We start from the raw sequence: 60,948 nt of genomic DNA, 5'->3' as shown, positions 1-60,948 counted from the left end.
CCAAATAGACAGGTACTATGTACAGATCTTGAAAGCTAACCTAACTTTCCGTGTAAGACAGTATTGAAATGGACTTTTATTAGTGCTGGAACCAGAAGCCAGCAAAGTAATCTAAGGTCGAGGTGCTAATAGAAATTATGTTAATATTTACCTGATCAGTTCAACTGCCGAATAACTCAAATGACTTTCACTGTGAAATTAACAGCCATGTTATCAGAGTTGATATTTCTCAAAATCCAACTTTGATGAGTGAGTTCCTCTCCGGCCGTAAGTAGGAAGGTCTGGCAGCAACCTGCGGATGGTCGTGGGTTTCCCCCGGGCTGTGCCCGGTTTCCTCCCAACATAATGCTGGCCGCCGTCGTATAAGTGAAATTTTCTTGAGTACGGCGTAAAACACCAATCAAAAAAATAAATAAATTATTTTTCTCAACATTATTCTAAAGGCCTTAAACTTTGTGCTTCGCTAATTTTGACATAATCCACATGAAACCAATAATATCTCCAACATCATACTTAATTTCTGCTAGATATCACTAATCTATACACTGTTTCGCCTATTCAACCGTCGTGATGTTAAACTGTCAGTTGTTTTTTGAACGTTGCACGGCGTGTACTCAGCGCACGTTAAATTTCTCTGTCTTTAGACAGCACTTCTTTCTGTAGTAAAATGTAATTTGCTTGTTCTGAATATTAACGTATTGATCGATATATTGTATAAAACAAACTTTTGACATGTACGTGGTATAAATAAAAGTCGTTATGTAAATGTATTTTGTCTGTAGTATATTATACACCGCCACGTAGTTGTCACGTACTGATGACGCTTCACTTGACCTATATATCTGATATCAACACGCGGTGAGATGTTGGCGCAGTTTCCGAAAAGATTAAATCGTAATGATTTTTCCGCTATAAATTCACAATAAGGCATTTATGGGATAAATGGGATATGAAATTCGTGACCCTCGATATCAAATTTAACACACTCGAGTAGTAGTTTTCATTGAAAATGAAAATGAAAACTGAAAACTACTACTCTCGCTTAATAAATTTGACATCTTCGGGTCACTCATTAGAAATCCTTTATACATACATACATAAACACATCCACACATACGTACATCCATCCATCCGTCTATCCATCCATACGTACATACACATCCACACATCCACACATCCATACATACATCCATACATACATACATCGATACATATATCCATGCATACATACATACATACATACATACGTATATCCATACATACATACATCCATACATATATCCATACATACATACATCCATACATATATCCATACATACATACATCCATACATATATCCATGCATACATACATCCATACATACATCCATACATATATCCATGCATACATACATAAATACATCCATACATATATCCATACATACATACATCCATACATATATCCATGCATACATACATCCATACATATATCCATACATACATACATCCATACATATATCCATGCATACATACATACATACATGTATCCATGCATAAATACATACATACATCCATACATATATCCATACATACATACATCCATACATATATCCATGCATACATACATCCGTACATATATCCATACATACATACATCCATACATATATCCATGCATACATACATACATACATATATCCATGCATACATACATCCATACATATATCCATACATACATACATCCATACATATATCCATACATACATCCATGCATACATACATACATACATGTATGCCCATATATTATACAAGTGTGAGATTCAAGTAATCTACAAATTTGCTGTGCATCATGTCCAGGTAAGACCATGAAGGCCGGTATGGTTGAACCCACGTGCGTGCTGGCGCGTGTTATCCGAAAAACCTCCCAAGTTAAAGCTCCAGCCGACACAGTGCGGGCTTCTGGATTCGGACACGCGACCTAATTGCATGGCCAAGGGCTAAAATGAGAGAATGATTGATGGCATTTAACGCCAGGGATTCACCTGTTTTAATATTGTACTTTGAATGCAATAAAACTTCTCCATTTTACTGAGTGGATTTACAATTGGAGATATATCTGCGCCTGCGTCATTTTACAAGCACCCATGACGGAAATTTAGGGCTGATCGTAATGAAGCATGAACGACTTTTAGTCCCTGATCCACGTATCAGTGAGTCAGTGAGTGGGAAATCATTGAGTGAGTGACGTTTCACTGAGTGATTGAGTGAATGACGTATCAGTGGGTGAGTTAGTGATTGATATATCATTGAGTGACGCATCAGTAAGTGAGTGACCTTTCAATGAGTCAGTGAGTGATGTATCAGTGAGCAACGTATCAATGAGCCAGTGACGCATCAATGCGCAGTGTCCATGGTATTGTATATGAAGCTGTCGAGTTTTGTTACCATGTCACATCATTCAGAGGGTATAATTATTACCAGCATGCTATATAAGCAGGCTTGTAATTACCATTCCTTCCTGCTGTATGTGCAGTTATCGTACTGACACATGTTCGAATATGCAAATGGAGCACATTTGCATCAACAGTCATAGGTCCAGCATCCGTATTTTGCGGAAGTTCTGTTTGCCTTCGACAAGGTCGTGACTTTTGCAGAATAAATACAGTTTTTCGTCTATGCGTTCTGACGGACATTTCTTTTACGTATCGTAAGTAAAACCTTTGAAATTTTTTACCAGCATACATGTACTATATGACGCCTTTACCAATATACTTGATAATGTATTTGAGCACACCTTTACCAGCATGTTTGACGCAGTTTTTAACAGTAAACTTAATAACCTACTGTATTTAGCAGCATATTTCATAACATCTTTATTGTCATGCTTGAGACGTCTTTACAACCGACAACGTGCTATTGATATTATATTGGATATTGACTTACTCACCTCTTGAGGTATTCTTTGAACTTAAGACCGCTGCAAACTTAACGATTGTTGTACACGTGACGTCCTGTGATTACGATATCTTGAAATATTTGTCGCCCTCACCTTGAATGGACAAGGTATGGGGGGGGTGGTGGTGGTGACATTAAATAAAAGTTAACTTTCAGAAACAATACATATGCATAGTGTTTGTTTAGTCTTCCTGCATAGTTTTTATAAATCACGAAGCCAAAAATCCCCGTGTTACGTTAAAGACATTTAATGATGATTATGCCTGCTATTTGTCCACAAAGAAAACTACTGATACTATGAAGATGTTTCCAAATTTCTGTAATAGGCAAATGTGCCAAATGTTTTTCTCCGCTGGAAAACTTGCTGAAGAATATTTATGTAGGACAAGTGAAACGCATCGCATCATGATGTGGGAAAAATAAATCAAGATCATTGCGAGAGTTTGTTCTACAAGCTCCAATAAACAAGCAAGGCATTCTCTTACCTGATAAGAAGACCAACGGGATTTTCAAATGGACGATAATTTTCCATAAAATGGTTTCATGGCCATCATTTATTGACTCGAGTCTTGCCTAGCTGCTTCTCTCCCAGAGCAATCATCTATAGTTTTACCTAAAATTATAGAAAAATTGAAACATCTTCCCTCTTTATGATGTGGACGTATTTTCGTGCTTTCTTATTTATGGAACAAAATTGTCTTACATTGTTGTTGCTAAAAAAAAACCGTAACTGTCGTACAGTACTTATAATTATTCCCTCCTTATGATATGGACATATTTTCGTGCTTTTTGATTCCCTTGAAAAAGTTGTCTAAAATTTCTGTGCCGCAACAAACTATCTTCAAAGGATGTTGGCTTGTGGAAGGCAAATTGCCGCATACAATGGATGGAACGTAAATTTAATTTGAGAATGAAAAGGGCTTCTTTTCCTGATATTCGTTCTTGAAAAGGTTGTTCTGTACTTCTTTATATTTACTTGTCATTTTACTCTGTTCTCAAGGTTTTTCCCCTTTACGACTGGGGTTAGGATTAGGTGTGTCAACAGCACCCGGAATGTCAACATGTTGTTGTTGTTTACCTATATGTTGTTAATGTTGTCAGTGTAGCATATTACGTGTAATGTGTGGTTCATTTTGAAAAACCTGTGCTTTACCAATAACTTCATTTTTTAGATGAAACTTTCACACTGTCAGTGTAACAAATTAATATTTAAACCTATTTATATTTTTTAATTTGGTTTTCAAAATGGTTTTTCTAAAAGGCTGTTCTTTGCTTTATTTGCTGCAGGAAGAAAAAAACTAACAATGGCATGGAACCCCGTCTGTGTTGTGTTTTGTGCGCTGTCAGTCTTCAGCATAAGTACAGCGTTAAGTAAGTACACTTATGGTTTATACCGTGTTGTATAAGTCATGGGGTTAGTTTTATGAAGCATGCTTAGTGTTAAGTAGCCCTTAGCACTCAATTAAATACAACATAGGTCGCCCTGGTGCCAGGACCACGGAGCTGTCAGACCAAAATCATACAGTCTTAACTTGTGGTTTTATAAATCAGAAAGGAAGTAACTCCGAATATTAAAGTCATAATATTTTTCTATAATTCGGTCATTATGTTTGTGCTATCATCAGGAAATACATACAGTAAAGAATACATACGCATACGCATACGCATATATATTATGCTTATATACATGTAGCTGCGTACTTTATCAGTGCAAATAGGAATTACACAAGAACGCCACAGCGTCAAGTACACTTCTAATTTACCCTGTACTTTGTGACTATAAACATAGCCTATACTGGTAAAGTACAGCGTCAAATACACTTCTGTGTTACCAAGTACTTTGTGACAACACATGGGGACTACACTAGTAAACCATAGTGTCAAATGCACTTTTGTCTTACCCTCTGCTGTCTGACTACAAATGGGAACTACACTAGTAAACCACAGTGTCAAATGCACTTTTGTCTTACCCTCTGCTCTCTGACTACAAATGGGAACTACACTAGTAAACCACAGTGTCAAATGCACTTTTGTCTTACCCTCTGCTCTCTGACTACAAATGGGAACTACACTAGTAAACCACAGCGTGGAGTACAATTTAGAAAACTCTAAGTTCAGTATCTGTGAAATAATTCCATATGTGGTCACGGAGAAACTGGGGCAACCTGAACCGGAAGTGAAATGACGCGGAGTATATGCATAATGAGATAATAGGTGATCTGATTACCTAGTCACTATCTCTTCGTCACCCATTTCATTAGTCATTCGTTCATTGCGTTTCTCAGAAAACTGCGTCGGCTACAGTTATTAAGTCGTCAAAATAGGAAAGATACAAGCTGCGAACGTATTGTACAGTGTATTTGCTTTTAGGTTAATCTCAAATAATCCAATCTTTCTTTAGCTCTGGAGAAAACATAAAAGTCAAATAAAGAAACGAAAAGGGCCCTCCGAGGCCGAGTTGGTTAGGAAGCCAGCAGGGCGCAGTAAACCATGAACCTCTCACCAATGCGGTCGATGTGAGTTTCAGTCGTGCGTGGGAAGGTCTCCGAACAACTTGCGGATAGTCATGGGTTTTCTCCCGGGCTCTGTCCGGTCTCCTCCCATCACAATGCCGTCCGCCGTCGTACAAGTGAAATATTCCTAACCACGACGCAAAACACGAATCAAATAAATAAAGAAATAAATCAAACGAAAGAATGTGAAAAGTTATTTGTAAACATGATCAAGACTGAATACTTTTTTTCTTTTAGGAGAAATGGACATTTGAAAATAATTTTGTATCGTGGGTATTTAGGGTCATTCCTTGGTATATATCTTCTTTGCACAAGAAAGTCATAAAAAAGGATATGGCTCATGTCCAATAAATACATTTGGGTTTCCTTCTGACAAGTTTTAATTCAGCCGTTTACTCATATTTATATTTGTAATATATATCTAATTATTGTCTTAATTCAGATTTAACGGATATGTTTAGATATAAACAGCAGATTTTCATTCAGATAAATTTATTACACATACATGCATCACATCATAACAAACCATAGACGCCAAATGGTGGTAGCAAATATCAACCACACAAAAATTATTTTCAAATGACAAAAATATTTAAGACCATATTTACGATTAACTTTTCACACGTTTTCATGTGAAATTTGCATGTTTTTAACATTTTTTCTCCTTTGATATATGTTTTTAATTTTGTATTCAAAATAAAACTGAATGGTGAGCAAAATTAAATCAAACCACTTCGAATTATTTGAGTAAAGAATGATGTGGGTGAAAGTGACTCAGTCGGCAATTTAACAAATTATTTAGTGTACATTTAGATCGTGAGTGTAGAAGACAGATACGGACGTTTAAACCGATCTCAAATCTAGTCTGTCCAATGCTTTTTAGGTTACAGAATCAGCTGTTAGAATTAGTGTTTTACGCCCTTCTGGGCGCATATTTCAAGTGTACGTCAGAGGTCAGGTTTGAAATGGGTCGAAAAAACAGCGTGTATAGTCAAGTCGGGTCAATTTAGTGGTAGGGCCACCGGTAAACTGTCCTAGTGCGAAAGGCGGTTGTGCAGGGGCGCTTAGACCCCGACAGCTTTGGAGTCCTAGACGGCTGGAGATGAAATTGTTAACGGGGTTTCTGTTCTTCACATAAATCCATTGTTGTTCTATGTGATTAAAGGTCTAGTGTGCACAGGTGTGCACATGAGCCTTCATTTTGTTGGTCGCCAGTAAATTTGTTCGACTTTACTTTTGATTTCTTATCTTAATTTTTCTTCTTTACGTTTTTTTGAGTGATGAAAGGTAGTACGGCCATGGTCGTACCGTCTGTGCTGCTTCTGACTGCACCGCAGGTAAATGGTTAGTTCCGAGGATGGCTGATCATGTCATCCTTAATTCTCTTCCTCAGTTCCTTATTCATGCCGATCTGAATCGTTGCATTCACTTACCTGGAACTCGGTGTTGTGCTCAACATGTGAAGTGTGAACATCGCAAAAAAAAAACACAACAAACAAACAAACAAACAAAAAAAAACAAAAAAAAAAAAACACGGTTTACTTCAAGTCATTGTGACATTATGTCACCTTTAGGTACACCTGGAATCTTTCGTGGAATTGTGAAAGAGTGAAGGAGCACTGATTGGGTGATACTGCCTCACGGACATTTTAGGTTATTGATGCACTATACATTTCTGCCCTGTTAGTTTGCACCTAGTTAAAATATATGAGAATTTTGTCTCTTTTTAGGATACGACTAAAAACCGTTTTGCCTATGTTACTTCTTACTCCCCTGGAGGTTACCAAGGTAACAAAATGCTATGACTTTACTTCCAACGGTGGTCATGCTAGGTTTAGTTTTGGATATGTTGTAGAAAAAAGTGCAAGGTTCATGTGGTGATATGGCTTTGTACTAGTGGAAAGCTAGGAGGCATACATTAGGTTTAGGTTCACTAATTTACTACATGAATAGTGAGAAAAATCAATGCGTTCTTGTAACATTCATATCCGAAAGCTTTGCAAAGGAGTCGAGTTCGGATGCTGTCTCAGTGGACACTTTCAAATACGTGTGTTTATGGTGAGGGCACAGTCTTTACTGTTCACGGACAATGAGGTGATTAGAATTCAGACTTGCTTCAATATCAAAGGAAACCAGTTTTGTGGCGTGTTTTCACACGTACAGCGCAGGCGACAGGGCTAAGTTCCAGGTTACTGAATGTATAACAATACACAGAGGTATAATTCTAAAAGCTGATCTGGGAAGAATGAAAGCGATTTCAGAACTAGAAAATGACCTACCTCTGGGAGCAGAGCTAGCTGGATTCGAACAAGGGACCTCGCGTCTACGGGCCTGTTGTCTTTCGAGACTGTTTGATTGATTTATTTGATCGGAATTTTTTTACGCCGTGCTGAAGAATATTTCAACGGCGGTCAGCATTATGGTGGGGGGAGTCGGGCAGAGCCCTGGGGAAACCCTCGACCATCCGCAGTTTACCTGCAGACCTTCGCACGTGCGGCCGGAGAGGAGGTATTAGGTATTGGAGTAGGAGACGCCACCTACGAATAAAACCCAATCTGTAGGCATATAACAAAATATCGACGTCAATCCAAACTCGGCTTCGAAGGGAAATGATAGAGAGTTGTAAGGCTGAGGTTGCTGCCTATGTAATTGTTTGTCGTCTACTTGGTTCATTGTTTATTGTTCATTGTAAAAATCAGATTGTTGAATGGACTGATGTTAAACTCTGTTGTGTGATATTCCTAGCATCCCAAGTTTACATCTCCCCCTTTACATCTCGATCTGCAAGTGTGTACCACGTGACTCGTCCCCCTCCAGTAAATGCATTTATCTTCTCTCCAGAACCACGCCCACCGTCTGTGTCGTCGCTGACTAGCCAGGACTTTTTTAACGATTATATCGCAGCTGAATGTGTTGTGACGGGATATCCACTTCCAAGGTAAGACTGTGAAGGAAATGTAAGATCACCCACATGTACTCGCAACAATGACACAGTTGCTAGATCGTCCGCTTCGGGACCGGTAGATCCAGTCACAACAAAGGCTTTAAAAGAGGAAGTTGTAACTTTCAGGAGTTGATGGGTAAAGTCTTGTCTACTGTTGCGTGAACAGCAGGGGCTTTTTCACAAGGCTCATCACTCCAAAGCTCGATGAGCTTGTCGTCTACTCCTTGGGCGCCGCCATTTTGGATACCAAAAAGTGGCCGCATGAGTGTGCGCCTAGTTCAGGGTGAACATTTCAAGAATACGTCAGAGGTCAGGTTTAAAATGGGCTGAAAAAAAAACACCGTGTACATGGTCAGGTCAGTGTGGTGGCACGGCACCTGTCAACTGTCCTAGTGCGAAAGGCAATTGTACAGGGCCGCTTAGATCCCGAAAATATGGGATGCTAGACGGCTGGAGATGCCCTGAAATTGTTTTACGTGGTTTTTATTCTTTACATAGATCCATTGTAGTTTTACGTGATTAACGGTCTAATGTGCGCATGGTTTTTTCTTTTGTGTGATGGAAAGTGGTAAGGCCATGACCGTACCGGACGTGCTACTTCCGACGCCAATGCGAGTAAATTGTTAGTTCCGACGGTGGCTGGTCATGTCATCTTAGATTCTCTTCCTCAGTCCTTTATTTATGCCGATCTGAATCGTTACATCCACTTACCTGGAACTCGGTGGTTTCAACTGTGCTTCGTTCAATATGTTAGGTGTTAACATTACAAAGTTTTCTTTAAATCATTGTGATTATGTCACCTTCAGGTTACACCAGCGCAATTCGTGGAATTGGGTTCAAGATTTGCCTCCTTGGGCACCGCCATTTTGGATACCAAAATGTGGTCGCGTGACTATGCGCCCAGTTCTGATTGGCTGAAGGTTGAAGACAGTCACTGACGATAGTAGGAGTGGATACGCTATAAAAGACTCTCGACTGGGTCTGATGTTTTTTTTTTATATAAATCTAGACACGGCTGCAGCCAACTGGACTCGATTTTCGTCGTGGAGAGGTATACATCAGAACATTTGTCAGCAACTCAATGCGATTTTTCAGTTGTGTCGGGTCGAGTCACAACAAAACACTCAGTTTACACGGGCCTTTACTCGACAGCCACTAAGACGTAACGTGAGATTAGGTTTTGTGGCGTGAACTGCTTTTACCTGTTAAAGCATACGGTATTTACGTTGTGTCACGACAATGGCACATATTTTCTAGGCAACAAAATGTAAAACACATGATATCAGTCTTTGAGAGTCGCAGAAATGTCGAGAGATCTTAAATGATTTCTTCTTAATATGTATAACCACGTAATGCAGACATAAATAAACCACTTCTTTCTAGCTGTCCTATCTCCCCAATGCCCTTTTCTCCGTAATAAAGATTCTTTATTTACAGTATCACCTGGGTAAAAGATGGCAAAGTTCTGAACATTACTGAAAGGATCGCGTTAAAACAGGGGCATATCAACATCACAAGGGTCACGGTGGCGGATGAAGGAACGTACTATTGTGTGGCTACTAACACTTACGGAGTTTCCCGATCTTCCGCGAAAACTCTGACTAAGTCAGGTAAGATTCACATTGTCCAGTATAGAGCTTTACCACACATTTGGTGAAATGCCTAGATTTGTCACATTTATTGGAGTCAGATGTATATTTATTAAATCTTATAATATCCGCATGGGACTCCTGACTTTTTCTCACAACGATGTAGCTAATATATTGCGTTAATGAAAGATGTCACTCTATTCCGTTGCTGACGTCATCACATGTCACATTTTTAGACTAGGCTGTGTTCCATACGATAATATGAACTACATAAAAATGATGTCACTGTCATCACACTTCGCATATTAGATCTGGGCTGTGCTCTGTACGATGATGTGAGCTACTTAATTCCTTATCCCACAAGACTTGAAGGAATATGTCAATTGTACACATGTATGACCTAAGCCACTGATGAAATATATAAGTTAACCAATGAAATCTCACCCAATGTGTTCTGATAGGCTATAGGGTCGATTTTGCTTTATTATTTAGTATTCCTCACATGTCTAATGTCGTTCCTGACATGCCTAATGCCAATTCCTGATATGCCTAAACCCAATTTCTGACATGTCTAACGCCAACTCCTGTCATGTCTAAGGCCAATTTCTGACATGTCTACTGCCAATTCCTGACACGTCTATGTCTATTTCTGACATGTCTATTGCCAATTTTTGTCATCTAATGCCAATTCCTCACATGTCTATGTCAATTCCTGACATGTCCATTGCCAATTTCGCAGATGTCTATTGCCAATTCCTGACATGTCTAATGCTAATTCCCGAAATGTCTAATGCCAACTCCTGTCATGTCTAATGCCAATTCCTGTCATGCCTATTGCCAATTCCTGACATGTCTATTTTAAAATTCTTGTCACGTCTATGGCCAATTCCCGACATGTCTAATGTCAATTCCTGACGTGTGTTACCAATTCCTGTCATGTCCAATGCCAAGCCCTAATGTGTTGCCAATTCCTGACACGTCTGTTGCCAATTCCTGACACGTCTGTTGCCAATTGCTGACACGTTTGTTGCCAATTCCTATATTGTCTAATACCAATTCCTGACATGTTTATTGACAATTTTTGACATGTCGAATGCCCTTTCCTGTCATATCTGTTTCCGATTCCTGACATGTCTAATGCCAATTCCTGACATGTTTATTGTCAATTCCTCACACGTTTATTACCAACTCATGTCATGTCTAATGCCTATTCCTGACATGTCTATAAAATTATTCGTGTATTTTTATGCACATGTACATGTAACACCGTGACCTCACGAAATGTGAGATCGAGGGAAGTCTGACAGAAGACGCCGTCACTAAAGTTACATAGTGAGATTGTTACTTTGACCCCTTCAATAAGTTCTGACTTTAAACAATAGGCTTCTTTCATCAGACTTGTTCAGATTTCCGACGGAAATGCCGGAGAATGTGACGGGGCACGCCGGTAAGAATCATTCCCTTCCCTGCCGTAGTCGACCTGACAGCAAGCCACGTCCTGCCCTCAAGGACTTTAACTGGTACCTTGGTAAGAGTGAAATTCCGCATAGCCGGCGAATTACCGTGGACCAGTTAGGTGAGTTCTGGTTGTAGAACTACACAATAAGGGTATGACAAGATTTGTGAAATCAACTAATGTCGAGGTAGTTAATCTATGCGTCGAAACAGATATTCGTATACCAGCCGTCAACCAAGCTGGACGTTCCAGGTGAATAATCGCAAGACAAATTCTTGGGAAGAAGTTTAACATGAATTACCAAATAACTAAGAAAGTATCTAAAGTATGAAGATAAGGCGGAATCATTCAAAGAAAAACAGTGAACAGTTGGAAATTTGGAAAGATGCAAGGTATTGTCTTGGCGAATGAGTGAAATCAGTACTCAAATCGTGTACTATGATATTATATAACTTGTCGACAATAAAATATGTATCTCAGATGCGCTTTGATTGCAACTGTTCATATATGTGGCTGTGATGCGGCGAGACAGCGAGGCCACACCACAGCGAGGTAATGGACAGCGAGATAGCATTTCCTTATTACATCGCTTGGCTACCTCGAGATAGCGAGGCCTCACCAGAGCGAGGTAATGGAACAGCGAGATAGCATATCTTCGTTCCATCGCGTGACTACCTCGAGGCAGCAAAGCCTCACTGTGACGAGATAATGGGGCAGCGAGATAGCATTTCCTTGTTACATCGGTTCCTACCTCGAGGCAGCGAGGCCTCATTGTAGCTGGGTAATGGCACGGCGAGATAGCATATGCTTTTCATATCGCTTTGTTACCTCGGGGCAGCGAGGCCTCACCGGAGCGAGGTAAAAGGACAGCGAGTAGCATATCCTTGTTACATCACTTTGCTACCTCAAGGCAGCGAGGCCTCACCATAGCGAGGTAATGGGATAGCGAAAGCAACTCCCTGGGTATAATTTACCCACAACAACAGCTCGACATCGATCTATAGAAACCGACGTTTTGCTACAAGATACACATAATTAAGCTTCCAAGCTGAAAGCGTATTTTATTTGTTACCACTTTTTTTCTTCTCTGGAAACTGCCTTTTGTCGTTTTGTAAGAAAAGTATCCATCAAAACTGCTAACTTCTTACACAATACATCACCAAATCCCGTGGGCTGCACAGAAAAAAAGATCGTATAGGTTCTACATGGCAGTCACTCCCCCCCCCCCCCCACTCCACACCAACCTATCCCCCCTCCACATCCACCCACCCACCCTCCACACCCGACATGACTTTCAAACACAAATGAGGCTTTTAAAAACCAGTTGACATTAAAAATGATGGCTTAAAACCTAAATAAGTGTGGAGAAAGCAGTGCTTAGTGACTAAACGCCAGTCGGCACCAATGCCGTGTAATTCCTAAACAGTAGTGCTTACCTCTCACATCACACCGTTTAGACCTAAACGGACGCTAAGTTCTGGTAGTGTACTTAAGCGTGTACGTAAACTCCAAAGCGCCTGTTTAACAAGCATTAAATAAATAAATGCGAAACACGCGTCACACATGTTCTTATACACGAACAAGTCATCTGAATAGCTTGCCGGGGCCTCCGTGGCTCAGTCGGTTAGCGCGCTAGCGCAGCGTAATGACCCAGAAGCCTCTCACCAATGCGGTCGCTGTGAGTTCAAGACCAGCTCATGCTGCCTTCCTCTCCGGCAGTACGTGGGAAGGTCTGACAGCAACCTGCGGATGGTCGTGGGTTTCCCCGGGGCTCTGCCCGGTTTCCACCCACCATAATGCTGGCCGCCGTCGTGTAAGTGAAATATTCTTGAGTACGGCGTAAAACACCAATCAAAAAAAAAAAAAAAAAAAAAAGAATAGCTTGCATAATGAGTTCTATCAGAAGAATTTCTGTCCATAACGCTACCAAAACTGAGATGAAATGGAATACAATTACAATTATCAGGTTATTTTACACTGAATGCTCAACTGCTTTTTAGCAAGAGAAACAAAAGCAATTTAACATAGACTGATAAACAGATTGCTTTTCAAAACTTCGCCTGTATCTTACCACACTGAAATTACACACAATGTTTGAGTTCAGAGAAATGGCAAAATCAACAGCAAAATGGTGCTAAGTGGACAAAACAGCGCGACATTCAAACTTGATCGCTCATTTGTAACTGTCCCACAATGACGGATATAGAGACGGGGTACAGACATTTAGTCACATTTTATGCAGTTCAAACTGAATTTTCCATATTTCCCCTCTAATAACTAACTTATATTCTTTTAGAAAATGCCAACCTTGGGAACATGCAGTCTTGTTTTTGTTTCCAACCAAAAAAGCCTGTTTCTGAAAGAAACAAGCTATACAGATGACTTGTTTCTGCTGGAACGAAGAGCTCATAGACTTGCACGGATTTCGTTAATTTTCTCTCGTATCAGAATACCTGGTATCGACAGAGCATAGAATGCATAGATTCGAATGGTTTGCCGTGAAGAGGGTATGGAACAAATTTATTCTGAAGCAGACAATAAAAATCGTGTGTACAGACTGCTTGGAAGCAGTATACAAGTTTTCCATGGTATTTGCCTTACCACTACTGGTCACTCTTTGTACACTTTGGATCTAGACACCACACACAGATGCATTTCTTAGTAAAGAAATTAAGTCTCAAAATGCGTTTTTGTTTTCTGACGCCAATTTTGGTGCCATCAAGTCATGGGTTATAAACGTTTAAACACCTGCCGTACCGAATGTTCAAAATAGCGCAACACATTTACATGAATTTATGTTCATCTATTCAATAGTTTGAAATAATCTACACGTTATGTTAAAAAAAGGCAATAATGAAATCGATGCAAAAATTTCTCTGCGTAAATGCATACAAATTCCAATATATAAAGTAACCAATTGCGAAAATGCAATTAAAGGTAAGCAATCACCTGACTTGACATCTCCTGTTGACAGGTAATCTTCACTTTTTACCGCTCACTGTGAATGACTCGGCGAAGGACAACGCCATGTACAACTGCTCCGTGTTTAACGCTGAGAGTCGAGCCCGAGTGTACGGCAGCCCTACTAAGCTGACAGTGAAATCAGGTATCCCCTTACTTCATCTATAAATCAATCAATCAATCAGTCAACAAGATTGTCGCTTTCAACGCAATGGCCACTTTAAAACGAAGTATATATCAGATAAAAGAACATTAAAAACAGTCCAGGAAAATAGTTGGATTTATTTTTTCTTATGATCTTTCTAAGAGTGTAAAATTGTGTTGAAAGATCTGTTGTGACCCAAAAGGTGTCATTTACGTTTATACATTTATAAGTTTTACCTGATATAATCCGTTCCAAGGTCAAATCGGCGAATGTATTCACAGATCTATATGTATATGCATTTTGAATGATGAGAGGTAGCAGTGTAATGTGTGTTATGTAGTAAAAATCCTTACGTGACGTCAGAATAGAATATTCAAATGCACTTTACTAGGTTAAACAAATTCTAAAAAAAGAACACATAAATCCAGCTAGTTTCCTGGGCAGTTGTTGATGGTCGTTCATCTATACATACTTCATTTTAGTGTTTCCTATGACTTTCAAGTATTCAAGGGCTGGTTGTTTACACCTGCAAATTTCTTGACATCAACGTAGTTTTTTTCACACGACAGGATTTAATAAATTTTCTGATTTGATTAGTGACATTGACGGATTACATCCAGAGAAGAATAATAACTGTTAAGGTCTTTGTTATACGCTACCAAAATCATGAATAACATATCCCTTTTTTTGTGGATATGGCTTATCAAGGTTTCAAAACACCTTTACTATCCGTGTGACAAATAAACTGACACGCTCTAACCAATAGAAAACCGTAAAATGTTGATTGCTCAATATGTAGCTATACCTTGGTGATATTCATGACAGAAAAATGAAATGCCATTTGTGTTTCCAGGCGAAAAGCCACAGCCGCGTTCGCCAAGTCTTGTGTATTACACTGAAAGCGCTACACTTAATGCCGGGGACTGGCTAGAGCTTCAGTGCATTGCGGATGGCCTGTAAGTACAATACATTCCGCAGTTAAGACACGGTATTACTTTTCTTTTTTGACCGGTTTCTGCAGTCAGTGTGAATACCGGAGTTTGGGCAGGAGACAGCCAACTAGTAGTATGACGCCCTCAGTTCCGTGTTTATTGTTGCCTCATAGAAACCATTCTAAAATACAAATGTATCTACTGCCCCCGTATCAACTGAGCCACGGAGGCCCCGGTACAGATTTAGACTCAATGAATCTGAAAACATTTATTAAATATCTGTTACTAGCCCATCAATCATTATCCCCAAATTTTCGAGGGAAATCACCACGCTGATGGCGCCCATATATACACGAGTCTTGTTTACGTAGAAAGGCGCGTGGTCTCGAATGCACAGAAATCTCATGCAGAGGTAAAGGGACATCACTTCCTGTCAATTCAATGTATGCTGGCACTGATTTTGACGACTTTTTTCAAGTTAACTGCAATGCTCAGCGTGAAAATATTTGGGGGTAAATTAGTGAAAAGACATAGCACAGTAAACTTTTAACTGTAGAATGGTAATAAAGCCTCTGTGATGCATGCTTAAGTGGGCTTAACTGGGCATTATAGTATTAAGCGTCAACAAATCACTAAAATCCATCAAACAAATCTATTCGTGATAACAATCCGGCCAGTACCCGTGAAAAAATCTTTACTACGTTCATAGCCCTCAACCGGAAGTGACGTGGATTCCCCCTGGTGGCAGCCTCAGTAACAGACATAAGGTGGACAGGTCGCTGTACTCATTGTCAGTGCGGAAGGTCAAAAAAACTGACGAGGGAATATACGCCTGTAAGGCGAAGAATTCCGGGGGTGAGGTCAAGCAGACGATTCAGGTGACCGTCACTGGTAAGTGTAGTGTGCCTCTCCTATGTCCATATAAGGGTTTTGTGTTCTGAAGGCTTAGCGTAATTTCTGATAATATTCACCATAACATGGGCGTCTGAAAAAAGTGTCAGAAAAAGTAATTTAGAGTAGAACAATGGTGGAGAAAAATGAGAATCTGACCGTATGTGAAGTTACTAAAGGAAAGACGTGTCATTTGTGCCTCGAGAAAGGGGCGAGACAGGTGAACGGAAAATTAATGTCAACAAATAATGCCTAATATTTTTTACAAGCCACATGACACAGTGGGACTGTTTTTACCTTTGACGACAAAAGAGTTCCAACTCGAAACTCCCCCTATTGATAGTCCTGACTCACGAAAACGCTCTGTCCAGATGCTCCATCCAAACTAGCTCTGAAATCGGTTTGCCATGTTCCCAGCTTACCTCCAAATCGACCGCTCTGGATCGTTACTCAGACAAACCTGGAGAATGACCATTTTGCCTGCGCAGTCCTCAATGTACGCGACAAAAAAGGTTCCGCCACGTGATATGCTGTAGCAGTACAACCAAAACTTCACTCAGGCACAGCCGAACTTCACAAACCGCCATTTTCAAATCACTTGATTCGACTGCTCTTCAGAGAACTAAGATCATCTTTTTTCACAACAGTTGCTTATATTTCGTTCTCTTAATTATAATAGCAAAAATCAGTAAGCCCCCTAAAGAATCTTTTTCCGGACGATTGCGAGTGCGACCGTCTCGTAGGTTTGTATACAATTGTGAATTTACAGTCTATACTGTTCCTGGTTATGAAGTCAGAACCACCGTAGGATTGACTGAAGGAAATATGTTTTTGTTTGACATACAACTTTTGTTTGAAATACTACTCGAAAAGACCGAATTCCAGGTTATTGAATGGAAGAGTATGGGTCTGAACAAGCTGGGAATAATGAAACAGAGCTCAGATCGACACCCAAACAAACTATTTACTTATTTATTTGATTGGTGTTTCACTCTGTACTCAAGACAATTTCACTTATACGACGACGGCAAACAGCATTATGGTTGGGGAAACCCACGACCATCTGTAGGTTGCTGAGAAACCATGAGATGGACTTGAACTCACAGCCGTCGCAGTACTGAGAGGCCCCTTGCCATTGTGTTGCACTAGCACGCCAACAACTAGGCCACGGAGGCCCCAGAAAATACTTATATTTATATATTTCAACTGCATGTCGCTGGTCGGGTTCACGTTGGCGCAGAACACCAGGCAGAGAACTACCACAAGCACCACCCTTAGCTCAGTACCAGACAATTCTACTGACGTAAGGCTGCAATCCAGTAAATAAGAACTGGATTCAAATACACGATCTCAGCCTCGTGGTCAGAAAGCTCGACCATACAGGACTACCGAATTGTGGACATTTCTATAAGAAACTCATTGTATGGTTGAATCTTGTAGGAACAAGTAAGGCTGTAACCATAACAATGAATGTTTCCCACAACACTCTACTCTATTCTCAGTATGGACATCATGATTCTAATCAACACCTGAAACAACTTTTTTTTTGCTCAATGCTGATTAAATAGTGCCGCGTATCGTAAACAAGCCTTTGTATGCCTCACATGCTCCAAAGGTCAAGCTTGTCTTGTGATGGCAGTGATGTAAAGTGAGCGTAGATAGAGCGGCGCATGCACTGTAAATGTAGTATGATATAACGGATGTAGCATTATCTCTGATTTTTTAGAGGAGCTGATTTCACATATCTATCCAATGATGATGGTACTGCCGGAGGGGAGCACTCAGGAGTTCCAGTGTGCTGTGAACGAGGCTGATGCCGACATTGCATGGTTCATTAATAACAAACCCGTTGGAGGTGAGGATCGTAAATTTATTGCTATGTAATATAATAAAAGATTTGCAGGATAGAGAGTAAAATCAGAGAATTTATTTATTTATTTATTTGACTGGTGTTTTACACAGTACTCTAGAATACTTTAGATATACGACTACGGCCAGCATTATAGTGGGAGGAAACCGAAAATCTGAGAAGAGATGACAGTATGATGATTGGCATGATACTGGTGAAATTTCGTGTCTTGTCAGTTTTCATCAGAATTTTACTCTTACTATTCATGTAAATGCCTAAACGGTATCCAATTTAAAATGCTTTGAGCAACCTGCGGATGGTCGTGGGTTTCCCCCGGGCTCTGCCCGGTTTCCACCCACTATAATCCTGACCGCCGTCGCATAAGTAAAATATTTTTTAATAAGGCGCAAAACACCAATCAAATAAATAAATAAAATGCATTGAAGTCAATTGATGTCAGTTGCAATTAATAAGACGTCACTGGTCTAGATTGTACATGTAAGACCTTTGTACAATCGCTTAAATTTATCTGTGTAGGCCAATTTAATTTTGTGTAAAACTAGCTGATGAGGTGGTGCTGAATGGGTTGGACAATACAAGGGCCAATACTCCGATGCGATTCGATGGGAGGTTAACCAGACATTGTGTCGAGTTCATGCCATATGCTGGTGTTCACTATTTGATATCATGTTTGAGCAAGAATTTGACCATTTCCCAAGAGAATACGTGATGACGTTATCACGTGTGAGATCCTCACATGTTCGAGGTTGATGTTAAACTCGACACGGAATCTGATAATCGTCGTTGTTATGACGTGAATGCTGGCACCAGTATTAAGTAAAACTGAAGTAGCACGAGCTTGTGATTCGCCTACTTAAGTTGGCATTGATGGAGTGCTAAGTGAAGCAGCATCCAGATGCCCAATGTTAATTTAATGCTGCAGCATACATATAGCAGTAGGTTTGTACAAAAAGTGAGCTGGTCTTCCTTTGGTGGAAACGTTTTTCAGTTGTGCTTATTTGAATAAAAACATTATTTTTGACAGGAAAAATAACCCATATTCAGAATATGCATGGTGAGTTACGTGAGTTAGCATCATTTATTATTTATATATAGGTGAAATGTCAGAATGTCCTTCAGTGATAAAAGTGATATCTCACTAGCTATAGTTAGATATCACTTTTGTTATTACACACCCAGACGCCCTGAGGTCACAAAGAAACATTGTGTTTTATGACGTTCCAATTCGTGCTTACCTTAATGACGCCATAACACAAGTTCAGTCGATTTGAGCTTTTCTTACGTCACGCAATAAGACACGATGTCAAACAAGACGCCATGTGCGACGTCACGTTATATACACAAGTCTGTGAAGGCCTACATATTGTCAAAATATAAATAATAAATAGAATGTTGCACAGTGGATGTTGAACATCAAAAATATTTGTCTTGTGAAAGGTGGAAGTGATAACCCAATCGACGCTTCGTGTCTCGTGGGTTATTATTTTCACCTCTCAGACGAAAAATATTTAGGATTTTCAACCATCACTGTGCAATATCTTCTATATATTACATTGCTTTCTACCTGTACTTTCTTTTTACAGAGGACAAAAGAATCTACGAGTACAGGGACACACTAGTTGTGAATAACGTCCAGAAACCAAGAGACACCTTCAGTATACAGTGTCACGTGACAAAAGACAATAGGACGCATGTCAGCGACGCCACCTTAACGGTGATTGGTGAGTGAGAGTCAAGTAACAAGCGTCATCTGTATAACCCAGTAAATATCTACTAAGACACAGCCAGCACAGTTTTACATAGTCTTCCTCTTGCTGGCCTCCTCTCCGGACGTATGTGGGAAGGTCTTGCAGCAACCTGCGGACGGCCATTGATATTCATGGGCCTTTGTCCGGTTTCCTTGTTTCTTGATTTAGTTGTCTGGAATGTTTGGAAGAAGTTGTTCTGTAAGCCTACGAAAAAGTTCTCTTGAACAAGTTGGCTGAACATCTACGGGTAACTGTCTTGTACTAATTGTCCTGATAGGTTGAAAGATGTTAGGAGAAGTTTTTTTTAAAGTGGAAAGACGATGCTTGGAGAAGTTGTCTTGTAAAAGTTGAAAGAAGATATTTGGAGAAGTTGTCTTGTAAAAAGTTGAAAGAAGATGTTTGGAGAGATCGTCTCTTAAAAGCTGAAAGACGATGTTTAGAGAAGTTGTCTTGTAAAATTTGAAAAACGATGTTTGGAGAGATCGCCTTTTAAAAGCTGAAAGACGATGCTTGGGGAAGTTGTCTTGTAAAAAGTTGAAAGAAGATGTTTGAAGAAGTTGTCTTGTAGAATTTGAAAAACGATGTTTGGAGAAGTTGTCTTGTAAAAGCTGAAAGAAGATATTTGGAGAAGTTGCCTTGTAAAAAGTTGAAAGACGATGTTTGGAGAAGTTGTCTTGTGGGATTTGAAAAACGATGTTTGGAGAAGTTGTCTTGTAAAAAGTTGAAAGAATATGTTTGGAGAAGTTGTCTTGTAAAAGCTGAAAGACGATGCTTGGGGAAGTTGTCTTGTAAAAAGTTGAAAGAAAATGTTTGAAGAAGTTGCCTTGTAGAATTTGAAAAACGATGTTTGGAGAAGTTGTCTTTTAAAAGCTGAAAGAAGATAATTGGAGAAGTTGCCTTGTAAAAAGTTGAAAGACGATGTTTGGAGAAGTTGTCTTGTGGGATTTGAAAAACGATGTTTGGAGAAGTTGTCTTGTAAAAAGTTGAAAGAAGATGTTTGGAGAAATTGTCTTGTAAAAGTTGAAAGAAAATATTTTTAGAAGTTGTCTTGTGAAAAGTTAAAAGACGATGTTTGAAGAAGCTGTCTTGTAGAATTTGAAAAACGATGTTTGGAGAAGTCTTGTAAAAAGTTGAAAGAAGATGTTTGGAGAGATCGTCTTTTAAAAGCTGAAAGACGATGTTTGGAGAAGTTGTCTTGTAAAAGTTGAAAGAAGATATTTGGAGAAGTTTTCTTGTAAAAAGGTGAAAGACGATGTTTGAAGAAGTTGTCTTGTAGAATTTGAAAAACGATGTTTGGAGAAGTTGTCTTGTAAAAGTTGAAAGAAGATGTTTGGAGAGATCGTTTTTTAAAAGCTGAAAGACGATGCTTGGAGAAGTTGTGTTGTAAAATTTGAAAAATGATGTTTGGAGAGATCGTCTTTTAAAAGCTGAAAAACGATGTTTAGAGAAGTTGTCTTGTACAATTTGAAAAACTATGTTTGGAGAGATCGCCTTTTAAAAGCTGAAAGACGATGCTTGGGGAAGTTGTCTTGTAAAAATTGAAAGAAGATGTTTGGAGAAGTTGTATTGTAAAAAGTTGAAAGACGATGTTTGAAGAAGTTGTCTTGTAAAATTTGAAATACGATGTTTGGAGAGATCGTCTTTTAAAAGCTGGAAGACGATGCTTGGAGAAGTTGTCTTGTAAAAGTTGGAAGACGATGCTTGGAAAAGTTGTCTTGTAAAAGTTGAAAGAAGATGTTTGGAGAGATCGTCTCTTAAAAGCTGAAAGACGATGTTTAGAGAAGTTGTCTTGTAAATTTGAAAAACGATGTTTGGAGAGATCGCCTTTTAAACGCTGAAAGACGATGCTTGGGGAAGTTGTCTTGTAAAAATTGAAAACGATGCTTGGAGAAGTTGTCTTGTAAAAAGTTGAAAGAAGATGTTTGGAGAAGTTGTCTTGTAGAATTTGAAAAAACGATGTTTGGAGAAATTGTCTTGTAAAAGCTGAAAGAAGATATTTGGAGAAGTTGTCTTGGAAAAAGTTGAAAGACGATGTTTGGAGAAGTTGTCTTGTAGAATTTGAAAAACGATGTTTGGAGAAGTTGTCTTGTAAAAAGTTGAAAGAAGATGTTTGGAGAAGTTGTCTTGTAAAAGTTGAAAGAAAATATTTGGGGAAGTTGTCTTGTAAAAAGTTGAAAGACGATGTTTGAAGAAGTTGTCTTGTAGAATTTGAAAAACGATGTTTGGAGAAGTCTTGTAAAAAGTTGAAAGAAGATGTTTGGAGAGATCGTCTTTTAAAAGCTGAAAGACGATGTTTGGAGAAGTTGTCTTGTAAAATTTGAAAAACGATGTTTGGAGAAGTTGTCTTGTAAAAGTTGAAAGAAGATGTTTGGAGAAGTTGTCTTGTAAAAAGCTGAAAGACGATGTTTGAAGAAGTTGTCTTGTAGAATTCTGAAAAACGATGTTTGGAGAAGTTGTCTTGTAAAAGTTGAAAGAAGATGTTTGGAGAGATCGTCTTTTAAAAGCTGAAAGACGATGTTTGGAGAAGTTGTGTTGTAAAATTTGAAAAACGATGTTTGGAGAGATCGTCTTTTAAAAGCTGAAAGACGATGTTTGGAGAAGTTGTCTTGTAAAATTTGAAAAACGATGTTTGGAGAGATCGCCTTTTAAAAGCTGAAAGACGATGCTTGGGGAAGTTGTCTTGTAAAAATTGAAAACGATGCTTCTAGAAGTTGTCTTGTAAAAGTTGAAAGAAGATGTTTGGAGAAGTTGTCTTTTACAAGCTGAAAGAAGATGCTTGAAGAGATTGTGTTTTAAAAGCTGAAAGAAGATGCTTGCAGAAATTGCCTTGTAAAGTTGAAAGAAGAGGACTAGACAGGACGTCTTGTACCAGTTGACTGTTGATGGCCGCACAGCTTGTCACATATCGGTTGGTTGTATTCACAAGGCTTAACTTTTCACCTAAAATCGGTTCTATTTTAGTGTTTTGGTCTCTCTCTATATTAGTCTTGTTCTTGTCTCTCTCATCTGTCATCAAAATGTTCTCCAGATGATCTGTTGTAACGTAATTGAAGTCAAAGGCAGCCATCTTGTGTAAATCTACCGAGAGATCGACGGTACTGACGTCATGTTTTCAGACGTGACCGTCTTTTTTACATATCTTGTAGGATCAGTACGTGACTTGCGAATAATAAGTAATCAAACATCCATCTGCCAAGTAAAGTAACAATTTTTTTACACCCATCAAGTGGCTTCGGTTAACCAGACATCTGGTTTGAGCAATTGTTCGAAACACTGGTAGCCTAATGGTTAGATCGTCAGCCTCGAAATCGGGGACCCAGAATCAAACCTGGGTCGGTACTTGTTTGTGCCTCGTTAATCGCTCAGCACAGAGCGGTTAGAGGAAGGAAACAGGACTGGTTGTCCCGTGTCAGCATAATGTCACTGGGTGGGGTGTCTTGTCTTGCGTCTTCGGCATGATACTTCGGTGGCAACAGCACTTTGGCGGCATGGACTCGCCCTGCCATATGAAGACGCGTATATACACAGACGCACCTAACTCCTCGTCGTCATATGGCTGACAAATTGTTAGGTACGACGTTAAACCCCAAGCATTCATTTATTTATTCGAAACACTGTTCTCCTTACTATTATTGTATGCAGAGCCCATTCAAATCAACGCATCAGACAGTCACGTGGACATAGTCCCTGGGGGGAAAGGTCATCTCAACGTGAGTGCCACTGTTGACCCAGATTACAAAGATGACCTGAAATACATTTGGCACCACGCAAACTCCGAGCTAAAGACATCCAACCTTGACGCCGGGATCCAGGTTTATCCAAAGGACGGATTTAGTCACCTGACTATCGACACGAGCAACCTCAAAGCCAGTGAGTTTTCGAACATCATGGGAGAGTACGTCTGCGAAGTGACTGTAGGCGTTCCCCACGCAACCAAGCGACTCAAATTCACTGTGACGTCAAAGAAAGCTGGATATAGTAAGTTGTCGTTATAGGTCATATTGGTAGACTTCATTATTAAAAACTGCCCTATTGTAGAACCCGGCACAGGACATTTCGCAAACTCAGTACCATATGTCTAGATAGCGAAGCGAAGCAGCGAGATAACTATGACATCACTGCCTCCGTTACTTCGGCATGCACAACAAAAGTCGAGGCAGCGAGGCAGCGAGCTAACTATGACATCACTGCCTCCGTTACTTCGCCATGCACAACAAAAGTCGAGGCAGCGAGGCAGCGAGCTAACTATGACATCACTGCCTCCGTTACTTCGCCATGCACAACAAAAGTCGAGGCAGCGTCATTCCCTGTTTCATAGCGTATTACTGATACTATTACAGTCCTGTCATTTTCCATAAGCTTAGATTGAACACCTCTGTACTTCCCGTGCTGACCTCAATACACTAATGCTGTCTGTCAAATAATATATCTGTTCGCACTCTTAATCGCATGAGCTCTTAATTCAAGGTGAGAGTACCATTGTGCCATCACCAGAAAGTCCACACAAGAATAAAACTAGTAGAAAGTGGATCAGTAGCAACTCCAACCGCCATGCATACATACTCCTCACAGCGCATACAGATGAGATAAACAAATTTCTGGTCTAGCTAAACATGACGCCACCACTAATAAGAATATTTTGTGCAGAAATCTTTTTAGTGATAAATGTTGATTATGAGTCAACGCGCGGTCATTACAGGTGAGACTGATACCTCATGTGTGTGAAAAGGTCAAACTTGTCTAGTAGTGGTAGTGATACTCTCGTGATTCCCCTCACTGTGAGGAGTATGCATTGAAACATGGGATCCGATAGTTTTTAAAAGCCATGCATTCCACTTATGCTTACTTCATTTTTATGTTTTCTGTCCCTATAAATTAGGCAACTTTCTGACATGACATCATTATTCACCATGAGAATCCAACGGAAAAATATTCCACATAAATATGCGTGATAAGGTAGTCATTTACGAATAGGGTGAGATTGAAAATGATTTGCTACAAACATACATCACGTGATCTGTCATACAGCTCTGCACAGGGAGCCCGCCTCTGCCGGAATGTCTCTCTGGTGGTTAGGACTTGTGGGTGCCATACTTTTAGTCATCGTCCTCACTCTGGGGATTATATACATGCAGATCAGGAACAAGGGAGGCGTGTATCTAGGTAAGTGAAACGTAATCAAGAATAAATCAAAGAGAATAATTTGTTTATTTATTTGTTTGATTGGTGATTTACGGCGTACTCAAGAATATTTCACGTACATGACGGTGGCCAGTCTTTCTGTTGGGATCAACGAAAATGAAACCATGTCAGTAGGGACACGCGCGAATATGTGTTGACATTTTCTGGTTAAGAACAAAGAGCCACGTTTTAGCCACGCTTTACAGTAGAAAACATTCTGAGTTGCCGCTCAGGCTCCGGGATCACGAAGCAATATTAGACTTAAGTCAAAATTTCAAATCACTGTAAAATTGATTTTGTTTACGTGCCAAGGGTAAGATATTGCTTGAGAGGATAAATTTAGGATAAGTTATTGTACAACAAAATTGAACTAAAATGACGCAAAGGAATTTACCAACTTAATGCATGAAATTTTGACTTAATTCTAAGATCATTTTGTGATCCCGGGGCCAGATCGTTCCCTTTGGTCTAAAACAGAGCGTAACATGCCCCTAAACCATCGCGCTTCCTATTCACGCGTGCAACTTATTTCACAGAAAAAGATGACGACTCTGATTGGTTTACTGATCAGTTTTGGACTTTATTTGTTTACCATTTGACCAGACTGTTTTGAAAAATAACGCATATTATGTGGTGTTTCTGGAAAGAGGTTTTTTTAATGTGACCAGTAATAAGGTAAAAGTCATTTTAATAGTAAGCCTCTCCTAATGCAGAGGACTGTAGCCTTCTATCTACTGCCTCTCCTGAAAGGGATCACAAATCGGGTACAGATGACATAATCATAATCTAGAATGAATGAATGAGTGAATGAACGATTGGGATTTAACGTCGTATTTAACAATTTTTGAGTTCTATGACGACGAAGAGTCATTAGGTGTGTGTACATATACAGCGTCTCCTCGTGGCCGGGCGAGTTCCTGCTGCCAAATTGCTACCGCCACTAGACACCATAAATGACACCCCATCCAGTCACATTATACACTGATACCAGGTCAACCAGTCCTGTTTTCTTGCTCTAATCTCTCAGTGTTGAGCGCCAAGCGAGGCAGCATCAGGTACCAAGAATATTTCACTTACACGACGACGGCCAACATTATGGTGAGAGGAAACTGGTTAGAGCCACGGGTAAACTCACGACCATCTGCAAACCTTCCCACGGACGGCCGGAGATGAAGCCAGCATGAGCTGAACTATAGGACTAACAGCTACCGCATTGGCGAGAGGCTCCTGGGGGCTGTTTCTCAAAGGGTTCGTAATGTTAGGGCGCCCTAATCACAATGACGTCGCATACTGACGTCATATGCCGCCTTGGTATTTGCTACCGCCATAACGTAATGCCGGCCTAATCACCATGACGTCAGATACTGACGTCATATGCCGCCTTGGTATTTACAACTGCCATAACGTAACGCCGGCCTAATCACCATGACGTTGCATACTGACGTCATATGCCGCCTTGGTATTTACAGCCGCCATAACGTTACGCCGGCCTCATCACCATGACGTCAGATACTGACGGCATATGCCGTCTTGGTATTTACAACCGCCATAACGTTACGCCGGCCTAATCACTATGACGCGAGATACTGACGGCATATGCCGCCTTGGTATTTACGACCGGCATAACGTTACGACCCCTTTGAAAAACAACCTCCAGGGTCATTGCACCGCGCTGATGTGCTAACGCCCTCTTCTTCCAATAGACATGCAGACGGCAGTTTTTACATTTTTCAGGTTCGATGATATGACGTGGCTCACTAGTGCTCGACTCCAACTTTAAGCAGGCTAGGTTGGAGTTCAACCCGTGCCTTGGACTGAGACTTTGTAAATTGGCCAAATCTCTTTATTAGTGAGGCCTTGGTGATAATAAGCGGCTGGGAATGCTCGAGTGACCGTTTGTGCCGTCAAATGTTCGTTGAGGACCACTTGTCGTTGACGAATGTGATGCGCAAGTCTTTTCATCAGATTTTCAAACAACCGTCAAAACAGAAAAAAAATAAAGGAAATAAATATAACGAAATTAGTTTTCGTATTTTGGTTTAATTTTTGTTGGATAGAATGGTAAGTTTGTATGCATGGATAATTTATCGATGAGAAAGAAGCGAACAGAACGTTCTGTTGCGTTTGGTTTCTTCTCCACCTATTGATGCATTCAGTTGGTTTTTTAACACATTTCCATGCGTATTACATTAAAACCACAGCCATCGAGTCCCAGGATGTCTAAAACTGGGTTAAGAGCTCTGTCAATACCATCGGCATTTGTTTTTAGTTGCCGGCATATCACAGACAACCGGATTCGAATGCGTTAACTCATGAGATCAGAACGCCTCCTCTACAGCTAGCCTATAGCCTCAATTTCACATGTCGTCCATAATCTGGCACTATGCTCAAATGGATTGCTGATACGTATGTAAAGACGGTGATCGGTGATTCGAAAGGGGCGATTTAGTATTTATGACGTCAGAATTTAGCGGTGTTTCTATACATAACACCAAACACCAATCTGAGACCTATGTTATTCACACTAAAGAAAAATTACACTATACACTATCAGGCGACTTTGATCATTTCGAAGTTCAACGATATGTGCCGCTGTAATGCATTACACAGATTTAATCACAAAACAGGCTAATCTGTTTCTGTGTTGTAAATGATTTCCCGCGTGGTCTGTCAGCAGCCTGCGGATGGTCGTGGGTTTCCCTCGGGCTTTGTCCGGTTTCCTCCCACAATAATGCTAACCGCCGTCGTATAAGTGAAATATTCTTGGGTACGGCGTAAAATACTAATCAAATAAATACACAAATTTAATCGTTATATCTCTGTTGTGCTTTTCAGTGGACAAACGGGAGCGCCAGGCCGGACACGATCCTGTGAAAGAGTTAGCCGAGGAAAACAAGATGCAGGAACTAAACCGCTCGTGAGTCTGCTGTGTCTTGTGCGCATGCTCTTACACGTGCTTTTGAATGTAGAAAGCAAAGTGCGCGCCCGCTAGACATTTACAACATATTAATGAGATCTAACTTCTGTTTTGTGATGTCGCTTTGGTGTCTGATTGACTTTTCTTTCGATCCTTAAAACTTCTAGCGTTTTCTTTGGTACGGTAATATACATTATGTGCTTTGAAACAGCCCACTGAATGACGAATAGTGGATTCGAAATATCCAAATCACATGTTAGCGCCGTCAGCCGGTATTTCTTTATTTGATTGGTGTTTCACCTTGTACTCAGGAATATTTCACTTACACGACGGCGGCCAGCATTATGGTAGGTGGAAAGCGGGCATAGGCTGTAAGTCAAACTCCCAAAGACCCACTTTTACCAATAAAATTATGAATCCCTTAAAATATGTACTCAGTTCTTTGATACTGAAATACTGTTATATCCTGAGAAAAATAAGTAGGAACATGATAGATATGTGTCCTGGTGGTAACGAACAGGTAAGCTGCAACTTAGGAGGTCAAGGATGCCATTCAAGGGACCATTTAGAATGAGCTTATAATTTATTTACTTGTTTTCTGTTTTATGCCATTTTAGTCCTTTACTTTGTTTGTTTGTTTAAATTGTGTTATACGCCGTATTTATGAAAATCTCACTGATACGACGGTGGCCAACATTATGGTGGGAGGAAACCAGGAAGAGCCCGGGAGAAATCCACGACCTAGTCGCATACTAATTCAAGGTCTATAGAAAATCACTCTTATGGTTAACTTTGCTCTTGAATTGCAGGGATGAAAACGATGACATCAACGACTACCAAGAGTAATAAATCTGCCCAAAAGGCCCACGTTACCACGACATATATCGTTTATGTGTCGCAAAAATGATACATATAAAATCTGTTGAGTCCACCAACGTCTAAGGGACTAGATTTCACACAGAAACAGATGTCGTCAGTTTGCAGTCGAAACACGCACTTGTCCACATTTGATCTCCTCTCACTTTGCAAGTCGCTGTTTGCGTCTGAGATACATTCCATTGTTCCTTTGTCTTCTCCACTATGTGTGACCAAGGGGAGGTGCATTGCGCTGGCGTGCTAACCACCTCGGAGGCCCCTTAACGAAATGGATAGTTGTCATATCAAAACGTTTCTTCTGACCTTATATCATGATTTTTTTCTACTAATTCACATGTTTTAATGTTTATTGTACTTTTTTCGTTGCAAGCCGTGAATCCACATAAAACTCCGGGGAGTTTTTGTTGTTCCTTGCTTATGCTTTCTGCAAATATCCACGTATTGATTAATCCTTTAACTGTTTCTTTTGTTTCTATATAAGTCTCTTAAAAATGATTCTACTTGATTTATTTTTCTTAAAATTTGACGAATAAAAAGAAATTAGGAAAATCAAAATTGAGTCACATTTATTTGTTTTATTCGTGCTGTATGTACAATTCTGAACGATCATTTATTTACTAACAGTGAGCCGGGCGTGACTTGTTATCCCGCCGTTGTTGTTGAAGTCGAACTGTGTCCATTTGCACGCAGCCGACGTTAAAAGCACGTCGCCATGGTAGTTACATGCTCGTTACTTCAAGAGGGCTTCGTGTGAGTTGGCGCAGGTCAGAGTTCATTTCCAAACGTGCTTGTTCAAGAACAGAATTGAGCATTGAAATTCATCATTAAAATTTCTTAGACGGATTTTACCTTATTACAGATACGTGTCCGCCTACTTATGCAATGTACGCGTACTGGTCACATTTCTTGTCTTTGACAGTATTTGCGCCCAAATTGTGCAATCCATGGTAATGTCCCGCAATAGTAGTGCTTTATTACTCTAAAAGCTCTGGTTATCTCTGACTGCTGGACGTCTCCCGCTCGAATCCATCTCAAACTGTTTTCACTTCTGCTCGAAGTTTAGCAGACTTTTAATTCTTTAGCTTCTTTCTCCCAAAAACCTGACTGTCGCCATAGATGGAAAATTTCTTGAATTATTTGCTTGATTGTTTCTCAACGCAATACTTAGGGTTTTTTTCACTTACACGGCGGCAATAGTTTTTAATTGGTGGAGTAACCGAAGTGCCCGGGGTAAGTCCACGGTCAAGTTACTGACGTGCGTTCCCACATATATAACGTTGATATGCCAAACCTATCATGGTGGAAATGAACATTTTCCCTGCCCGAGCGCCGGGCTGGAACCTTGGATTTTTCTGAGAAATCACAACACGTACAGGTTGTATGGTGATCTCTAACCAGAACGCTGTAACAAAAGGTATCAGCATGGCCGTTGCAGGGTGGCAGATGACAAATGGTCACGCGTAATCCGTGAAATACGGCCTCTTATCAGTTTACTTCAGTTACGTTTTTATTCTCCTCATGAAAAAAAAATACAGAATAGAGTGTTCAACCATTTAGGGTTTTATTCTAACTGTTCATGGAAACATTTAAATTGTAGTAATTTACACGGCCCAAAGCACGACGACTAAAGCAGAATTAGGGGGAAAATGCTGTGATATTAATTGCAACTTATAAGACGTCACTGATCTAGAATTACTCAAAATGCTGCCTTGTTATCATATTTAACATACACACAATTTTAGCAAGAAAGATGCAGTGCAGTACAACTGCAATCCATTTGATGACACAGACTTCGCGGACCTCCGGCTACACAATGCCAAACTAAATTCTTGTAAATGATCCCGAAGTCAAGTCAATGTCATATTAGCCGTCGCTCCTTTGGGCGAATGGGTAATGATCTTATAGCGCAGTCTGTTAGGGTTCAACTGGATAAAATTCTCAAGACGATTGCCTCGATTCACATTGGTATCATAACTTTCTTTTACCTCACATTCGGCGAAATTACATCGGCAAAATAAAGGTTAGTACTTTTTATGTAATAACAAGGTGACGCCTCATCTTTTATTAAGATTAGAATTTAAAGCAATCAAATACAGTATTAACTTATTTATTTGATTCACCATATTATAATTTGTTTACTTGCGAACGTTCTCAGATTTATGGATGGAGGAAACCAGTCAGAATCACCGCACGCCGTCTTTGTACACGTATTTGTAGGCCAATACGCAATACATCACTTTATTAGTTGACCGTTTGTTTTATTGCCCGAACGCGGCCTGGTCCACTTCGGATCAATGGGGATGAAAAGAATAGGACCTCAGCTCTCTAATCAAGCTAGGCGTAAAAGTTGACTAGCATCGAGCTTTCAGGCGTGGATCCCATAAACAGAATAGGTACACATGTGTTAAAATACAAGTTTGTTTTCCATGGGTGCCATTGCACATGTTGTTGACTTTTCAATCAGCGTTGTTGGGTATGGCGTAGTTAGATATTTAAAATTTATTCATTTATTTCTTTGATAGGTGTTTTACGCTGTACAACATTTCACTTGTACGACGGCGGTCAGCATTTTGGTGGATGGAAACCGTGCTGAGCCTGGGGAAAACCCACGATCATCCGCAGATATTCCGCCAACACGTTTTTCCTGGGTCCATTATTTACAGGTAGAAAGAACAGAAAGAGCCAGGTTAATGCCACCGCATCATTGATCTGACAAACCTCCTGATGTATGGAAACTTCTGAGCCAACAGGTGATAAACTCCCTGAATTATTTTAAAAATTTTTCAAGATGATGCATGAAAGTCCTTTTAAAGACTTTTTTTTAATGTTTTGGATGCCTTTGAATGTAGACCTGTCTTTCCTTCATGCTAATACCAAACCAATTATCCAGATAGTGTCTATAAATCTTTTTGTGAAAGTTTGCACTGAAAATAATTTGTCCTTGAAAACGTTGGAAAACACCCTCTGCCATGGATAGAAACCTTGGGGATTTGAACACGTGGCGTGAAAATGGTTTAAGACCACATTCTCCGGTTCCCACCAGTGTGGTCGCTGTGAATTCAAGTCCAGCTCATGCTTTTTTTCTCTCCGGCCGTACGTGGGAAAGTCTGCCAGCAACCTGCGAATAGTCGTGGGTTTCTCCCAGGTTGTTCCCTGTTTCCTCCCACAATAATGCTGGCCGCCGTCATATAAGTGAAATATTCTTGAGTACGGCGTAAAACACCAATCAAATAAGTAAATAAATGAATGACATTCTCCAGTGGTCAGTCGTGAAATTAAGTAACCTGCTGCTGTAACCTTAATCGTTGGTAACTGTCTAATCAACTCTGGACAAATTCCGGACTTCAGGCGCTAAGCTCGTCACGCGTTCCCAGTGTATTCATCGATGACGTCATCTTCGAATATTTCCCAACACTGACAGAAAGTATGCATAAAATACAGGGGTGTTAAGAAATAAGAAATATCCCACGAAAACGAAAGTTGTTTGTCTGATGGTTTGGTACATATTTCTTCATTTTCCTTACAACCACATACTCTTCGTTTTGGAGCACCTTATCATATACGGCATCCTTTACAACCCATTCATGCAAACAAAAATGACAACGTTCCTAATATGAGATCAGTATGTTACTTTATTTGTCAGCTTTGTCATTATGGAAAGCAAAGATTGCAGGTAAAATTTTACTGGTCAGAAATAATCATAGCTTTCCATCTTCGAGTTCGGCTGTTACGACATGCCGACCTCAGACAACTGGTACATCATCGCCGATCACACATTGTTGTGATAATCTCTATGTATATGATTTTTAAATAAAGCTGACAGATTTGCTACCTGAACAGTATGACAAAAAGTCAGACCGCTCCTAAAACGCAAAGGCCATAAAGGTAACGTAAAGGTAATCCATTTACCACATTGATGTGAATATGTGATGAGTCCAGAACCGGTTATACGCATTCAGCATGTACCTATCACTACTGAAAACCAATCCTTAATTAGTCGACAGTTAAGTAAGCTGAAATCATGAATGTGATAGCATCAGAACAAGTTTTATTTATTTGAATAAACAAAGGTCTCAGACTTTGTATTTTTAATTGATTTGATGCAGATTCATCCACGGTTACGTATTTTATTAATTATTTGTCAAATGATGTGTATCATTAAGAGAAGCTATGTATTCAAAGTTTCGGTTTACTGGCTAGGCCATCCCCAATGCTGGGACTGGTTGTAGCGAGTGATGTTCGGCCATCCATTTCCGAAGGAACCGTTCGGGAAGTATCCGTTTTGCCAGCCTGTATTCGCCAAACGGGAACGCCTGTTCCTGCACATTGCCGACACAGCGTTCCAGTTATAACAGCCGGCACAATATGCAATCCTAAAGCCACGTCGTGTCGTACGCCAATCTGTGTGAAATTTCAACTCGAAAAACCCAGTGCCCATAACTGAAATGATGTTAAACGAATTTAGCGTAAAAAAAATTGAACTAAGTACGATTTAAGTAAAATAGTGTGGCTAAGTTTGTCAAACGTTTCGTATGTATCTAGGTAATGTCTTTGCTGTATTGTCCATCACTTATGGGGAAATCTTGATTTGCTGGCTTGTATTGGATTGTATTTTACACGTTTATTTAATAGTGATTGACTTTTAACGCCATACAGAAACTTCTTTGTCAGCTTCTATATATGTACAAACAATGCTAGAGACAAACGTTCCTTCATGACCTGTGCATGATGTACAAACAATCGTGACGCACATACAACCATGAGGTACAGACAATCATGACGTACAGACAACCATGACATACTGACAATTATGGCGTACAGAGAACCATGACGTACAGACAACCATGACGTAAGACAACCATGATGTCCAGACAACCATGACGAACATACAACCATGGCGTACAGACAATCATGACGTACGGATAACCATGACGTCCAGACAATCATGAAGTACAGATAACCATGACGTACAGACAATCATGAAGTACAGACAACCATGACATACAGACAATCATGACATACAGACAAGCATGACATACTGACAATTATGACGTACAGACATTCATGACGTACAGACAACCACGATGCACAGACAACCATGACGTACAGACAACCATGACACATATACAACCATGGCGTACAGATAACCATGACGTACAGACAATCATGAAGTAAAGACAACCATGACGTACAGACATTCATGACGTATAGACAATCATGACATACAGACAACCATGCACACCATACCCGTGTATGGCAAGTGGCTTTTAAACGCCTGAATGAGCGAAGCTTTTCGTTTACTTTCACCAAGCCTTCACGGGCAGTCAGTTATCAGAATCTAAAACTTCCTTGCCAACTGACGACCAGGATAGCACTGCCACCGCGCAAATGATAACGATATGGTCGCCACACTCACACTTCATCTCGCCCAATTGAATCCCACAAATCCGCTGCGTCCCGTTGAAGTCCACCCAGTCTGAGCATCCGCCGAATACAGACGCTTCCACATCGAAGTCACAGAGGTAAAATCGCATCTCATAGCGTCCGTACAGCGTCGGGTTGATGACGTAATCGCAGTCTAGGTTGTTATCATAATCCTGAGGGTAGTTAGGACTTGTTATCACACCGCTGTTGTTGTAATAGGACTGGTCGCAGTATCTCCCCCAGCGAGCTGGTTACAGAAGAAAATTGAAAACATTAATGAACTCACATCTAGTCTGCCTAATTTTCCTATCTAATATTGATGTTATGTACTGAGTTGTTCAGATGAGTGGGACGGAGCTCTTGACTTATGATATATGTATTTGATTTAAATTTTCTGGCCTAAGCTCTTAAGTGAGTGAGTGATTGAGGTTGAACGTCGTACTTAATTTTTCAGTCATATGACGACGAAGGAATCCTTAGAGTGCGTGTAATGTGCCTCCTTGTTGCTGGACGGATTTCCACCGCTCTTTTATTTAGTGCTGCTTCACTGAGACGCCTTACCGAAGGCAAGTAAGCCGCACCGCCCGAGCCATTATGCTGATAATTGTCAACCAGTCGTTGCACTATCCCCTTCATGCTGAACGCCAAGCGAGGAAGTTACAACTTCCTCTTTTAAAGTCTTAGGTGTGACTCGACCCAGGGTTGATCCTGGGTCTTCCGCTCCCAACAAGAGAAAAGACATCACTAGACCCAATGTATATATGCATCCATATAGTATGCCGTTTATTTTTGTGATGTCGTATAACCCTGATATCACCGGTTCAAAGAAAGCAAAAAATCTAAAGCGCCGCCATGTTATCACTTTTACCCAGTCAGGCGTGAGTTATTTTTATAACCAGCGAACGCGTCTAAAAGAGGTTTTCAGGTATGATGATACATCAGAAAAAAGAATCTATTTAATTTTCTAGATTTTCATTTGCATAAACTTCAGTGCAACAAATAGCGGTTCAAAATGTTAAGGTAGTCTGTATCCATAGTTATAGTATATATAGGCCTACATGAATCTTTTATCTGGAAACAAAGCAAATGCAACATCCCTGTAAAGAAGGTTTTGCCTTGAAAATTCAAATCCAAGGTGAAACAAAAAAGGTCAAGAAGTGAAAGATTCTAAAAAAAAAGTGTAAAGAGCCCTACCAGGTCTGTCAACTTCCGCTTCATTCACGTCCAGAGGCTGGCGTTGTATTCGGGGAACAAGGGAATACAAGGGAAAAGCAGAACATCACATGAAATAGGAAATAATTCATTAGTTGCTGTCTAACATGCAGTAATTTATTTATGTGCTTAATTGATCGATGTTTAGTAAGGATAGGTTTATTTTACACTTGAAGAGTATGAGCAGAATGAGGCCTTATCGGGGTTAAGGCTGTAATCCCAATTGAGAGCATTTTATTTATTCATTTATTTATTTATTTACTTAGGCCTATTTACGCCTTCCCACGCGCGACCGAAGAGGAAGCTAGCATCAGCTGAACTTTATCTCACAACGACCGCGCTGATGATAGGCTTCTGGGTCATTGTGACGCACAAGCACACTAACCAGGTGCTAACTAAAGCGCTCAGCTACATACAGGACTCCAACTGGAAGCAGGTGATAAATGACAAACATTAAAGTATAATTGCAAAGCTCATTTCTGTAAGTCAAATTACGCATTTCGCATATACAATAGTGAACTGTCTGAAGGGAGGAGGAAATCAGGCTGACGGGGTTACCAGACTTCTTTCGGTGCAACAGAATCCTGACTACGTGATGATGCAAGCGTGACAGGCGGCAGATCCAGAACATCAATGAAGACTGATAACGGACTTCATTGTAGGAAAGAATCTGGAGTTGCTTGGGCTTCACAAAAGAGTGAAATCGGACAAGATAATTATGCAAACACATCGTCATGAAAAGTGCAGTCAGCATGGAATCCAATAGGTGAACGGCCGTCCTGGTGGAAGCACTACACGTACGAGGACGTTCATGAACGTTTGAGAACGTACCCGTCAAACAAAAAACACACGTCAAGAAGAAATCAGTGCATCTTTACATGCGCTGTAGTAAAGAGTTACATTAAGAGCTATTGTTTTATATTATTTTTTTGTTTTACTTATTTTATTGTTGTTTAGCCCGATGGCGGTCATTTTCATGCATACATGGGTGGTTGAAACTTAAGTGCCCGGAATAAACGATGAACCTTTGTCAGGTTACTGACGAACTTTCCCACGTGTTACGTACAGATGTGCAGATGATATTGGTTGAACTCATGAGTCGTTAAAGAGCGTCAAGAGTGCGTAAACGGCCTTGCTCACTGAAGACGTGTGACGTACAGATATGCGTATCATATATATTGGCGGAATGAATAAGGGGTCATTGGCGAGCTTAAAGACTGAGTAATTGGTCACACGAACGTCTTAGACCACTTGTCACATAGTCCCCTCGAACAGAGCGCATGTAAAATATACCAATTTCACAACCAAAGCAAACAACCGATAAGGAATCTTACCACAGCGGTCGCCTGCAGAACGGCCAGAGCTAACACAACAGCGATGAGAGTCTTCATGATGGAGTGATGAGAGGATAGGGTGTTAAGCTGGTGTTTTATAGGCTACTAGATGATGTTACTGTACACACAGCCGAAGTAACCTGATCAAACACCTTAATGATGAGAAACCATTTAGCTGTCACAAGATGCCACAAAGAAGTCCCCTCACCTGCGGATTAATCCCAGGGTTTGTTTGTGCAGCATATAGAGCTAACAATCGCACATTAAAAAGTCAATGATATCTTCCGCAGTCTATTATCAAAGACGCGTAAAGCTGTCTTTTAAACTGTCTGGTGATACGATGTTTATTTACAGTAAGATTTATTGAGTCTAACGATTCGTTAATGTACCATCCAAAATTATTCTGTTAATTTAACAGAACGTCTGATGCCTGAGTGATGCTAGAATGTTTTCTATTATTGAAGTAGATTGTTCTGTTGAATAGAATACACACATTCTATCAGTTCAGCAAAATAATTGTATTAGACTAACAGGATGTTGTGTTGAATTTGAGAGAATATTGTGCCATAATAACAGAACACAATCTAGCATCACTCAGACAACAGACTTTTTGTTAAAATTAACAGATTAATTGTTTGAGTGTAAGAATCTGCAACTGGGATCATATTTCCTGTACTTTAGTGACTTTTTTAAATTAATATTTATTTACGTGATTGAGGGCTGTTTTAGTTTAGGCACTAAAGAATATTAAGGGGTTTTTGGTATACAATAGAACCTCTTGACAAAAGCCTTCGTTTGACTAATCCCTGCTGCTGGATACGAACTAGGGATCTTATCAACCAAGGGCTATAGTGGTGTCAAGTTTTATGTCTCTATCAGCTGGAAATCACCGAACTTGAAATGCATACATGAAAGTGTAGGCATTGTTGGGAAAACTGAAAATCTGAGGTTATAGGAGGTCAATGGAGCAAAATAACGCCCAAAAGATAATTATTAACTCCAGTCATGCCAATGTTCAGAAACAAAATGTCTCCAAATGTCACATGTTTAATAAGAGAGCGAGCAGACTATCCATAATTCTACGTGGGTTATATAGTGATTTGTGAAGTTTTAATCCACGGCATTTTGAAGATATGCGTTTGTGGTTTTTGCATTCGATTTGTTTTAGCTCTTTATTTATTTATTTGTTTGGTGTTTTATGCCGTCCTCAAGAATATTTCACTTATACGACGGCCGCCAGCGTTATGCTGAGAGGAATCCGAGCAGAACCCCTGGGGAAAACCACCACCATCCCCAAGTTCCTCACAGATCTTCCCACGTACTGTCGGAGAGAAAGCCAGCATGAGCTAGTGAAAAGCATGGGTCATTGGGTCGTGCTTGCACACTACCCACCTGGGTCATGGAGGCCTCCGCTTACGCTTTAAATGAGAATATCGTGTTTCCAGTCTGAGTCATCACTCTAGAAGATACTAGGTGTGTGTCTATACCAACATGCTACATGGTGCGTGGTGTGCCCAATTTGTGCCTACCAGTTAGATAGTACATATACTTAGTGTGTTCAGTTAGTACTAAACAGGAAGATAATACATATACTTGGTGTGTCCAGTTTGTGCTGACCAAGTAGATAGTGCATATACTTGGTGTGTCCAGTTTGTGCTAACCAGGTAGATTGTACATATACTTGGTGTGTCCGATTTGTGCTAACGAGGTAGATAGTACATATACTTTGGTGTGTCCGATTTGTGCTAACCAGGTAGATAGAACATATACTTGATGTGTTCAGTTTGTGCTAACGAGGTAGGCAGCACATATGCTTTGGTGTGTCCAATTTGTGCTAACCAGGTAGATAGTACATATACTTGGTGTGTCCAATTTGTGCTAACCAGGTAGGCAGCACATATGCTTTGGTGTGTCTAATTTGTGCTAACCAGGTAGATAGTGCTTATACTTTGGTGTGTCTAATTTGTGCTAACCAGGTAGATAGTACATATACATGGTGTGTTCAGTTTGTGCTAACGAGGTAGGCAGCACATATGCTTTGGTGTGTCCAATTTGTGCTAACGAGGTGGATAGTGCATATAATTTGGTGTGTCCAATTTGTGCTAACGAGATAGACAGTACATATACTTGGTATGTCCAGTTTGTGCTAACCAGGTAGATAGTACATGTACTTCTGGTGTCCAATTTGTTCTAACCAGGTAAGCAGCACATATACTTGCTGTGTCCAATTTGTGATAACCAGGTAGATAGTACACATACTTTGGTGTGTCCAGTTTGTGCTAACCAGGTAGATAAGACATATACTTTGGTGTGTCCAGTTTGTGCTAAACAGGTAGATAGTACATATAATTTGGTGTGTCCACTTTGTGCTCACGAGGTAGATGGTACATATATTTGGTGTGTCCAATTTGTGCTAACCAGGTAGATAGTACATATACTTGGTGTGTCCAACTTGTGCTAACCAGGTAGATAGTACATATACTTTGGTGTGTCCGATTTGTGCTAACCAGGTAGATAGGATATATACTTGGTGTGTTCAGTTTGTGCTAACGAGGTAGGCAGCACATATGCTTTGGTGTGTCCAGTTTGTGCTAACCAGGTAGATAGTGCATATACTTTTGGTGTGTCCACTTTGTGCTCACGAGGTAGATAGTACATATACTTAGTGTGTCCAATTTGTGCTAACGAGGTAGATAGTACATATACTTTGGTGTGTCCAGTTTGTGCTAACCAGGTAGATAGGACATATACTTGGTGTGTTCAGTTTGTGCTAACGAGGTAGATAATACATATACTTAGTGTGTCCAATTTGTGCTAACCAGGTAGATAGGACATATACTTGGTGTGTTCAGTTTGTGCTAACCAGGTAGGCAGCACATATGCTTTGGTGTGTCTAATTTGTGCTAACCAGGTAGAAAGTGCATGTACGTGGTGTGTCCAATTTGTGCTAACCAGGTAGAAAGTGCATATATGTGGTGTGTCCAATTTGTGCTAACCAGGTAGAAAGTGCATATACGTGGTGTGTCCAATTTGTGCTAACCAGATAGATAGTACATATACTTTGGTGTGTCCAGTTTATGCTAACCAGGTAGATAGGACATATACTTTGTGTGTTCAGTGTGTGCTAAAGAGGTAGGCAGCACATATGCTTTGGTGTGTCCAATTTGTGCTAACCAGATAGATAGTACATATACTTTGGTGTGTCCAGTTTATGCTAACCAGGTGGATAGGACATATACTTGGTGTGTTCAGTGTGTGCTAACGAGGTAGGCAGCACATATGCTTTGGTGTGTCCACTTTGTGCTAAGCAGGTAGGTAGTACATATACTTAGTGTGTTCAATTTGTGCTAACCAGGTAGGCAGTGCATATGCTTTGGTGTGTCCAATTTGTGCTAACCAGGTAGAAAATGCATATACGTGGTGTGTCCAATTTGTGCTAACCAGGTAGATAGTACATATACTTGGTGTGTCCATTTTGTGCTAACCAGGTAGGCAGCACATATGCTTTGGTGTGTCCAATTTGTGCTAACAAGGTAGAAAGTATATTATTTTATTTTGTCCAAGTGGTACCACGATTTACTATTTGCGTACTGTATTATATGTATTATTTACTGGGCTTTCGGTTTGAGATATATTTAACACATTCGAAATCCTCAACATCCTCGAGCAGCAATGTATAATTTTAGATGCGGTTTGAAACCATAATTTATAAGACTTTAAGGACTAGCACGAGTTGTGGGGAGAAGTTATAAAATAACCTGTACAGTGAGATAACATGCATTTTTGTGAGATGGCAAAAAATGTACAGATCAGATAACTTGCATTCTTGTGACATGGCATAAAATGTACAGATCCGATAACATGCATTCTTGTGAAATGGCGTAACCTGTACAGATTAGATAACATGCATTCTTGTGACATGGCGTAACCTGCACAGATCAGATAACATGCATTCTTGTGACATGGCGTAACCTGTACAGATCAGATAACATGCATTCTTGTGACATGGCGTAACCGGTACAGATCAGATAACATGCATTCTTGTGACAAGGTATAACCTATACAGATCAAATAACGTGCATTCTTGTGACATGTCATAACCTGTGCAGATCAGATAACATGCATTCTTGTGACATGTCATAAAATGTACAGAACAGATAACATGCATTTTTGTGACATGGCATAACCTGTACAGATCAGATAACATGCATTCTTGTGAAATGGCTTAACCTTTACAGATCAGATAACATGCCTATCTATGACATGGCATAATCTGTACAGATCAGATAGCATGCCTTTCTGTGACATGGCATAACCTGCACAGATCAGATAACATGCATTCTTGTGACATGGCATAAAATGTACAGATCAGATAACATGCATTCTTGTGACATTGCATAAAATATACAGATCAAATAACGTGCATTCTTGTGACATGGCATAAAATATACAGATCAGATAACATGCATTCTTGTGACATGGCATAAAATATACAGATCAAATAACACACATTCTTGTGAAATCGCGTAGCATGTACAGATCAGATAACATACATTTTTGTGACATGGCGTAACCTATACAGATCAGATAACATACATTCTTGTGACATGGCGTAACCTGTACAGATAAGGTAATATGCATTCTTGTGACATGGCATAACCTGTACAGATTAGATAATATGCATTGTTGTGACATGGCATAAAATCCATTACATGTATCTGTCGTTGAATTTATTAAAAATCATGCAAATTTCGGTTGAAAAGGTGTGAAAAGTTCTTTGTAAGCTTGGTCTTAAATATTTTTTAAATTTTTCATTACAGAGAAAGGAACATTTTAAAATATTGTTTGTATGGGGGGTAATTGGGACCACCTTTTAGTGCATAGGAAAGTTCCATTTTATGATGTGATGCTGGTCTAATAGATTGTTTGGAATGTAAAATTGTTGTTTATATCTAAACGAATGCGTTAAATCTGAATCAGGATATTAGTAAGGAATATATTATAAATATGATTAAAATACGCCTTTTAAACGTTTGTCAGGAGAAAACACACAATTCAAGCTCAAATATATTTATTGGACATAAATCACATCCCTATTTAGGACTTTTTTATGCAAAGACGATACACTAGCATACCAGAAGGTGGTCCCGAATACCTACCGTATAGTAGGTAAAGAAAAATGGGAAAAATGTTTAAGACGATGTTTACAATTAACTTTCTCCGACTTTCCATCTTATGTATACTTCATTTTTGAGTTTTCCTAAAACCTGTAAGATTTTAGGTTTTAGTGGATAACTGATCACTATTGGTCAGCAGCATCCTGGACTGGAAAAAGAGTCCTGATGAAAACCTACATGACGAGCAAGACACACACACGCCTATCAAGTGCTGAGGCCAACCACCATCAGAGTTAGTTCCCCTGTTTAAACAACACGGTAGACTGTTTAGATAAACCTATTTCCGTGGTACATTTGTACCTTTGTGACTTTGAGTTTCTTGCAGACGGAGAATATTTGCATGATTAAATGTCATTAAGAATGAGGACAAGTGTAACATGACATAAAAACGTACATCATCGTATACTGAGAGGAGCAAATGGTAAATAGAATTCAGTGTATATGGTGACCTCAGTCCAATACATTAACAACGGATTATTTCGGCAACCTGAGGATATTCGTGAGTTTCCCAGGGATTCTATCCGGTGCCCTACAAATATAATGCTGGACGCCGTAGTATAAGTAAAATATTCTTGCGTATGGCGCAAAACACTCATTTAAAAATTAGTTTTTGGAGGACAAAGGCGGTTTTAGCATCTTTGGTCCAGTTTTGTCCAACCAAATTTTCAGAAACATTTTGTTTATCACAAAGGCGCAGAATGTCTATTGGCGATCGTAAAAGACAATCCCTTTTTTACATCACGCCATGGGGGTTTCAGACTTTATAAAATTAATTTCACCAAAGAGTTTCACACCGAATATGAAACTATAAAGGAAACAATACGTTGTAGTTGTGTCGGAGAAGTTACCCGTATTTTCCTGTAAAACTTTATTAGTTGCGCGGAAGATATCTTTTGTAAAAACATTTCATTTGACTTTATTTACACTTTGGGGGTTTCTGGCGAAGCTCTTTGACAGTATTATTGCATCTTTTATCTGCCATGTATTTTTGGCTCCTGTATAAAAACACTCCCAACGCTGCAGATCAGCTTATGTCTTTTGATGTTACTGCGCCCAACTTTTAGAATGTTGAAGAGATTCTTACTGCAAAAGAACACTGGAGCTCTATCTCTTAGCGCTGTTATGTCAGTAGAACCTTGAAACATAATGTTTGGCATTATGAATGTATCAAGGGAACTTGACTTGATATGTTTGACGGTATCTGTGTGTCAAAGGAATCTTAAATGCACTATATATGTTTATCTTACAGTCTCACCGTGTCCAGAAGAAATCCTTTGAGTTGCCTAATATATTTGGCAGTGTTACTGTGACTAAATAATCTTCTGAAATCAAACCAGTCAATGTGTTCTGTTTTAAAAGAACCTTGAAGCTTTGTGCTTGACGTGTTATTGTGTCAAAAGAATGTTGATCAGGTATGTCTTACAGTGATACTGTGAAAGAAACTCGAAGCTTTAATCAATTGCGATGGACTTACGCGGTAAAAACTATATTAAAGAGCAATATATTACAAAAACAATTTGAGTGAGTGAGTGCTTGGGGTTTAACGTCGTACTCAACAATTTTTCAGTCATATGACGACGAAGGAATCATTAGGGTGCATGTACGTGTAATGTGCCTCCTTGTTGCAGGACGGATTTCCACCGCTCTTTTATTTAGTGCTGCTTCACTAAGACGACTTACCGAAGGCAAGTGAGCCGCCCCGCCCGAGCCATTATACTGATACGGATCAACCAGTCGTTGCACTATCCCCTTCATGCTGAACGCCAAGAGAGAAAGTTCCTCTTTTAAAGTCTTAGGTGTGACTAGGTGTGACTCAATCAAGGATTGATCCTGGATCTACCGGTCCCGAAGAGGACGCTCTACAAAACAATTTGAAGATATATAGGTCTGGCTGACGGCACTAGGGTGTCAAAATAATTTTGCATCCATGGGTATAGCTGACAGCATTAGTGTGCCAACAGAATTTTGTATCCATGGGTATAGCTGACAGCATTAGTGTGCCAACAGAATTTTGCATCCATGGGTATAGCTGATAGCATTAGTGTGCCAACAGAATTTTGCATCCATGGGTATAGCTGACAGCATTAGTGTGCCAACAGAATTTTGCATTCATGGGTATAGCTGAAAGCATTAGTGTGCCAAAAGAATTTTGAGGCTTAATGTCTGATAGAATATTGCTCAAAGAATTTTGTGTTATATGGGGTTAAACAACAATCAGATAGATAAGTAAATCCCGAACATGGTCCAGAAGATCTCGATAACAAGCGATCAGTAACGTCAATGTGTTTGGAAAAGAAGAAAATGGTTTCTGTATATTATCCCAAAGTGCTCAGATTGCATTGTTCTCATTTTAAACGTCATTCTCATCCTCGTGCAGATATATATGAATTACAAGAACCCTCATACGTTTCTATAAACCATTTTAAACACTAATGGGGAGGCGGCATAATTTTTAATCCCGTGAGGTGGCGCTAGTGTGAAACAGGACCTCGAGTCATCGTTACATCAAGAATAGATTGTAGTGTCTACAACATTGCAGTGTATCAATTTCTGTCGTAATGTCATACTGTCTTTAATGTGACGTCATCATGATGGGCTGGGAAATGACGTCAACGTCCTGCTGCCGAACGTTTAATAGGTCCTCATTCTCTTGGACACCAATTACTCCTGTGCGTCCTTGTGCCTATTCATAATCTCCTCTGAGCCAATCATCAGTAAACTCTTTGGTCACGTGATTAGAGTACTGGCGGTGAAAACAAACTGGATTTAACCCCAAACAGATAGGCATTTGAGACGATTTAAAAATAAAAAATGAGAAATATAGCTTATAGGTAAGAAATTCTTTCTGGAAAAGTAATCAAAGTGTATTTAGCCTTCAGGTGTGACAGTTTCAATGTCCTGCAATGTTTTTAACTTTAGGAATATGCAAAAATAAGCCTTTGGCTCATTTAGCTCCATGTTTTGAGGAATGCTTTTAGCTTAGTTCAAACATGAGCATTTCTTTAACTTATGTGAATTTATGCAAGCTGTGAGAAATATTTCGGTTTAATACGAATCCCTATATTTGCACTAGTTTTTGTAATAATATAACTTGTGCGTTTTATGCCGTAAGCTTGTACACGGACAAAATACGGAGATTCGGCTGTTTACACCGATCTCCATCTCAATTTACAAATATCCCAAGACACATTTGTATGATTTAATTAAAAATAAATTATTCTGCATACTGTGGCCTTTTGTGGTGAGCATGTGTACATATCCGCAGAACTATGCTGGTGGACTATGTGTCCTGGGGTCTGCTTACTTTGCATTGTTTTCATTGTTTACAAGCAGATCTGATTTTACTCTGTAGCCTGTATGCAGGTGCCACTGGGGTAAGTAGGTCTGATTTTACTCTCCACCCTGTATGTAGGTGTCACTGCTGTAAGTAGATATGATTTTACTCTCCACCCTGTATGTATGTGTCACTGCTGTAAGTAGATCTGATTTTACTCTCTACCATGTATGTAGGTGTCACTCCTGTAAGTATGCCTGATTTTACTCTCCACCCTGTATGTAGGTGTCACTGGTATAAGTAGATCTAATTTTACTCTCAACCCTGTATGTAGGTGTCACTGGTATACGTACGTCTGATTTTACCCTCCACCCTGTATACAGATGTTGCTGGTGTACGTAGATCTGATTTTACTCTCCACCCTTTATATAGGTGTCACTGGTATAAGTAGATCTGATTTTACTCTCTACCCTGTATGTAGGTGTCACTGGTATAAGTAGGTCTGATTTTAATCTCCACCCTGTATGTAGGTGTCACTGGTATGAATAGATCTAATTTTACTCTCAACCCTGTATGTAGGTGTCACTGGTATAAGTAGATCTAATTTTACTCTCAACCCTGTATCTAGGTGTCACTGGTATGAGAAGGTCTGATTTTACTCTCCACCCTGTATGTAGGTGTCACTGGTATAAGTAGATCTAATTTTACTCTCAACCCTGTATGTAGGTGTCACTGGTATCAGTAGATCTGATTTTACTCTCCACTCTGTATGTAGGTGTCACTGGTATAACTAGATCTAATTTTACTCTCAACCCTGTATGTAGGTGTCACTGGTATGAATAGATCTAATTTTACTCTCAACCCTGTATGTAGGTGTCACTGGTATGAATAGATCTAATTTTACTCTCAACCCTGTATGTAGGTGTCACTGGTATAAGTAGATCTAATTTTACTCTCAACCCTGTATGTAGGTGTCACTGGTATAAGTAGATATGATTTTACTCTTCACCCTGTATGTAGGTGTCACTGGTATAAGTAGATCTAATTTTACTCTCAACCCTGTATGTAGGTGTCACTGGTATCAGTAGATCTGATTTTACTCTCAACCTTGTATGTAGGTGTCACTGTTGTAAGTAGATCTTATTTTACTCTCCATCCTGTATGTATATGTCACTGCTGTAAGTAGATCTTATTGTACTCTCCACCCTGTATGTAGGAGTCACTGCTGTAAGTAGATCTTATTTTATTTTCCATCCTGCATGTAGGCTAGGTGTCACTGGTATAAATAGATTTGATTTTACTCCTCATCCTGTAATTAGGTGTCACTCTTGTAAATAGGTGTGACTTTACTCTCCACATTACACGTAAACCCCGGCAGTGCTTTGCCGTCGTCTAATCTGGGAAGTATTGGGCCTAACACCTCATCCAATATTATGGAATAAATTAGTCATGCGGTATTATCCCAGACTGATCACGGCCGATTTATAGGCCTACACCACTTAATACGCCCCAATTTTTTTTATTGGCAGGTAATAAACCCGGATTTTATATCGTTCATAAGTAAATATTGGGAAATGGTATAACCATGTAACACGTGATCAGGGTTTGCTAATATAAGCAATGGACGAGTGCTTAAGACTCTGTAAGGCGAGATTACAAGTATTGCTGAAAATTATGATGACCAGCAAAGTGTGAAACAATAAATTATTTCAGGTGGTTTCCCTTGGGCTCTGTCCGGTTTCCTTTCACCATTATATACCAGATATATTCTCCATTGTTGCGTGAAACACCGTTAACGCCAAAATAAATAAGATTTATCTGGATGTTGTTTGACGTGGTTGGGTGGATGGCTCAGGTGGTTGGGGGGGGGGGGGTGCGGCTGCAGAGACGAAGTATACTATACTGTATACTAAAATAATGGCAAGATACACAAGCCTTTTGGGGTCTTCAGGAAGAAAACTTAACAGCCATCAAAACAAAATAGCCGTGTCTAGGGGCCTCATAGGCCCCGGAAATTCTAGCCTTTCCGCTAGCCAGATGTGCGTTTTTTTATGCCACTTTTGGATGGTAATTAGGCGTAATCAAAACTAAATAACCGTGTCTAGGGGCCTCATAGGCCCCGGAAATTCTGGTCTTTCTGCTAGTCAGATGTGCGTTTTTTATGCCACTTTTGGATGATAATTAGGAGGAATATGGTGTAAGCTGGAGATGCTACATATATGTAAGCGGACCTTGGCTGTATAGCTGCAAATGGGAATCTAGGGGAAGATAATAGTGGAAGTCCTGTGTTCTGAGATGTACATGTAACCTGGGACGCGGCTTTAGATAATTTGTGGTGGCTAAAATTGTAGGAAGCCGCTGAAATCTAGACTTAGGTCCTTGAGGTGGCTCAGGCCCTGGGATCACCAAGATATCTGAGACTTAAGTCAAAATTTGAAATTACTTGAAAATTGTTACTTCTTACGTAACAAGGTCAAAAATATTCCTTGACAGTATAAATTCCGGCAAGTTATTCTACACAAATTTCAGCCTAAACAAAGGACAGGAAGATATCAAGTTTAATGATGGAAATTTTGACAAAGGTCGCTTTGTGATCCCGGGGCCAGGGGCCGTTTATGTCCCGGAAGACAGCTGACGTGCTTTTTTACACGATTTTTGTTATATAATCTATGCAGCTATAAACAGAATACGGCGTTATACACAAATCAAATAAAAAGACAAAACCACTCCAGAATGAAGCATTAGGCCTACCTAATTTTCACGCACTACATAAAAAAAACTTTACTATTTCTGCAATAAAGAAATACATTTAAATAAAATATAAAAGCACTCAAAAGAAAAAAAAAACTGATTTAAAATGCACCAAAAAATTATGATTTTTTTTTTCTTTTTGAGAGAATTTCTATTGCTCATAGGCCCTGCCTTTAAAAATAAATACAAAGTCTTGTAAGTCACCGCTGTACACAGTGTATGTACCATGGAATATTTGTACAATGTCTCCGGTTAGCTAAATAATGTACGGTATTTTAAGAGGGTAACATGTGCTACATGTGCAAGCGTGTACGTCTTTACCGTAGCTATACAAATAATGGCGCAAACGCGCTGAAAAAAGGAAAACCTCGGCGGTGACAACCATGCGTACCACGTCACGATTCTTTGTGCACATCCGGTTGTAAGGTGCCCGTATGATATTACCTGCAGAGAAGAGCGGAAGGTGGTTTGAGTGGCCGCCTAAACTAGGCTTTGTATTTACGAACTCGGAATTCCGTTCAAACCTACAGGTAAGTGCTGTTTAATTTTGATTGTCACTGTTCAATCTGTTGTCTGTACACGATCTCCTGGGTAGGATGAACTTGTGGGGAGAAATGAGAACACCACGTTGTGTTGTAACGTACAAAGCCGTTCTAACCCAGGCAAGCGCAGGCGACATCGCGACAGAGTGAAGCGTTTGCTGATAAAGAGAACTGACCTAGTTTGATTGCGTTGAATTTGCTTTGAAATGTTTGTGAAAGTAGCCGTGGAGTTGGATGACTCACGGCCGTCTGCCCACGTATTTTCTGTTTAAGAGTCAAATTACATTACAACCGAAATCGTCTTTAGTAACAGTTAAGATCTTTTGAGGTCCTTTTAGCTTTCGTGACTGAAAGGAGAGGAATATAGCTGGGTGTGTAAGGAATTTCCGATATACAGTGTACACGATATCTGCTCATCGTCTTTCGTCTGACGTCTAGGACTGCTTATACGAAAGGTGTTTAATATGCATAGGCCTACATTCTTGGGTGTGCGGTTAAACAATTATTAATAAATAAATAAATAACCTACATATTGCTTGATATTAAATTTTTGAGATTACTTTTCTTTCTATTACCCAAATAGACAGGTACTATGTACAGATCTTGAAAGCTAACCTAACTTTCCGTGTAAGACAGTATTGAAATGGACTTTTATTAGTGCTGGAACCAGAAGCCAGCAAAGTAATCTAAGGTTGAGGTGCTAATAGAAATTATGTTAATATTTACCTGATCAGTTCAACTGCCGAATAACTCAAATGACTTTCACTGTGAAATTAACAGCCATGTTATCAGAGTTGATATTTCTCAAAATCCAACTTTGATGAGTGAGTTCCTCTCTGGCCGTAAGTAAGAAGGTCTGGCAGCAACCTGCGGATGGTCGTGGGTTTCCCCCGGGCTGTGCCCGGTTTCCTCCCAACATAATGCTGGCCGCCGTCGTATAAGTGAAATTTTCTTGAGTACGGCGTAAAACACCAATCAAAAAAATAAATAAATAAATTGATGAGTGAGAATTAGTTTCTATCACATATATTGTGAGATTCAATCGTTTTGTGCGTTTCTTCTATTGGTTATTTATTTATTTTTAATGAATGATGTTAGACCAGTATTCATCACAGGAAGTGAAGATGGTGATGGCTACAGTTAACATAGACTTGTAGATTTATATAACTTCAGCTGAACCACCCTGATTCTTCAATCTGTTCAACCACCTCTGAAACATTCTGAGAGAACTACGAGGTGTAGAGAAGTAATTTGCACACTTATATGAAGCTTGCATCTTTAAAATGACACCAGTCATTTTTAGGAAATTTTCAGAAGAATTGCATGCATAAATTCCAGGGGAAAAACTGCTTTGGTGATTGAAAAAGTTGAGGATTTACAGCTACATGTTCACTGAGATCCTTTAGACTTTTAGGGGGTGCATGCATGAAACAGACAGCAGAATAAAATGTGTCAAGAAACCATATAAAAGCTTCTATATGTGTTTGTTTGAACTAGGCAACGTGCAGTTTAAATCTGCAATAGATCACAGATGGCAGGTTTAGTTAGGAAAGGTTTCATGATCTTCAGACTGATAGTGGAATTAATGGCTTTCAGATCACTTCCGCTGTCTGACATTTTATACATGTATCTATAAAGCCTGATATGAGGCTATTCCAACAAATGCACTCCTAAACATATGCATGTGTTTAATGTACAGAAGAGGGTGTTATCAACATTGGTGAGACTGACTGTATTCATGGAGTAGTAGGGGGTCACCATGGCTCAGTTGGTTAGCACGCTAGCGCAACGTAATGACCCATGGAGTCTCTCACCAATGCGGTCGCTGTGAGTTCAAGTCCAGCTCATGCTGGCTTCCTCTCCGGCGGTACGTGGGAAGGTATACAGCAACCTGCGGAAGGTCGTGGGTTTCCCCCGGCTCTGCCCGGTTTCCTCCCGCCATAATGCTGGCCACCGTCGGACAAGTGAAATATTCTTGAGTACGGCATAAAACAGCAATCAAATAAATAAATCAAGCAGTAGTAAAACAGCAAGCTGCGGATTGGCGTGGATTTTCCCCGGGCTCAGCCCCGATTCCTCCCATCATAATGTTGGCTACTGTAGTATGAGTGAAGTCATCTTGAGTATAGTGTAACACAACAATCAAGTAAATAAATAAATCATCAGATTTACACCGTATGCCTTGATTTAAGTTTGGCAAATAATTAGTGAAGGCAGAGATTTACCCTGGTTGCCCTGGGAACGGCCCCACCTGACCCACTGACTGCTTCTCTATCGGTGAACAAGCACAAATTTCTAATAACTGCCACAGAGCTTTACCGTCCATATAAGATTTTGCATCACCTTGCATCACCTTGCATCACACTGAGAAGCGTGATACAAGGATAGGAGGCCCTGTTAAAAAGATAAGATGTTAAAAAAAAAAAAAAAAAAATTGTAAAATGAGGCCATGACTGCCCATCAGATACATGTATGCATATATGCTTATTTTCAGACAGCCATTGTTAAACATTTGTTTTATGCCACCAAGGAGTTACATTTAAATGCATATTTTAATCTTGGTATGAGTCTGTATACATGGATGCACAGTGCATTGACATGTATATGTCATCGTGACCAAACTCATTCGTTCTATTTTAGCACTGCACATACCTGTGTTAGCTTTATACCTGACCTTTGCTATTGAAAATGAGCTGAAATGATCGAGAGGCCAGAAACCGGTTTTTCATATTTGACTATACGTTGGTAGCATACCTGGGCTGATGTGTTTTCCTATGTGCTGCAAGGGGCTGTCCTCATACTGCTGTTTATAAGACGTGTGTACTGGAGCCTGACAGACTTTACAACCAAGCTCCTGTCCCCTCCACCCCCTCCTTCCACCAAACTGTCCTCTCCACGGCTGAAGAACTGATTCTCTTTCATTTTACCTTGTCAGTGGTGAATTAATTTGATCACATTTACCTGCAGAGCAGAGGCTGTTATTTCCCATTGAAAACTTGATAATAGAGGTTTCCAGTCGAGCCCCGGCAAGGGAGGTCAGGCCTATTTCAGAACTATAGCAAAGCATTGCAAAGACCTCTGCTCACCTGTAAGTTTATCATATACATGTATGCCTTTTGGGGAGATGGGGTATAAATTTTCTGATACTGAAGGCATACACAATCTGATTGGCTAGAATTATTTAGTTGAGATAAGAGAAGATCATTTTTAAATTGTAATGGCCTCTTTCCATGGAGCAAAATTCCTGTAAACTGAATTATTGTGCGCTATTCACGATTCATTCCAGGTGAGGGTTGTCGATGTGTACAGGTGTTCTATTGTAGCCTGGGCCTAGTCTTCCTTAATTGAGAGTCCTTATACCTGGATGGTGCTTCTTTTCAAATTACATTTTACTGACAAAAAGTGAGGTAAAAATAGACCTTTCTACCTTTTAAAGTGCAACAACTAGATTTCCCTAAGTTTTTAAAATTTTGCACAACTACTGTGACCTGTGTTTTGAAACTTTTTGAGAGAACTATGGGGTGTAGAGAAATAATCTGTACAGTTAAATGAAGCTTTTTAGTGAAGCAAACAAATCATCTTTGGTGTCATTTTCCTGATAATTGTGTCCATAAATTCCACTGACAAAAATTGCTTTCTCTAAAGAGGTCAAAAAAGTTGAAGATTTACGGTATATGTAACTCCTGGTAGTGCCCATGCATGTTAATGGTACGGCTTATAAATCCATGTACATTGTTGCTCTATGACACATAGTATGCTTTGTTGTTGTTGTTCATTCCCATGATCTACCCACAACCTGATACTGTATAGACTGTATAAATCCACCCCTGGGGCCACAAGCATTATTCACTATGATTATCCACTCTGATCTCTTTGCGGAACTCTATATATTTATACCCTGTATTTGAAGCTATTGGGCGGATATATGGATGTGACAATAGTTTGCCTCTGCTCAATGATCCATGCAGTGGCCTGGCTAGCTTAGATATAGTTATACAGTCAACTGTGCAGCACAGCTGTGGAGGTTGTATTTCCTAACAATTACCGCATTGATTTGTGTGACGGTGGCTGCTCTTCGGTCGTTCAAGTGCTTTGCTGTATGATACGCTTCAGAATTGAGGTGTACCAGCTGTAGGACGTTGTCTGATTTTCCACACTCCTTGACTAGAGGCTACTGCTGTCTTTCCTGCTTTTGCTTTATTATGTTTCATGGGCCAGTTCCATTTCTTCTTGTATTTTGTCTGCCTCTTTCTGACTTGATAACTTTGTTAAAAAAAATGCTGTAAAATTTGGGACACCAGGTCTGGTCATTTTAGTCAGTATATATATCGGATTCTTTTTTCTCACATGGTTAGACCATCTAATGAACAACATACTCATGTCTTTACTTGTTCAAAAACCTGGTAAAGAAATGTAATATTCTACCTTCAATACTACTGATATCTGTCCCAAATATGAGAGGAATTATGGTACTATTTTTGTACATGTAGATGCTAAGTTTTGGAAGTCATATTGTATATTCAGCTTGGCCTTAACAAGCCTTAACTCTGTCAGGGTGATCAGGGCTAGAATTTTCAGCATAGGTGCCAGTTTTTACGTGAATCCCGAGAATCCAGTCATACTTCATCTATTGTAAAACTAACTCACAAAGCAGGTAATCAAGCAAAACTCAAGTAGGTACGTAAATAACAGCATAATTATCATGTTCATACATATGAAGTGAATATTATATATCACTCTGATGTCAACAATGAACAAAACCAGATTTTTTGCCATTTTTAAAAGTTTTGAACTAAGGCATAAATGTCAATATGGTTACTCCCGCTGATGCCATCAACCTGGCACAACTGACCTCTACCACAAAAGTAATTTTTTATCTAAACAAAAAGGCAATGTATCCGACAGTTGTGTACAAGTATGTATATCTGTTATTGTACATACATGATGTATATAGCCAGATGTCTGAACCGTAGCTATTTAGTTTAACCTGTAGGACTTTAATAAGCTCAGAACATACTCTAGTTTGTCCTCACTGCCCAGCTCAGTACCCTACCCAATGTCTGCCTTTATCTTCCATAGTCACCCAAGGCAGCAGAGGGGAACTGTCTCCTGCCCATTAATACCATTCATCACCTTGTTATTGTTATGTACATCCTGCTGGTACCCAGGGGTTAGCGCCCTATTTATATGACTTGATAGGACATTTATTATGTCTCAACCAGAAGGCCTGTGTAGGGCGGACAGAAGCATTTACTCTGGCCTACATGTATGAGTACTAACTAGAGATGTCTGAGAGAGTATGGGGACCTTGATTAAACTGTAGCGAGCAGAGCCGTATCAAACAGTGTACATATATACATGTGTATGACTACTGTCCTTCTTCAACTTTTTTCTCTTGTTTGCAAGAGATTTATTGAACCATATTCGGAGGGCATTAGTTTGTGTAGACTCATAAAATTACACTTTTTGTGAAGGCTTGAAATTGGTCAACCGAACAAATGTAGTTTCGTCTTCAAAATCCGGTGAAAAAGGGTGCATGAATAACAATGATATGGTCTTTCATATGCGAAAATATTGAGGAATTGGGGTATGTACATGTATGGCCGGTTTCCTCTCACCATAATGCTGAGTGAAATATCCTTGAGTACAGCACAAAAACACCAATCAGATAAATAAGTAAAAAAAAAACACCATTGTAAGATCAAAAAAAAAAAGCTCAGAATCAGGTGAAAAATGTAGTTTTTGTAGTGATGTACAATATTTTAGGTCATTTGCTGTTTTTTTATGCATCATCTTTTAAAGGAAGCTACGCTTAAGACCTTTCGATATGAGGACATTCATGCAGGAATCCCTACACCTGTGGCACCATTATCAAAGCAACAGCCTTAAAGATCACTGTATGAATGTACCTTTCCCTACTTCTGTGGGATCTTTGTCAAAGCAACAGCCTTTCATATCGCCGTGTGAATGTACCTTTCCCTACTTCTGTGGGATCTTTGTCAAAGCAACAGCCTTTCATATCGCCGTGTGAATGTACCTTTCATATCGCGGTGTGAATGTACCTTCACAGTGTACACAAGTTCACAGTGGATGAATATCCATAATGGGGTCTGTCAGCCAGAGGTAAATTGTGAGCACTTTACACTGCAGATGAACTTTGCGTACATAATAGGGGTTTTGTACCCATGTAATATATAGATGGAACAAACACCAAGGAATGGTTGGATGGAATCACCTTTCCACCCTCTTGGATAAAATGGATGCAACCATTGGCATTTGACAGGTAAATTAAATGTGTGATATTCTCATGTAAGACTTCTACATGTACATTTAGAGTTGTAAACGACCTAAAATTTTGCCATCTTGCACATTTTGGCAGATTTTGAAAGTTCTGACAAGCACACAAAAAGGAAAGCACAGTAGAAAGTTTGATATGTAGGAAGGTACCCTAGTGGGGAAATATAGATTTCAGTAGCAAAAGTAATACATTGTATTTGTAACATTATTTGCCTTGAAAAAATACATGCACATTTTTAGGGGCAAAATTTAAGGTGATTTACCACAAGCTGTACAATCATTTAATATGATAGTGTCCTCTATATTCAGCATTATAATTATTCATTATTAACAGATGGAGTAGGTGAATGTCTCATTCTCCAGATATTCCCAGGGCCCAAGCAAGCCAGTTATCATACTTATGTCAAAATTATTTATGCACCAGTATAAAGATGAAATGAGCGCTTAATTGAGCAACCCGTAGGCTGTCATTGGGACACAGGCATAAGCCTGTAAATGCTTGTCATTACTTGCCATTTTGTATTTTAAATATGGTAATGAAGCTAGTGAACGGCGTTGTCAGCCTGAATTGTCCGTAATTTTAGCCATAGCTGTACAAACTCTACTCTTTCTGTAATATTTTGCCAAACTTTTGACACACAAACTCTTTTCCATGTTGTACAAACATACATGTATGTATGTATGTATGTGTATGTATATATATATATATATATATATATATATATATATATATGCTACATGGAAAACTATCAGGTTAGTTATTAAGTAATTAAGTTAGTAATAATTATTCATTGCGACAAAGTAATATGTTATACATGTGAATTTTGTTTGTTAGTTAGTTTGTTATGTCCTGTTAGTTGTGACTGACTCACTTCAGAAACAATTAATCGGGGTGGGAACAAGGAATCGTCAGTTTTCACTTCATTGTTAAAAAAAAAAAAAGATTCAGAAATTTTTGAATATTATATTGTTAATTAGTCTGACATTGAGAGGATTATGTAGATGGCCTTTCCGGACAGAACTACGTCTTGGCAGTAAATGTCTATTGCAATGATCCAAGATCCCTCCGTGCTTGGATTTTCTTGAGGATTGTCCATTTTTCCTGTAGAATTATGGATTATTCAAATTTGAATGCTGATGATGCCAATATTGCGTACCTGTACATTGGCTTATTATACACTTGCCAGTGACATGGCTGGTGTTGGATATTGCAATGTACACATGAAAATTAGCATCCGTCTGGACTGAGCGCACTGGACGATCAGTTGTTGACAGTGAGCCTCAGCTTGAGGCTGGTTGAACTTGAAGAGCATTGTATCTACACGGCTCATAAAGGCAGCTAGGGTTTATGTGGGATTTCCCTGCCGCTGATCTCCTAAACAATGCCCGCTAATCTGCGGGGGCGGGGATGGTCTGTCATCCCCTAGGTCAACCAGCCACTTATTTGTTCATTAACTTGGAACAGAGAGGGTGCAGAAGGCTGCAGTGATGGACTTCCGTCTTGTAAATGTATGAGAGAATCCAGGGTTCAATCCTAGGCTTAGGAATGTCAGAGGCTTAGTCAGTAACTTGCCAATGTTCAGCCATTTACGCTGGGATCTCTGGTTTGATATGGCTTTCGTTCAGCTAATATATGGTATTTAGAGGTTGAAAAAACTGGGGTAAAGTTATTGACGACAGTTCGAATGTTCTGATTCTGACATGTTTTCTCACACTCCGAAAGACTGGAAAAAACTGGCAAGTTAAATTCAGAGATGAGACATACATGTACATAATGTACATATAACAAACTAATATTATTATTTTTCAGCCTTCGGACATCTTATTAGTAATAAGATGTCCGAAGGCTGAAAATTTATCACCATGTGCTGGTGGAGCCTCAGAACCAGTTAATTAGTGGCAGGCTTGAAATCTATTATTGTGTTCAGAGAAGCGAAGACTTTCCAGTCGGTAGGGATCATTATGAGTATTCGGTTCGGATATGAAGATGGAAAATCTGTCAGTGGGTTTGATGGATTAGTGTGGCCTGGGTGGAAGGTGAGGAGTTTAGGTGCTGGTACAGTTTAAACATATATGGAGCTCTTCCTGTGTTCTGAGAGCCCAGAACACCATACTGTACATGAATAGAGATTATGCCTACGGAATGTACAATCATCGGGACTGAATATACCCTGACAGAATCATTGATTCTGAAGATGTGTGTTTATGATGATGCAGTATGGCACATGATACGTCACAAAAGCCACAAATCGTAATAATTGTGTCATTACTTTTGTGAAAAAGCGTCTTATTGTGAAAAAATGAATAAAGTGATTCACTCTGCCTACCTGTTACGTGTAGCTGCATGGTTTTTGTTAGATTAACATTATCTATGTTGTAAAACTTGTAAAAACTGAACTATTTTACTAACTTTTGATTCTGCTGACATGTTTGTGAAATTGCATCATATTAGAAGTCAACATCAGGACTTCAAATAAATAGACAATGAATCCAGATTGTTTCCTTCTAAGTTATAGAAAAACTGGACAGGATGGTTTTTTAACTGGAAAACTAAGAATGCTTTGAGTTTTTTTACCGTTAATGGTCAGGTGAGCACGTACATGTACCACGCTAGCTTGGTGGCAGGATTTGAGACCCTGATGATATTTTAGTTTCCGTGTCCCAGTACATGTACAATGAAGTAGCAGCCTTCCCTAAGCTGTCTTTGGCATTTTCGCATATATGCATCATAGAGTTATTCAGCTTTAAAAGCACCAGTTTGCAGTTGACACTTTAGAAGGACATGATGGCTGTAGAAATTTATTTTTATTTGATTACACATGTCAGTCAAGAGCTTTGTGAGCTATTTCAGTGTCTGGGAATTTTGACAGCCGTAATGTTTTTGGAATGGCTTGTCATGGCAAAGCTTGCAGCAGGATGACTCAGTGTGATCTGGTTTTAATCGAGCTGACAAATTACCGCTGTTAGATCATCGGTTTGACATGTCAAACAGAAAAAAAAAGTAAAATAATAACACCGTCAACAATTATCCCCATAAACCACGCTCAAGTTAGAACGTGATTCACCAGGAAATATGCAATTTTTAACAAATCATCTGCCTCCATTTATATTTTTTGTTTGTTTTGAGGGGTCCAAAATGGCTGATGGCTCTCTCATTATGTTAGTCATGACCTCAGCGAAACGTGAAGGAGTCAGATGATGGTATGCCTCATCAAGCTGATATGAAATGTAGCTTCATCTGATGTTACGATGAGTTCAGAGACAGCCGTACTCAGGCGTGTGGACACATGCTCGTGTGGAAGATTGAAGGTTAATCCTTTACCAGTGTCTGCTAACACTAGTCTTTTCTCGTCAGCATACTCTTTGTCTTTAGATGTATCCTGTATCTTCTGTATCCTGTGAGTTTTGAAAAATGTTAGGCAACCTTTGTAGACATTAATTTACTGATTCCAGAGGCATATATTACACCTTTCCTTTAGAAACTTCTCAAGTTCACAAACATTCATCTCCTCAATTTTCTCTATTGTTTATCTGCTCTAAATAGCTTTTTGTGAACCTTTTTTTCAGATACCCATGCCTTAGTAAATGTGATGCCACAAAAGTTGTCTTACATTTTTAACATGCCATCTGATAGAGTATTACTTCTTTACCTTAGCGATAAAAGAGTTCGAGCTCAAACCCTCTGTTGTTGTAAATATTTCAGTAGTATTTCTTGTATGAATACTTCATGCAGTTACCACATCCTAAATGGCTCTGTGTAGGTTGCAATTTTGATGACTACCGTGTACATCATTTGATGCTGGCAATGTTCACTGAATTTTGAGCCAACAATAAATTTTATGTCAAAACTCTGAAATGGCAATCATAGATCTTTCTGCATTTTATATTGACAGACAATGGAAATAGCCACATTAAATATGATTGAATACGATTGAGAATCCTGATATTGGAGAGTATTTGCTGCAAAGTTAACTTTTCAAAATGCCTGCAGACACAGTTCAATTTATAGTGACTTGGTCACTTTAAATTTGTTTGCCAGCAATTTTCCTGAGCTTTGCCATCCATCATTTCTGAGGTTACCTAAATGTCCGAACTTGCTGCTCTACCTTCTTGATGCATGGACCGGTGTTAGTTTTTATACTGTACTGATGCTGAAATGCTGTGTACAATCAGGAAGTAATACACATGTTCTGTACATCTGATAAATCTAGAGTATCTTCAAGATTTACCGTATATGTGATGAATGTCCTACACTAAGAGCCTTCACTAAATTACATGCACAAGTGACATGATTGTTGAACTTTCTTGTCGTCTTGATCTGTTGCATTCCAGAGTTTACTTCTTAGTGTTCCTGTCTTAAAATGACTTGCCTAACTTCTTATGTGCTGAACTCAAGTAGAGTTAATCCAAAACATGACAGGTTCATCTCGAGTCATTTAATATCGTGGCTTTTTGTTTTTATATATCTGACGCAGTTGTTTATGTATTTGAGCTGCAATTTTTGCTGTGTTTACTTAGCATTGAGTTGGTCATCTTTATGGTGCCAGATGTGTCTCTAACATGACATACATGTATGCTATCGTATGTACATGTATTATTAATTACATGGTTACTCGTTGATAGGATACGTAAATATATGGTGTCATGGTGTCAGTAATCCTCATATTATTGACTCCATATATTTGTGTATCCTGCCACTGTGTCACCATGTAACGAATTTATCCTGCAAAGACCCATCAATTCAGTGCAGACCTTTTTATAGGTGAATCGCTTCAGCGATGTAACCGTTGATGGACCCCACCAAAGGAGAGATAACCTGCTCAGCAGACACATTTGATGTCATCTGCAGGATTCAAGAATACATGTATGTCTGTACCCCACGTGACCCTTGTTGTCCAATGAAAGGCAGAGTATTCAGTCTGATGCCTCTCTGCCCGGTTTCCTCCTATTATAATGCTGACTGCCATTGTATAAGTCAGATACATGAGATACATGTATTGTTGACTATGGCTGTGTTTGATAAAACACTAATCAAATAAATAAATAAATAAATATCTCATATATACACATCTATCATACAGTCATATGTGCACATGTACGTGCAGTGGACTTGACCAACACAAATCATTTGTCTAGTGTTTTCTATTACATATCATCCATTGCATTTTAGCTTTTTATATCAAAACAAAACGATTGATTGATTATAAAGAGAGTTGTCAAATTTTCTCCTCATACTAGATCTCTGGCCATGAATGTACATGTATGTACATGGCTCCAATATGCCACAGATCAATGTCTGAGTATTTGGAGGCCATGAGTACCCAAACTGCAATCAATCACCTCCTCTGGAAGCTGTCATGTGTGAAAAATGTTACGTTATCCGGCACATCTGAATATGTATGTTTAATTTGAACATGTGTGTGCGTATCAGAAATGTTGACAAAAATCAATAAGCTGTACAAAGTGCTCTTCTGAATCGTGTCGTCCCAGGTGAGCTTGGATCCTTATTCTGGGAGATCCACTGGGAGCTCTTCTCTGGTGGAGGTGAATTTATTGGCAGCTTCTATCAATAGTGTGTGATGTGTATGCATTCTGTGCCTGATGTACTGACCTGAATCAGGACTTTGATCTCATAGCTTGTGAAGGTGTAGCATTAGGGCCCCAAAGATGTTCTCTCACCATGATTTTGTTGGACTTTTGCCCAAGTGGTATTAAGCCATTCCCGGTCGTTCACTCAGTATTCCTTCAAATATACGTTTGGTCCACAAGTAGAAAGTCATTTGCTATAATCTCCAGATTATGTGTACTTCAGCCTTTTCGCCTGTTTGCAAGCTCTTTATTCAAGCATATTCTGATGAAGGCATTATTACACTGATAAGATTGTACTTTTTGTGAAGCCCTGAAAATGACCCATCCTACCCATGTAGTATTTTCTCCAGTATCATATTAAAAAGTATGCATAATGTGCACTGAAAGTTGTTCTT

General features: G+C 39.5%; 2 protein-coding genes and 1 long non-coding RNA gene across 3 annotated transcripts; 2 read left to right on the top strand and 1 right to left on the bottom strand.

Annotated features, from left to right (window-relative positions):
• Positions 1-2,608: 2,608 nt before the first annotated feature.
• LOC135463641 (uncharacterized) lies at positions 2,609-8,381 on the top strand. The gene is made up of 3 exons (XR_010443567.1): positions 2,609-2,682; positions 4,218-4,301; positions 8,285-8,381. It is a non-coding gene; the product is annotated as an uncharacterized LOC135463641 (long non-coding RNA).
• Positions 8,382-9,871: 1,490 nt separating this feature from the next.
• On the top strand, positions 9,872-29,399 carry LOC135464058 (neural cell adhesion molecule L1-like). Its single transcript, XM_064741536.1, has 11 exons — positions 9,872-9,997; positions 11,373-11,552; positions 14,407-14,538; positions 15,392-15,494; positions 16,180-16,361; positions 18,088-18,216; positions 19,815-19,952; positions 23,622-23,957; positions 25,008-25,142; positions 27,996-28,077; positions 28,887-29,399. The coding sequence occupies exons 2-11, from the start codon at positions 11,396-11,398 to the stop codon at positions 28,921-28,923; spliced, it is 1,431 nt and encodes a 476-aa protein (XP_064597606.1). The 5' UTR covers positions 9,872-9,997; positions 11,373-11,395; the 3' UTR covers positions 28,924-29,399.
• A 3,594-nt stretch (positions 29,400-32,993) lies between these two features.
• LOC135463527 (cubilin-like) lies at positions 32,994-36,980 on the bottom strand. Its single transcript, XM_064740786.1, has 4 exons — positions 36,924-36,980; positions 35,572-35,608; positions 34,370-34,624; positions 32,994-33,393 (listed from the first exon to the last, which is right to left on the bottom strand). The coding sequence occupies exons 1-4, from the start codon at positions 36,978-36,980 to the stop codon at positions 33,143-33,145; spliced, it is 600 nt and encodes a 199-aa protein (XP_064596856.1). The 3' UTR covers positions 32,994-33,142.
• Positions 36,981-60,948: the final 23,968 nt, after the last annotated feature.

The sequence above is a fragment of the Liolophura sinensis genome, chromosome 3 (genome assembly GCF_032854445.1).
Source record: "Liolophura sinensis isolate JHLJ2023 chromosome 3, CUHK_Ljap_v2, whole genome shotgun sequence".
NCBI classification, from domain to species: Eukaryota; Metazoa; Mollusca; class Polyplacophora; order Chitonida; family Chitonidae; genus Liolophura; species Liolophura sinensis.
Note: the sequence above shows the minus strand (reverse complement) of the source record. Positions and strands in the feature narration are given on the sequence as shown.

Excerpts from the sequence above, each read along its gene's own strand:
- LOC135464058 (XM_064741536.1), top strand. The coding sequence starts at position 11,396 with ATGCCGGAGAATGTGACGGGGCACGCCGGTAAGAATCATTCCCTTCCC. Across the intron at positions 16,362-18,087 it reads GATTCAGGTGACCGTCACTG|AGGAGCTGATTTCACATATC; the intron begins GTAAGTGTAGTG and ends CTGATTTTTTAG. Across the intron at positions 28,078-28,886 it reads ATGCAGGAACTAAACCGCTC|GGATGAAAACGATGACATCA; the intron begins GTGAGTCTGCTG and ends CTTGAATTGCAG.
- LOC135463527 (XM_064740786.1), bottom strand. The coding sequence starts at position 36,980 with ATGAAGACTCTCATCGCTGTTGTGTTAGCTCTGGCCGTTCTGCAGGCG. Across the intron at positions 35,609-36,923 it reads TTCTGCAGGCGACCGCTGTG|CCTCTGGACGTGAATGAAGC; the intron begins GTAAGATTCCTT and ends ATACAACGCCAG. Across the intron at positions 34,625-35,571 it reads AGCGGAAGTTGACAGACCTG|CTCGCTGGGGGAGATACTGC; the intron begins GTAGGGCTCTTT and ends TTCTGTAACCAG.